We start from the raw sequence: 61,638 nt of genomic DNA, 5'->3' as shown, positions 1-61,638 counted from the left end.
CTCAGCTGAAGTATATCAAAATTATTGGGTAGCTTAGATCTGGATACAGTGACCTAGCTGCAAGAACAGAGAGACCTGCTTTGCTTGAAGTATAATTCTCACAAAAAGCAGGATCCCCAAATGGGCAAATTCATGGCTTAGCAGGCTTTAAGTTGACACGCTGTCTGGGTGAGCTGAGCGAGCAGTGTAGTATTGTGCTTTGTGAATTGTGTCTGGTGGCAGTTCCCACCTGAGCTGCTGGGAGGTTCGAGACGATAAGGCTCAGCCCTTTCAAACAAAGTTATGAATGTAGAAGTCTTTGAAAGTGTGCTGTGGTCTAGATGCTGTGAATCGGCGGAGTGCAATGGATGAATCTGGGAAATGGATTCCAGAGAGCACGCGGCCACTTCTCAGAAACAATGCTTATCAGGTCTGTAGCTTGCCCTTCCGAGGCAATACTGCTCGTACCGCGTTTCCACATAACTGAGCACGGTGCAGATAAGCGATGAGCTATTTGAGGCTGTGGGGTAATGATGGCAACGCAGCCCACAGGAACAGACGAGGTGCTTATGGAGGTGTTGCTGTGGTGTGTGCTCACCAGCTGCTTCCACGAATCTTTCTTGTTTTCTGCCCTCTGGCTGAGCTGCACAGGAAGATGCTCAAGTGCTCCGTGTTGTTGTGCCCTCCTACAGCCTCCTGATGGGGAGATTTCCTGGAAAATGGGGCCTGGGCTGTTCCATCGGGCAGAATTATAAACTGGTGGTGGCCCTGGAAGTGCACAGCCAAGCGAGGGCAGCTGAGCACGAGTTGAATTTGCTTATCAGCATGGAAAAGAGGAGTGAATCCAGCAGGCCTTTTGGCTTGTGTGCATCAGGAAGTCTGTGCCGCTGGCTTTTATGGTGATGTGTGACCGTGAGCCTGTCTGTGCTGCTGTAGGACCTCTGTATCCAACCCCTGTGCCGACAACCTATAATCCTTTCTGCAGTTATACCATGGTTACGTTTAATGCTTATGTTTATGATCTGATTTTTTTTTTTTTTTTTGAGTATTTGGGTGTTGGTAGACTGGTTTAATAAACTGGTGTGGCTACTTTGCTCTGAATAAAGGGATAATGTTTAAAAATTATGCTCAGTCTTGTTGCTTTCCTGTCAAAAACCTGCTTGGGTTTCTCATTCCAGAATGAAAACCATGGAACAAACAAGCTCTAAAACCCCCAGTTAAAAATAGGCAGAGCCTCTTGAACACCTTGTGCTGCTTTCAGCCTACATTTGTCTTCCTACGTGCTAGAAATAAAACTTTCCCTTCTCAAAGATACGGGCTATGTCACAGAGTAAGTTCCTGTTTTTCAGCCATTCAGATTTCCCCCTTTTCAGGCACTCAAGCGACACGGGCAGAGTTGTGCTTCTTCAACTAAGCTGATGAAGATAAGGCTATACTAGATTTTTTTTCCGGTGTAACACAACTGATTGCCTTTTTTTTAACTTAAAAAAAGCCATGAGCCTCTCTTTCTGATTGCAAAGATATCGGTTTCTTTTATGCAAGCAACTCTAAGCTCTGGTTTTAGTGTGAACTTACAGTGGCAGAGTAGTTGGTGAAGTTTTATGATTTGTAAGGTATATACGTCTTGGACACCACAGAGCCCTGGTTCAGGAATTCATTTAAGCTCATGTAAAACTTTCTGCATCAATATTGTCACTGAAATTTGACCTCTTTGTTGTTTTAAGAACCACCTATAAAAAAGGCTATAAGTTTGTACTTGAGAATAAAGCCAATTTTTCCATGAATAATTTAACTTTAACTGCACTAGCCATGACTTACAGGGCCTGGGGTGAGCACATTATGTTATTTGTTTGGAATTGCTCTCCTCCACAGATGGAGGTTGCATCATAGGACTGCTGCAAAAAACCTTTTGAAAAACAAACTTCTCCTTTGTCTTTTTTTTTTTTTTTTCTTTTTTAAATCCCTCCCAAAATATATGAAAAGTGCTAGTGCCTGCAGCTACTATGTGTCGTGGCTACTGCAGCTCCTATGTGTCATGCATTTTCTCTTCCTCACCACCTTCTCCTCTGACCTGGAAGTACACCAAAATGACTCAGGTTTGCCATGTGAAACTTCAGAAAGGTCACATCTGCTAATGACACGCTGTACCTGGTGGCTAGCTGAAGAGGAAACGCACAGCTTAGGAACGTCAGTGACTTGAGTTTCTTGTCTCTGTCTGGTTTCATAAAGTTTTTCCCTTTATGAAATGTCAATGTTTTTACTACCCAGCCTGTGCTCTTGCCTTTGTGGGGAGTTGCCACTGCTGGTGGGCAGGCAGTGTAAGTAACCCAGAGAGGTTCTGTGTGTGTCCTGCAGGCTGCTTAGAGCTGCTCAAAGGAAGGATCCGGTCTTCGTAATGCCCTTGTTTGTTTTTTTTTTTTTTTTTTTCAGGGCGAGAAGAATTTACCTTGCCTAGAGAAACCACACGTGGCATAATGCAGACCACTTCTACTATATTGCCTGACTCCTGCCCTATCTGTTGCAGGCTTGCAAGGCAGTAATTCTCCTCATGGGCCAAAAGAGGGCAGACCTTAAACAGCCACAGCAAATACCCCAGGTTCTTGGAAACCCCATGGTAGCCAGTCCCATTCACTCCAAAATCCCAAGGAGTGAAAGGAACACATAACAATTTTGTTTTCTAGTTTCCAGCTGCAGCCAAATCACTGCTCTGTCAGTTGTCAGAGGGTGTCCTGCTGGAGAACTGCTGTCCCTGTATCCATCGTGGCACCAGGCTCATGTGCTCGCTGCTGCCCTGGCTGCTCCTCCACGCTTCCTGCAGCCCACCAGAGCTGCTGCTCTGCTGCAGGTACAACAAATCACATCACCTCATGTAAGCTACTCCTCCTATCACTGTCATGGCACAGCAAAGGGATCTATAATAAAGACTGATGTTTGCTTTCCAAGAATATAGACAAATTCTGTACAATGTATAAATCCTTTAGTTAGCAGTGGAGTTTTCTACAGCAGGACAAAAAGAGCTTATGAGGTATAGCTTACAAGGCAATTTCTACCTCGGTCTAACGTATAGTCATTCAGAAATTACACTGACTTCACATGAATAACCTCTTACTTGTAGAAGTGCGTGGCTTGCTGCTTTAATCACCCATTATAAGAAATCAGCAAAATCTCATTGTCAGTAAACCAAAAACTCTCCCTGACTTACCATTGACAGCACCAAGTCCGAGCAGTGTCTGCAAAGCCACAGGACTTGCAAGAAATAATTACCTTTGAGAAGCCGTTACACTATTGTCATTTGTTGTTGTTATTGTTCTTCCCAAAAGGTAATTTGAACAGTCAGCAAAACAGTGGCTCCAATGACCTCAAACAAAATGAGAACTGTAAAATGAGTCACCTGGCAGCATGTGTAACACTCAGCTTGTGGCAAGATATCATTATTAAGGTGGGTGAAACTAGAACTCACAGCCAGCTCTGAAATTAATCGTGGAAATGCGTGCCCTGAAGCACGCAAATTGCCAAATTGGTGAGCTTCATCAGGTGAAAGAATTCCCTGGTTCTTCCTTCAAATCTCATCCCTGAGCACCCCTCCTAGTGTTGTGCATGCAGGTCATGGCAGCAGAGAGGGAGAAGGGGCTGAGGGATCTGTAATAGCTTTTCTTCTGTTCCACTGCTGTGTTCACCTGTTTCCATCTGAATCTGCCCTGAACTGACAGCTAGGTATTGGCATGTTCCTTGGGAGATTGGAGCAGGAGATAAGTCACTGCATTTGGTGTCTGGTAACATTTGTTTCTGTGCCCCCTTTCCTTTGCTGAAGGGAAGAAAAGAAACCCATTCTCCCTGGATCTCCTGCTTCATTGAGGCCCCACTCTCAGAAGCGAGGTTCATTTCTTGGAGACAGTCAGAGAAGATTAAGACCTCTTCCTCCAAGACTGAGGAACTAGAGCCTGGCATTACAGAGACCATTCGGTCCAAACTCCACACACTTGTACTGGATGCTCCTGTGTTTGGATGCTCCTTTTTATTGACAGCTGCAGACTCTAAACCCTGAGGCTTTTCTGAACATCTCAGCCCCTAGCTTCATCTCTTTGCCTGTTCTAGACTGTGCCATGTCCTCCTGTTGCATGCAAAGGAGAAAGTATGTTGTGATATAAGTGCTCAGGCAACCCTGAAAATTGCATTACTTCCTATGGCCTTTTAACCCTTGGGATTATAATTTTGAACACAGGTCAAGTGGATTGACGGGACCTCTGCTCATGTAGGAAGTTGAAAAAATGTAAGGATTGCTGCTTTCCAAAGTGTTTAGTTTTAGTTGAACTTTGTATGGTTAATTTTGTAGCTCCTGCTTAATACAGCCACCAAACCGGTGAAGAGGAGATGAGAAAACTTCTGCTTATTGCTGGGTGAAATGGGCATTTGTTCTACCAGTAGGTGCAGAGCCTGCTGAGAACCTGGCCAGGTCAGGCAGCAGGATGGGACCCAGGCCCTGGTGGTAATGACATGCAAAACACACAGAGCTGAGCAAGAAAGGGTTGGCAGATGAAATGTCACTACCTCAGAGACAGGTAAGATTAGCTTTAGAAAATCCCCAGAGATTTTGCAGCCAGATAGTTGTGTTGTCTCTGAAAGGTCACTGCTGACTCGAGTCGTTTAGTCTTGGCATGTGCTGTTGTCTGTTATCTGACCGTCATGTCCTGTCATCTGGCGGTGTCTGCACACGACTGTAGCGCTTCGACAACAACAAAAACATGTAGAGACCAGTTCAGAAAGCACCAGCATTCCCAAACAGAGAGGGAAATGAGTGATCTGTTCCAAAACACTGAGGGAAAATTGGTTCCCAGTCTGATAAACGCTTCCCAGCAGGTGAGACCAACAGCCTCTTTTTGAGACTTGGACAAGGCCTTGCAGAGCAAAGGCAAGCTCTGGGCTGAACGGGGAAGGCGTACCCCCTTCTGTCCCACTTTTTACGTGTGGTAAGGGGATTTAAAAGGTGCTGGTGCTGTTTCCACCCTGCACCAGCCTCCGTCTGCTGGGGAAGGAGTATAGGGTAGGGGAAGGTGTGAGGCCGAGTTTGGTAGCAAGCTGTTCACGAGAGCAGCAGCAGTGCTTGCTATCGAGGCCTATATGGGTGCTCTGCCCCCCAGTTTTGGCTGCAGCCACAGCTGGGCTTAGTGTCCCCAAGGTATTCCTTGCCCTGTTGTGCAAGGAGGAGCATTTCCAATGGTATTGCCATCAAAACACCCTGGGGTGAACATAAATGTAGCTGTCTTGAACCACATTATCTTTATTCTCAACCTGTTCTTACAAGAGGATAACAAAAATCCCCTCAGAGTTGGTCAGGGCCTGTGTGCAGCTCAGATGTGGTCATAACAGGTCGGTCTGCAGAATGTATCTCTGCAGTGTCTGGTGCTTTTGCTTAATACTTTGCCTTCGCCATCAGACTCAGCAGAGTCTTAAAATCCTCTTATAACCCTCTTCTCTCTTCAGGGGCTGCTGATGGTACCGTGCTTTCTGTGGAAGGGAAGCACCCCGTAGCCTTTCCTGTGGAGCCCAGGCCTTCTGGTTTTGCTCTTTGCAAGAGCTGGCGGTGGGAACCTTGCATCAGAGCTCTGAGCCCAAAAAGGGTGGCTGGTGGCTTCCAGCCCTCGGTGGCCAGCTGGGAAGCAGCACGAGCCCTCTGTGTGTCGCTGGGTTTCCTCCAGGCTGTGACATGTGTGATGAGCAGCATGTGATGGAAGGAAAGGGGATCTCCTTTGTGGTAGGTGTACAAAGAAGGAGGCTTACGTTTTCAGAAATTTAACTGCGGGCCTTCTAGGGGCATTTTGTGGGGAAAACAAACCACAGAGACTGGTGCCTTTAGCCTGCTTGCAGCTAGCTTGGATGTAAGCTTTTCACAGCAAGGTTTCACCTAGCAAATTTAGCAGTACAAGAAGCTTTGCAGCATGTGTTTGTTAAACTAGAAGTGTCTGTTGTGTACCTAATCAATCCAATTGCTTCTACTCATGATAGGAGCATGGGTAAATAGATGCCTGACCAAGGACTAAGTGAGGGGTGTGATAACTGACCTTCTCTTTGAGATCTGTGGATAAAATCTTCAGGAGGAAGGTGTAGAACACAGCAAAGGCTGGAATCTGCCTGCAAAATTTGTTTAGGCTTCATAGACTGTGTGTTAAACTAAGGAAATAACGCAGCAAGCGTCAAATGCCAAGGCATGGCATTTTCCACATGCACTCATCTCTCTTCACAGGTCTGACTCTCCCTTGCCTTGACCTATGTGTCATCACATGCAGCGTGGAAAAGAATCCGTTAAGAGCTGCTTCTGTGTCTGAATTCATCCGCTCAGATGAGAATTAGGTTGGATTTGAAACGTTATCTTCACCGTGCACACATAAAAGTAACCACAAGCTGCACGGATAGAAGCAAACAATAAGGTACAGTTAAAATGCAAAAGGGCAAAGAAAAGTAAAATGAGATAAAAATAATAATAATAAAAAAACAAGCTGCCAAACATAAAGCAGTGATTGAAGTGTGTGTCTGCATTTGTATGGGATGAGACAATGTGGAATTGAAATCCAGTAGCAGGTCATGATTACGGGTCATGACATGGCTGTGCCCGTGTGTAATTTTGGTGTAATTTTGCTGAGGAGCTGTCTTTTGCTACCTGAATCCCAGGGAATTGGGGGCAGAGGAGCTGCACGGGTCCCTAGAAGGCCTTGTGGGGCTGTTCTCCATTTTGGTACCAGGGCTGACCTTGCAGCAGCATTATTTCTGGTGGTTTCATGCTATCTATATTGAGTTATATCAGCTCTGGAAAATAATTCAGGAGTCTGATGCTCCAGATTGTGAGGAAGTTGAAATCAGTGAACAGAATCAGAAAATCTGTGTGGGTGAATGGAGTTACAGTACAGTGCACATCTGATAGTTAAATCCTTGAGGGTTTCTAAAGGAGCTGTAAGTCAGAATGAAATAGTGTGAGAGAGCTGCAGTTCACACCCAGATGGAATAATTTGTGTTAATTGTCCACTGTATATCTACTGGTAAAATTCAATGAAAATCAAATTATGTGATGCTCCATCTTGCTCATAATCAGCTGCTCTCTTAGTGGAGCCACGGTTGCATCATTGCTTAGCCCTGTAAGCATTTGATGAGGTAAAACAAAATGTTTTCCCCTCCCCTAAAGGAACAGGAACAGGAAGAGCACAGCCACAACTACAAAAAGCCTGCTGCCTTCACCCAGTGTCAGGGGAAGGAGGACTTCTGCAGGGGGAGCCCTGATACCAGCCCACTTTAGCGCGCTTTGGGGTTGTATAGCTTGAGAGATGCCTGCACAGAAAAGTGAATTTGGGCTCCTCAAGACTCAGGTTTTCTTGCTGCTGGTGCTGAGCCTGTGCCAATGGACACAGCGAACTCTGGCAACACCATGCGAGGGGGGTGAGATGAGAATGGTCAGTAAGGGTGTAAAGAAATGCTGCCCTAAATGCGTCTCAGACACAGGTAAGGGAATGATGTGTCTTTTGTCTCTCTGCTTTTCTTTAGTGATTTGTGTCAGCCAGGGTATTGCAGTGTGGGGAGCAGGTGCATGTGTAAATGTATCTTGAGTAGCTGTGTATGCAAAACAAAACCACAAGGGCTTCCCTCCTGTCTGCCTAAATTCAAGATGTGCCTTCGTGTCAGGATGGATTCCTGTTTCAGGTTGGTTATATGTCTGTGCTTGCTCTGTAGCGGGAAAGGGAGAGTTAGTTTTCTGGGGGTTGGCCTTGCTCACTTGGGAAAAAGGTGTTCACGTAACTCCTGAGCCCTTGCTCCACTCAGACATAGTCTGGGGGCATTGACTGTCTCATTCAGACTTTGGAGGGAATGCAGGGCGTGATGCTCTCTGTTGCCTTTTGTAGTTTTGAGAGTGGGAAGATCCCATTTCATTCCCTCCATCCCTCTGACCTACGCTTGTCTGAGAAATGAATGCCCAGAAAAAGTCTCAGATGATTTCTAGTTTCCACAGCCTCGTCTAACCTGTATTCTTGCCTGACCTTAGAGCGGTGGTGTGATGGTACTGAATTCTCGCTTGTCTGTGACTTTGAGTCAAATGAAGAGACTGGAGGTGGAGCAGGCTGGCTGCAGGGGTGACAGGGTGACATCCCCGAGCCTGCTAGGCTGAAGGACAGAATTGATGACTCTGATGGCCTCTTCCATGGTCCCAGCAACAATCACAGTGTTCTCATCTAGCGCTGTCCAAAACAGCAGCCAGAGCTCAGTAGTAGGGACCATGTAGCTGTTTGCATCACCTTCAGCAAAGGATGCACCTTTCTGTTCTGCCTGTCCTAAAATAGGGTCCCATGGCCTCCTTGAGGTACATTGGAGGGTTTGTGTGCAGGAGGCAGCATATCCATTTCACAGTGGACATTGGAGCTGGTGGTGACCATGGAGGAGTGAAACAAGAGGCAGTGCTTGTAGGGTGAGGGAGGGATCCCTGCTGCTGTAATCCCCGCTGCTGTATGGGCTGCCTTTGTTCAGCAGCTGGAGGATTGCTTGATCCACGTTTTGTGTTCCAGTCTCTATCTGAAAGGCTAAAGTGGCCTGGAAGGTGACTCCCTTTCATTTAGCACTTGCCAGAAGTACTGTGGAGACCCCACAGCATTCCCCTTCCCACTGAGATCAGGTCTTTCAGCATGAGGTAGAAGAGTCATTGCTTGGTGAGATCAACTCTAGGATCGACTCTAGACTCATCTACTAGTAATACACTGAGAGAAGCATCCCACAGCTGTTTCTTTTCTTCTTTTCTTTTTCTTTTTCTTTTTCTTTTTCTTTTTCTTTTTCTTTTTCTTTTTCTTTTTCTTTTTCTTTTTCTTTTTCTTTTTCTTTTTCTTTTTCTTTTTCTTTTTCTTTTTCTTTTTCTTTTTCTTTTTCTTTTTCTTTTTCTTTTTCTTTTTCTTTTTCTTTTTCTTTCTGCCTTCCTTACATTTTGAAGACCAATAAGAAGAGACCGGCAATGAGCAGAGGAGGATGTGGGCAGCATCCTGGTGGCCCTGTACATTCCATCATCAATCTCAGGAAATGATCTCTGTTTGATCTTTGCCACTAACTGTGGGTTTTTAAGCATTTCTCTCTTTATTCTTTTTCCTTTAAGGTCACAAAACTTCCTAGTTGAATAGCATTTTTCCTCTCACTGGTCTCCAACTGGTGAAAGAATTACTTGATAGTGATGGGATCAATTTGCCAGTAGCACTGATGGTGAAAGCCATTTCTAGCCTCAGTTACAAAGGCCTAACTTCTCTCTTTCTTCTTGACAGCCAACAAGCCATGTGCAGAAATCGAGGACACGGACTGCAGATGTCCTCAGGGCTACAGCTGTGCTAATCGGGCCTGCGACTCCTGTCAAAAACTGCCTGAATGTGCAGAAGGCGAGGAGCCGTTTAAGCGTGGTAAATAAACAAAACAGGCTCTAAAAGGCAGAGGTCAATAGAAGGAGCTTGCTGATGGTTCTGTGTACTTACTATAGTCCCCTCTTGGGAAGTCTTCCAATGCAAGGGAGGAAAATGGCATTTATACCATGGCCTCAGAAGGTAACACCCATAGGTTTGCAAAACACAAAGCTGGCAAGAGCTGCTTATGTATTTCTCCAGGGGGGTGATTCATACTGCAGAAAGAGTGTAGAGGAAACACATCATCCTCACATTACCCCCACCTTCCAGTAAAAGCATTGACCACTGTTAATTCCTGTTCTCTTCTCTTATAGGCATTATTGACTACTCATTTGAATGTAAACCATGTGAGATGGGAACCTATTCTAATGTTAAGAATAGCTGGTGCCAAAACTGGACCGAGTACGTATTTATTGATGCTTTTTTTCTTTGGTAATATGCACAATACATTTATCATGATAAATCCTTAAATTGGAAAATTGCTTTTGCATCAAAAGTAAGGTCACCAATGACATTAGATGATTAAAATGATTTGTTTATTATTTTTTTTTAATTAAGCAAGAGACTTCTCTCTTCTCTGGCTTCTTAAGTAGTTTGTCCGAAAGCAAAACTTAAACTGCTATGGATTCATCCTGCTTCCAAGTCCAGCACAAACTGATGCAAAATTATTCCTAATGTGGACATCACTTGTAACAAAGACTAAAAAAAACTGTGCATGTAAACAATTGTAATAAAATGTTATTTTCTTGGGGAGCAGCCCTAATTTTACCTGCTCTGCTATAAAAAGGAACAAAGGAAATAAGCTGTGGAAAGACTGGAGGGGAGGAAGAAAGGGAGATGACAAAAAAAAGCTGGGGAGGAATGAAGGAAAAAGCCGGGACAATTCTAAATGTGACTCTCTTTCTTCTTTTAGTTGTGAAGGTTCTGGGTTTCTAACAATCAAGCGAGGCAACAAGACACACAATGTTGTGTGTGGCTTCCCTGTTGAAGGTGTGGAGCAAGGTACCTTCTCATGATGCTTTATTTCCTTGAGCCTCTACCTGCTCTCTGCATGTCTTTCGTTGTGGATTTGCGGCATGTTACCATCCAGAGCTTGCTATCATTCAAGATAGCTTTGAAAATGATTGTTGTGCTTCTTGCAATATTAATACAGGTAGAATTTTTTACCTAGGCAGAGAGTCCACCATTACAACAATGTCAGCAATGAAGAGAGAGAGGAGCCCAGCAAATGTCCTTGAAACAGAGCATGCAGTTTGCAAACCATCCATTTCCCATTGAACCTGCTGTTTTGCTAGATTTTCTCAGGAAGACAATAGCTTAGTAGGTCATCCTCTTCCTTTACAAGTACTCACCCAGTCCACAACACCCACAACTGAAAACGTGTTCAGCTGAAATCTGTTCATGGATCAGATTGCACAGGAATGACTGAGTATCAATGACAGCAAGTGTCACTGCTCCTGCTTCTGCCTCCCCTTTGACCCTATGGGGCAGTGGCACCTTTCAGATCTGGGCCCTTTGTTGAGGGAAATTGTTAGTTGTGTTGAGACAAACTGCAAAAAGGTGCTGCTTTTAATCTCCATGGGGCCGACACAAGTGTGAAAATTCGGCTCGCCGTAGTGCTTTTCAAGAAAACATTGAAGCCAAATCCATCAAAAGAGCAAAGCAGAGTAGACAGATCAAATGATAGCGCTGCTTTCTGCATGAATGCCTCTTTACCCACAGGTGGTGATACTGGCACTCTTGACTGGGAGCACCTCAGTTTTACTGAAAAAACCTACTCTGGTTTTATACCAGGCTTATCCATTGCCACAGAAAGGAAATCAGCCTTAAGATTTCCTTGGAAGCACTGCCTTTCCTTTACCAATTGCATATGATGATTTCTTTATATTTATTATATTTCTTGTAATATGATTTCTTAATCTTTATTCAATGTATTTAATTGCAGCTCGCGTTCCAGACGACTCTATGTATACCACCATCCTGGCCATCTTTACTGCAGTGGCTGTATTTGTTCTCATCTTGCTGACCTTCTTCTTGCATTTCTGCATCTGGTCACTGAAGAAAGAAAAATACCACGTGGTTGACAGTAAGTGCACCTTTGTGGGCTTCCCTGGGGCTTTTCAGTGGAGAACAACACTTTCATTGCTCCAGATTCAGAATGGAGTACATTAAGTTTAATAAATAGAGTACGAACTGATGTGCTGTGTGATTTGGTGGGTCTGTGTAGGGAAAGGTCTTGCGAAGACATGCGTGTGCAGTGCTTTTGCTTATTCTCACTGCAGATGTGGAACATAACTTCCCTAGGCTGCTGCTGGCTCCGCAAGCACCACACCACCGAGAGGAGACTTACAGCTGCCAGTTTCCAGAAGAAGAACATGGAGACAAAACACCAGAAGAAAAGAGTGGCTATTTCCACCCTCCGAGTCCGCACTGAAAACAGATAACTTGCAAAATGCCATGAGAATGAGGAACTGAGATCAGCTTAAAAAAAAATGAGGAAAAAAAAAAAAGGAGGGACTGGGTGCATAAAGCATCATTATGTACATAGCAATAAGGAGCAGGTTTGGGGGAATTTTGCTTTGTTTCTTCTCAACAAAACTCGTATTTAGAAACAGGAGCTGCTTAAATCAGTCTGACATTCAATTCAGCTGCACTGCTTTAGGCGATTTTCCTGAGTTGTGGGTTGCTTTTTTGTTGTTATTTGGTTGTTTTTCATTGATGCTCTTTTTAATATTTTTGGGACAAAAGACCCTTCTTGTTATTACTCCACTTTGCATCTTCTGCTGTGGTGCTCCTCCAGCCTGACTGGTGCCTGGCAGGCTGGTGTCCTGCCATCAGTCCCTCCAGGGCTGCAGGAGGTATGGAAATACCTGTGCCGAGCAGTCAGAACTACTACTCTTCTTTGGGCAGGCTTTGCATTCCTGCCGAGTGGCCCTTTTAGTTAGGCAGCAAAGGGCCTTTACTTTTAATCCATGAACTACTCCACTTTCCTACCACAACAGCACCTGCTGGCCAGTCTTGGTGCACAGAGGTGCCCAGGTGAGGCTGCTGTGGCCACGTTCTTTGTGTTTGCAGAGACTTTTCTATGCAAGCTCTGTCATCTCTTCCAGGAAAACTGGAAGAAGAAGGGAGTGATGTTTATCCTTGTTCTCCTCCACAACTCAGCTATCTTTGGTAGCTGGAGCATTGAATTAAATACAAGAGATTTCAGAAAGGCTCAAGGATCATGCTGTCTAGAGAAAGACACTTGACTTAGTGCACTCTTCTCACCTGGCTTATAGAGCAGAAAAAGATGGTGGGAAACAGAGAGAAGCCAACCACTTGTTCCTGATGCTTTTCCTTCCCGCTCCAGAATAAAAGGAACCAGGTGTTTTGCTGATGTATACCAGCATAGCTCCAGTGACTTGATCATCAGCTGAAAGATACTCGCTTTGATGAACATAGAACAACGCAGGATTTTTTATTAAAGCTTTCTCAAGTTTTGTAGAGCTCTGGCATGGCTAGAATTTGTCCTTTTGCCTGAATTTAAAGGGGGAGTGTGTCAGTTGGTTGGTTTCTGTCAGTTGGCACTGATTTCAGATAGGAATCCAGTCTGTGGCTTCAACTAATTAAAATGTTTTTCTCATTTTTTATATAATTATATATATATATATCTTTTCTTATAAAACTATAATTATTGTTGTGTAATGGGATTGCAATTATACGTACAAAACCCTGAATGTCTTCTGGTTTGGCTATCTGGAGAAAGCTGCTTGGAGCAGATTCTTAAGACTAAACCAACTCTGGGCAAAAATGAGTTTTGAGTCAGGCTGCATGTAAAAGTGTATAAATATCCCACCCTCCACTCATTCCATCACAGTTCCAGTTTCAATCTTACAGCTTCCCTGTTACTGTGTTGAGTACCACTAACATCCCTGTACTGTAGCTTCCCCATCACATTAGATGGAAACACTGATAATTCTCAACCTCAGAAACGTGATGTGAGACATAATTGGTATTTTCAATGTATTTTTGCCTTCTCTCATCCTGTTGCTTTTAATTCTTGCATTTCTGTTAAATTTTCCTGTAGGTATCCCTATGTGGAATTCATTTCAAATGTGTTTTCTTCCATTGCTTTGAGAAATATGCAGACTCTTAACTGAGGTGAACTGGGCATTCACCCAAGGAAAGGCGGCAAGCATTGGACTGGATGAAATAGGGAAACTTAGCTTAAAGTATAAGACTGGCTCTGCCTTGTAAGCAGGTACACTGTGGGATTTAATATACTCAGAAGCCTAAACACCTGCTGGTAAAGACCATTCTTACTGCTTCTTCTGTGTTGTCCATGTTTACTCTCTGATCTATATTGGTCTTTCATTTTTTAATGTAGTGTGTTTTTCACCAAGATTTCTGATTGTGACCTTTTGTAAAGGCAAAATAAACTTGACAATTAATGAAGTGTCTGTGTTACATGATTCAGCAAATTGGAAAGAAAGGATTTTAATCCTCAGGTCATCTCAGCGTTCATGAGAGCAATTAAGTTTTACTTTTTCAGCTCACTTCGCCTGTCTTACAGGACTTTGGCTGTTTCAGCAATATACCTCCAAACTTTTATGTTGTATTTCAGACGGGTGCACTTGCATTTTTTCCCCTTTTTAAGTAAGTGGCTTAACGTTTCCTGGCTGATGGTAAGCCAGCATTTCAGCTATGCTCTACCAAAGAAGCAGGAAACTCTGGCTGACACTTTTTTCCATTCCTCACAGCGGCAGAGAAACAACAGCATTTTTTGGGGGGAAAAAAAAAATCAAGAGATTTCGAATCTCTTACTATTTGGGAGATGAAAGATGTGTCTAGTGGAAGTCTGTGCCTCTGGCAACAGGTTGGGCAAATCTTGTGAGGTGTGCAAGACTTTCTGGGCTGTGGGTGTTGAATAGCCAACAGTGCTGCCAGTTAATACTGAAAGATGATGAACAGTGCCATATTATTCATTGGAAATTTGCAGAGTGGCCTCTCAGGTTTCTATATGCCTACCTTGAAGAAAAGCTCTACTTCCTAATTACCTAACCACCTGACTTTAGGGCTGTTTATTGATGGGAAAAGCAACCAATTTCCTGACTTCTTAAAGCTGAGATTCAGAGGGAAAAACCCAATGTGTGAATCATTTAAGCCTTGGAGCATTTCAGTAAAAGCGCTGTACTTTGCATCAAAGCAAATGAAAGCTATCAGCTCAGACTAGTGAGCTGCTGAGGAAACACTACATTTCGGTTTCCATTCAGGCAGAGCCATAGCTTTATTTTATCAGGGCACAGTTACAGCATTTCTGCAACATTTGAATTAATTCACAGCTGAATTTTCAGCTCAAATGCCAGAGCTTGTAGTTTTTCCAAGTTCCAGTTTGAACTTCAGCTTGATCTCCGTGTATGGGCTGCAGGTTAAAAAGAAGCTTCTCTCTCAAATCATCAACATCCAGTGAAATGTCTATACGTTTTTTTTGTTGTTGTTGTTGTTTTGTTTTGTTGTTGTTGTTGTTTTTTTCTTTCTTTTTTTTTTTTTTTGCTTGAATCTACAGTTCTTCAGGACTTGTAAATGTTATAGAAACTTCACCATGTGAAAATAAAAAAGTTTTAAACTTTGATTACAGAGAAGTTTGATACTTAGAAGTGGCTTGCTACTCATAATCAGATAAAGACCTTCCCACACAGCTTTAGGAAATGCAGGGTAGCAGTTAGGAGAATAAGGTAATACCCCTTTTATGTACTCATTTGCTTAATCTCAAACTGCTCTGTCTGTATTACACATACAGGCTCAAAAATATTTGATTATAAGTGATGATCAGAGGTGTTTTGGGCCCCGTTGATTTCTGGGGATTTCTTCGTATTTTAACTGCAAAAAAAGAGTGAAAAAGCAACATGATAAAAGAATTGCCTGAGGTATAGAAACAGCCCTGCTCGTCCTAAAGATTTTGCTCAAATCAAGTCCCTAAAGATTTCTGCAGGCAGTGTTTTGTTGTGCTAACACATCTGCTTGTGTTTTCTTCACATTATTAGGGTTTTGAAACTGGAGAAGGTAAAAAAAATACATATTTTCACAGGACTTCCTGTTTTTGTTGTTGTTGTTTAGAAAAAAAAAGTCCCCTTTCTCAGGGAAAGTGAAATTAAGCAATTGTGTGATTATGCACCTACTTATTCATAAAAGTTTTGAATTTGTTGCCCGGATTCAGTCCAACCTGGCAGAGGCTGGGAAAGCACTGGGGAAAGAGAATCATAATTATTTTGCTCATGGACATACTTTTGTGGGATTTTTTCTAAAACTTTTGATTTTTATTTTTTTTACAGTATACCCAGCTTTCCATTTTCTTGTTTTACAGGTGGCCAGCGTAGGCTGCACAGATGAAAAATTGGGATGAAACAGGGACCATGGGGCCACACTAGGCCTGTTCAGATGACTTCACAGATGACCTGGATGCAACCTGGATGATTGGCCTGCAGGTAACTGAGGATTTGTGTGTGTCATGAAATGCTTGATTGTTCTGGTTTGCAGCAACACTTTGTTTTCAGTGCTATGTTGAGCATAACAATGATTCTTAAGGTGTTATAAATCCAAAAGAAAATATTTTGAAAGCATCAGAATGAATAGATTTGATTCACCCTGGAGATTTTTGGGTTGTTTTTCTTGGAGGGCAGAAGAGAGCAGAGAGATTACGGGGACACATTCTTGTTGTAGGCAAGGAGGAAAAGCGATTGGAAGGGGCTGCTTGCCATGAAGAATTGTACTGTGCCTGCCATTTCAAAGGAGGGCAATGGCTTTCCAAACCGATGGCTACCTAAATGAGGATGGAAAGTTTTTTTTAAACATGAATGCTTCTTTCTACACATGGTTTAGGCTCAGGATTATGGGTTTTATTTGTAGTATTTACACAGTATTTTACAGTGTTTCTTTTTCCCGAGAAGAATCAAGCAATAAATATAGGAAGCAAATCGAGAAAGATTTCTCTGTAAGGCATATGTACAGCTGAGGTCAGAGTCATAAGGACCCACATAGATTGCAATGGTCCATTCAAAACAGCAGCCAGTGCAGAGTAATTCACGTGTAGATCCTTATTCACCTCTCGGTCTGAAAGAAGCTCGGTTTCCAGTTTCCAATCCATTCTTATTCATTAGTGCAGCTTCTTTACTTTCTGTTGGGATCATATTCAGCATACCTTCTTCCTGTCAGTGCATGCTGATGTCCTAGTGATGCTGCCAGGATTTCTTAGGGATGCTTGGTGGTGGCTGGAGTGGTAGAGAATCGAGGTTTTTCTCCGGCTGGAACGTAGAATATATTTTTAGCATATGGTTATACTATTTTAACATATGAATATTTTCTTGGCAGAGAGTATTCCCATGCAGTTTTAGTATTATTGGCCAAGAATTTACACACTAGACAAATGCAGGCATGCTCCATGAAAGAATAAACCATATTAATTAATAAATACTCTGGGCCCAGCATCTTTTCTACTTCTAAAACATCCGCTCCTGATTCACCTTCCTCTCCTCCGTGCCCAGACGTGGTTACCCACTGTGCAGGGTGTACTCTGAAAGCTACAGACACGGATGTTTTAGGAAGTGGTGTGACTTTTAACACACCTCTGAAACTTCATGAAACAGCCCCTTGCCCTCAGCACTTCTGCTTATTTCACTATGTAATTTCCACTGAAATCTGTGCAAATCAGGTGCTCAGGTATCTGTCTTTCACTTCTGGAGTAGGTAAAGTAGGTTTGTTTTTTTTTTTTTGCCTAAGAGGACCCAAATTCAGTTCCTGCTGAAAGAGTAGATTTGTTTATTTATTTATTTTTAAAAGAAAAACACATTGATAATTACTGGCCTACTGTATGAGACTTATCAGGAGAAAGATGGGATTGGAGACAACTCCATACTCTTTTGCGGAAAAGGAAAAGAAAATTTAAGAGGATGATCCATCTCAGATCAATCTAGGTATGATTGGGAAAATTCCAGCTCGATAAGAGAGATTGCGCTCTGAAAAATACCTTCTGTAGGTGGAAGAGGAATTTTTCATAATCCTCTGCTGTGGAACAGGTGATAAGGATTGGTTCAGTCAGGCTTCCTGCAAGACATGAGCAGGGAGCAGTTTGGTGATGGAAAAGTGTGCAAAGTTTGCCATGACACATGCGTGAGCCCGGAGCCAGGAAAGCCACAGGGACTGTCCCCACACGAGGTTAGCACCCTCTCCCTGCAGCCAGCCTCTGGCTTTCAGCTTGATTTTGCTTTTAACCACAGGAAGGCTGCGCTGCCCCATGATGGAAGCGATAACGGACTGGACTGGGCTGGCTGTTGAACCGAGCAGGGAAGCGGAGAAAGCGATTAAGACTTAGCAGCCAGCAACATAAGAAACCCCTAAAGAGCATGTTAGATCGCCTTAGGTTGCAACTAGAAATGAAATCTGATTTTAACTAGATACTGTCTCTTGTGGTAGATTCAAATATCCTGGCTGTGAAAGGGATTTGTACTGAATCTGTGGGGCATTGGAAGCCTCTTTGGTTCTTATTAAAGTAGTTTTTTCCTGCCAGAAACTGCTGCTGCAAAGGGGGCCTGCAAGCCTGAGCTACTCTGTGCAACTGGCTGCACTTGCAGGAAGAAAAATTCCCAAATGATCTATCCTCAGTTACATACCTGTAATCTCAAACTGTAACCTCCCCAGCACAGTGGATTTCTCCTTTGCCTGGATTCCAGTCAGGGGCAGTTTTCCCTTCAGAAAAGAAAAGGAAAACATTGCTTTTCTTCAGGCTTTCCCCTTTTCTCCTTGCTATTCATTTCTACCACCCAAAGCTGCTCATCAGGCCCAGATTCTTAGTTCTTTACTTATTTGACCATTTGCACTGTGTCTTGTTACCTCATATGTGATTGCAGTTCTCTCCTCATCCACAGAGAGGAAAAGCAGGTCTTCTGGAAACAGGAGCAGCAGTCTTTCCTTAGAGTCCTGCAGAAAAGAGGCACCTTAGAGACAGCAGAAGTGTTCAGTAACTTCTGCTCAGTGGGTTTGTCTCAGCCAAAGGCAGAACATGAAGGTTAATGGCTGTGGCAACACAAAAAACTTGGAGCAGTCTGCAGTGCCCATGCCAGCCACAGATGCTGTTCTTTGTATTTCTTATTCAGCTTGGATATTTGGTGCTTAGAAAGCTGGTAGGATACCCCAAGGTGGATAGATGGATGAGTTGTTGTTGTTGTTGTTTTTAAGAAGGGGTCGGGCCTATATCTGCAATGGAATGTGTAGAAAATGTTGATCTTCCTGTGTAATAGGAAGGGGGTGAACTCTCCCCCCCAGCATCTTTGGAGGCTGAATGTAACTGTCTGGATACATTCTCAGAAGTGGCTTTCAGGGGAAGAAAATAAAAACCCGCTGCATTTCCTTTTGTCTCTTTAACACTTTAGGACTTTGACATAATTAGCCTTATGCTATGTTTTCTGTAGCATAATGACACACACGAGCAATAGTCATTAAAACGGCAAAACATATTTTGGGCAAATACACATTAAAGCTCCCCCCCCACCCCCCCCCTTTTTTTTTTTTTAAACAACTGTTCCATGTGAGCCTGAAGGTGCACAGATTTTAATCTGTTCAAAGCCACCCACGTATCCGAGCAGTGTACGTTACCCCTGTGCAGCCAGTAGCCACTTGCACCATGGTCAAATACTGGATCCTCCCCAGATGCTGGATTGGTTTTCCTTCCCACTTCAGAATGGTGTTGCACAAGAGATGTCTCATCAGCTCCTTTTTCTTCCACTGTTCATCACATGGCACCTTTGTTTTTATTTTTGGGGGGACAGAGCAAAAGGTCATAAAACTGAAGGTATGAAGTTTTTCAGGGTTAGAGTGTGATGAAAGAAAGGTAATTAGAGGATATACTTGGAAACTGGGACACCTGTGATGAAGTTCCTAGTTTGCTGCAGTTTCCTGCCTACTTGTGTGCTGTAGTTTCAGGAGCACCAGCTGAAACAACAAAACAGCTTTAGATATTAAAAGGAAAAGTCTCATTTTTCTTCTCCCACTCACAAGTGTTTTTTTTGGATGTTGGTTTGATTTGAGTGGGAATGTCATCATAATTCTAAGCACTTTGGGCTTGGCATTCAAGTCCTTTTATTAGGGGATTTTTTTACTTTTTAGGGATGCTTTACTTTTCCTCTAAAGCAGTCCTGTCCAGCAAACAGGAGAGTGGGGTTCGAGGTGTGCTTGTGGTCTGCATGGATGTGCTGAGCCCTGGATGCATTTCTGCAGTCTGTGATGAATCCTTAGAGCAAGACCACCTGGGCTAACTCCTGCAAGGTTAGCTGATATCCACTAGCTACAAAAAAAGTGTGACCTGTAGGGAGCATCAGGCAGCAGCAGCTCTTGATGGGTCATCTGGGTAGCACTTTTTTTCCCTCAAAACTGAGGACTTTAAGACACGACTAAGGTATGGGGTTGTCCTAGAGTCTACACTATTACAGACATCAAGGGCAGCTGGGTGGATGTGTAAAGAAAGGGAAACCTTAAGCACACTGACAGTAAATAGCACTAGGGAGGGGGAAAATAGGAGCTGGCTGTCCAGCTGACTCTTACCTTTCAGGAATCTGGGGGTGCAAAGACATGGGCAGAAGCTTTGGGAGGATTCATTGCACTGCTGTGTCTGAGTGTCATAAGCCATAGCAGTGTGGGTGTTTTCAGTGTCAGTGTAATCCTGCCATCTTGTGACTCTTGCGGATGTTGCAGTGTGGTTTGTAAGCTTACGTATTGATAGGTTTGTGCAACAGCACGTATCAAAGAGCAAGTCTTTATTTTGTGGCTGTAACTAATGGGAAATTACATTTTTAGTAGTGTAACAGTTACACCCCATGAAGAAAAGCAATCAGTAATTTGTCTAAAACCTCTCATGAGCACACAGCATGAGTTTAGTGATAAAGCAATGATGGGAGCAAGTTTACTTCAGCCTAGAAAGTATCTACAACATCTTCCGGTAAACCTACTGTTTATTTCTAGCCTGTGTCCTAAAGATCCCCCCCAAATCCTATCCATTTCCTCTTTTTGTGCCATTCTCTTTATGCCTATTCTCCACTGACTTACCAGGAAAGAGATGTTATTGTTGGGACTGGTGGGGCAGTGGGCGTTTGCCATCTTGATTTGGTGCTGGAGGTGTCGAATCCACATGTCGAAGTCAGCTGAATTCTGGCAGCAAATGAGCCGGGATTCAATCATGGACCCTGCGCAGAAACACACACATGGCCGGGGGCTGAGGAAGAGTGGTTGCAATCTGCCTTTGGGCCCAGCGGGTGAATTCTGCCTCCCCCATGCCACGGAGCAGCTCTGTAGGCAGACTCCACCTGCACTTTGGCATCTCGTGGTGGAACATGCTCATGTCTGGCCTTTGTTGCTGTTGGTGGGAGATACTGGGCTGGCACTGGGACAACTGGAATGCTACCTTGGTCTAAATCCATCACCATTTCCCATTGAGGAATGCTGGTTAGGGCATTTTGAGTGCAAAGTTGTGCAGCAGTTGTGTTCACCCGTAAAAACTAAGGCTCCAAATTCCTTCCATCTATTTATGTCCTGCCCTCTTGGAAATATAGCAGGTGCTGCATGTGAGAGCCCAGTCCAGCAAGGCATGGTGCATTCTCCAGGAGGAATATCTTCTTCAGTAATCATCCACCTGGCTGCATAACCCCCTTATCTTCTGCCCACATAGACCCCAGTCCTTGAAGCCCAGAGCATGGATATCAATCACTGCTCTGCAGCTACCCCTGGCCCCTCCAGGAACTGCCCAACAGGCTTACCAGAAATCTCAAACGTGTAGCTGATGGCACTCACAATCTGCCTCAGGTGCATCCCAGCAAGAGGAAGGAGCCCCTGGTATGGTGAGGAATGATGTTAGAGGTCAGCTGGTAAGAATAACTTCTCTGTCCCACTGCAGTCCCTCTCACACACAGCAGGTTGCTTTTCTGCAAGCCAGATAAAGAATTTCCTAGCTTTTCAGCCTTCCACCTTAAGGAAGTCTGGGACAGATGATGTTCAGCTCATTGTCTGGAGACATAGCAAATCTGAGTTTTTATTCCTGTTTCCCTACCCATAAAACAACTGTCCTCCTTCATAAAATGCTCTGAGCTACAGGGGTGAGCTTCACCAGTAGACCAAGACTGGAGCTGAAAAGCAGTTTGTATGAGCTAGGCACAATTTCATCCACCTTGCAGCCTCCCCCACTTCACCACCTGCCCCAGGCCCCCCCAGCCATGCCAGCAGAGGACACTCACATTAAGGACAAAGGGGCCTCTCTGCATTTTGGATCCCGTATTTCATAAAGTGATGGTTTCTTTTCCGTGTCCTCTTACTCCACCTGTGGAGCTGATGGAGGGACTTTGATTTTTATCACCTCCAGCGTGATACAGCTCAAGGATCTTTCCGTAGTGAGGAAGTTTCTTAATTTGGCTCTTTTTTTCTCACATTCAGGAGCCACAGACGTGTATCGGAGACATCAGGAGACGTCGCTGTGCTGAGGGCAGCTCTCCTGGACGTGTCTCCTTGGTGCACTGTGCCTGCCCCCTCCTACACCTTCCCTAACTCCCTGTCTCCTGTCACCTCCTGTTCTTGTCACCTTCTTCGGATGCCTTCTGGCCGATGCCTCAGCTCACTGGTAGGGAGCTGCAGTCCCTGGGTAAACCAGGAACGTGATAAGTGGCCGGCTAAAATTATAGAATATAATATAAATAGAAAGTGGCACTTCTTTTTCAATCCTCAGTGCGGACTGTTCAAAATAAGCTGAAAAAACATGGTGAACTGTGAGCTAGTGTGCTAGAAAATATGCCAAAGCCCCAGTAAAATCAGTGAAGTGTCCCTGTCTTGGCTGGTGGGGTCAGGATATCTTTGCTCCATCTTGAGCAGGGCATCGAGGGGCTAACACTCTTTTTGCCACACACATGCTAGAGCTATGAGCAAAGAGATACTTAGGAAATCTGGAATATGAGCGTAAATGCACAGACACAAAGGGATTCTTAAGCTTTACCTCATAAACAAATGTCTTCTTTGTGTGATCCACGGAAAGAATCAGCAAGTGCAAGGAGGCCAGCACGACGTAGCGCTCACACATCTCCTGTTGAAATGAGATCGGTCACACCTTTCCTCTAGAACATTTCAGTTTCCTAAAAGGAAATTACATCCCCCCAAAGCTCTTTGCCTCCCCTTGCTGCCTGACAGGTGTCTGTGTTGAGGAGCTCTGCAGTGTTTAACTGCTGGGCTGTCTTGCTCTCGGTCACAGTTTGGCCGAAGCTTTATGTCATTAATTTGTCATTTTTCATCATCTTGCCGCAGGGTGCTCTCTGAGAACTGGTAACCCAGACCATGGCATTCCTGAGAGACAGTGAGGTTTTGCTGTGTGCATGCAGTCAGATAAACAAGGCAGTGTGGTTAGAGAGGCGTGAATCCATGGCAGAGCTAGGACAGGTCTCGGTTCCTCCTGACTTCATCACCACCACGGCAGTGACTGTCACACTGCTGGTTTCACCACTCACCACCAGCACCCGTGGAGAGGGTTCGGTCGTCACACAGGCAAATTTGAAACCGTAATGACCTTATCTCTTTGGGGAAAAGCATAAAAGAAACCTCTGACAAAAAAAAAAAAAATAAAAGGATGTTTTTGTCAGAATTAATAATAAAAAAGTCATGCTGTTCAAGGAAGCAGCTGTGAAATCCTTTCAGCTCTTGCTGGCACTCGTGAAAAAAAGTTGAACTTATTAGCATTAATTCCAGGGAAAAAAAGGTCAAGACAAATTGTGGTTTGAGTGTTGCGCTGAGGTTTGACACTAGTTTGGACAGGGCCTGTGAAATCCAAAGTTAGACAATCTTTTCTTTCTCAAGGGAAAAATCCCCTGTGTATTACCCAGTGGTTGTGGTGCAAGGATGATTACCTCCATATGGTAACTCCTCAGAAAAACCCGGGAGGACCAAACGATTTCCCCAAGAGAGTGGATGTTCATCCCTTCCCAGCCAGTGATGGGCTGTGAGCTCAACAAGTGCAGCAGTTCCTCCCGTGTTCTTCCCCACAGCGCTTCTGCCTGGAAAAAAAGCAAAAACAACAAGCTCTTCTTGTAATCTTACCAGGAATATCCTGAAAAATGAGACAATTAGAGATGGAAAAATTGAAACTAGAGTCAAGCGATGGTGATATATAACTAACTGGCTAAAAGAAAGGGGAGGGGGTGTACTTTTTCTGCCCAGACTATGGGAGATTGGGATGTTGGCAGTATGTGTGAATTTGCATGGATCTCTTCCTCTCTCTGGGCATGTTCTCAGCAATGGTGATAAAACGTGGTCCCCGGAAAAATTCCCCAGCTGACTTGTGGTGACAAACTTTCATGTATGTGAAGCTGTAGAAAGCAAGCTGGAAAACTATACCTGGGCCTCGAAACAGACAGGACTGCTGATTATTTGCTGTCAAAGTAAAGGGAATGTTACAGCACTTGGCACTTTACTGTAATGGGACACTGCATCGGGATAATGCCATGGTGGGTGAGATTGACAGGGCTCTGATTTCTTCCTTGGTTCATATGAATCTCTGCTTGTGTGACCCTGCTGCTCATACCTCTTCTGTCTCCGTGGGGCTTGCAGGGTCCTTGGGCTGGAGGGATCCCTCGCTCTGGCCGTCTGAGATGGACCACTTTCTGAAATGGAAGAGGAGATGGAGAGGCATAGAAAGGCACTTTCACATGGTGTTTAAAAGAGAGGGATTTGTGCTCAGTCAGCAGACAAATTTATGGATTTCTGACATAATTTTTGTGTATGCTAAAATATTCTGTTTTAGGCATGAAGACTGGCTGATAACAGCTCAGTGAACTGTAAGGAAAAATGCAGTAGATGCAGAATCAGAAAGCAGGCATGTCAAGGAATAACAAAGCTGAACCTTTGGGAAAGATAATGCTAAAGGCCCCCTCACATTAAGCAGAAACTGTGGCCTGAATTCATCAGAGCATTTAGACTCATTTAGGCTTTTCTGCTGGCTTTGTGTGGGAAGGATGACGGAGGCACTCTCAGCGTGCCTGCCTGGATGGACAAGGGAAGAACGACCCCATGTCCTGGCTTCTGGTGAAATTATGGAAAGAAACACAGATCAGCACCTGGTCTGGAGTACAGAACACTTAGGTGGTATGGCAACAGATGGAAAAGACCACCAGAAAGAGGAGGGGATTTATTTTTTTTCTTTCTGTTTGTGGTAGAGACAATGGCCTTACCTGCATTAGAAGTTAGCTACTGGGGAGAAACCATAGCTTGCCTGGGACACTGCCGAACTTTCATCACTGGAGGTGTTCAAGGACAAGCTAGACAAACATCTGTCAAGCAAGATCTGGGAAGAGCTGAGGCTGCTCCAGAGGAGGGAGCAGGGCTAAGGGCCTCCTGAGCTTCCTCAGGCCTCTGACTGCCTCTGGCATGTGTCACCGAGTGAAACCATCTATTTCCGACGAGACGAGAGCAGTGCTCGCCAGAGCCCCAGGACTTGGTTGTGGTTGTTGCACGGGCAGAAAGAGCGTTACATCCCTGGCAGGGGGGAGTATTCCCACCTGCAGGTTCTTAAAGGACTGTGACACCTAAGGGGATCGACTAAGGAGAAGTAGGCAGGCTCTAGTTAGAAGTGCCTGACATTTAGCGTTACTGTAAATACTATCTAGAAAAGGGGAAGAAGCAAAAGCTCTTTTTTTTTTTTCTTTCTTTTATTTTTTTTTTTTTTTTAAGGGAGCCATTTGGCAAGCAAACACAGACATCGGATTTCAGTTGTCAGCACCTTTCTCTTTGATGGTTGGCACTTCTCACACCCCCAGACCTGCTTCCTACCTGGTCCCGCCTGTCTTCAATAGCTCCACCTCGTCCTGGCTTGCTCCTGCAGACCCAGCCTGCCTGGCGCTCAGGCTGCAGCATCCCATCCTCGGTCACTGGCTCCCCCGTCCCCAGATGCTGGCTTCAAAGTGATGCTGGCAGTCAGAGGATCGCATGAATGTGCTTGAATGGCAGTCAGTCAGAGTAAGGACAGGAGGGGAAGGAAGCACGCATGCACCCTTCCACTTGCTGCTCATTTACATTCTCCTTGTGTTAGCAGCAGCAGCAGCATCTGAGATGTGAAAGCATTTCCTGTTGGTTTTAAACCTCTCGCCCCCCTCCTGGTCTCCTTGGTCCCCCAAGCGTCATTGCTTCCTGCTGCGATGATGGCCTCGATGTGATAAGCATGTGCTGCTCTGTGGTTGTCACCTCAACCAAATGAAAAACGAAAGAGACTCTTAATATAACGCAGTTAAATGTGCAAGGCACAGCTGGGGAGGGAGGGAGTTATGGGACCAGTGGGGGGGTTCTGCTGTTGAGCCCTGGGTTTAGTCTTTGCAGCTGATCTCCCTGCCTTTCTGGAGAATGACTTGGTAAAAAACTTGGCCGGTTTCTGGCTTGCACCTGTGAGATCAACACTGTTTTTAAAAGGGATGGTTTTTAATGTGGTAGCGGTGGTCTCATTTTCTGTAATTTTTCTCTAGTTTCTGGCTGGCTGCTTTCTGCAGAAGAACAAAACACATCATTGCCGGCGTTCCAGTTCACACCTTCTCTTTATACCAACTAAAAAAAAAAGAGCAGGACACACAGTACGTAGAAGCTTAGCTTTTATTTCCTTTCTATGTTTGAAGTTGTCGAAACCCTCTTGCTCTGTGGTAGCTCAATGTGTTTATCCGTGGTGGTCGAGGAGCTGCACGTGTTAGCTTAGGAGATGGTCTGTTAGCAAGTCTTTTTAGGCAACAAGGCAACTTTTCTTTTCGAGCAACTGAGTTTTTTGGAAGAAGCGTCCATCTCTTTGGTGGGGCTGTGCCCAAAGTAGCTGGCACTGTCCATGTGTGGCCGCAGGTACCGTCCCATGCACAGCCCAGGTCTGAGCTTCAGGAGTTGCTTCTGGCCGAGGTCCGCGGCGTCCTCGTTGTAGAGCAGCACGAAGTGGCAGCGTGTCTCCAAAGGCAGCACGCTCTGGCCTTTCAGGCACTTGTTGAAGATCTCGAGAACCAGATCTGGAAGAGAAGCTGCAGTTAGGAGATGGTCTGAGCACCCCAGGGACAACATGCACCCGAGCTCATCGTGTCTGCCCACGAGGCAGCTGCACACAATGCAGCTGTGTGTGTGGGCCAGGGGGGAAGTGGTTTCTAGCCTGTGGCCTCCGTGGACTATTAAGACAATGAAACTAAGAAAATAAAAACACAGCCCCCATACTCTTCTTGCATTCACTTCAGCCCCACTGGCAACGCTTTAGGGAAATGGTAGGGAAAATATTATATAGCTGTTGACAGTGCAATACGGAATATGAATAACCCCACAAAATAAAGGCAGATATGTACAGCAAGGTAACTGTATTTATGAAAGAAAGCATGAGTAGGCTGTCACCAGTATGTGTCATGCAGAAAGAGATGCTCCCTTTACTGCTTCTCCTTATGCATATGGAGAAAAACACAGAAAACCAGGGGCAAGAGGGACCTTGAGGGGCCTTCTGGTGCACCCCTCCAGGTAGGACCACTTCTAGTTAAGGTACATAAGGCTGCATAAGGGTTTTTTCTGTCTTTGTACAGTTCAGGTAACAGTTGTCAGCCAAATTGGTAAGGCACAGCAGGAGCTACAACTGCACCCAGCACTGCTGCGGCTGTGTAAGGTGCGTTGCACAAACTGACCTCAGCTCTGTGCAGGCAGAGCAACAAGCATGGAGAAAATGTGCAGGTGCACCTACAGGGTCACGTATGAAGGGTTAGACTTTTATACATAAATATATAAGAAAGCATTTCTACAAGTAATCATAACAAAACAAAACAAAACAAAAAACACACTTATTTCTTTCTAATGGGAGCATGGCTAACGAGACCTTAGCTTTTCTGGGTCTGTGTCATGTAGAATTTCAGTGCTTTCCATATGACATGCACTCAGCAGCAAGATATCTTTATTCCAAGGCTATTTTGCAGCTACAACTGATATCAACAGGGATCTCCTCCGACAAGCAGCAGGGTGATATCATTATCTGCTCTGGCCACTGTGATTTCTTCACTTACCAAGACTCTCGTAGACCACAGCGGGGATGATGTCCCTCAGGACTTTGCAGTCGGTGTGTAATGCAGGGTTCGCGTTCATCTCCAGAAGCCAGACCTAGGAAAGATGAACATCAATCAGGAAAGCAGGCTGGATCCACTCAGAGTCACAGCAATGCCATTTGACTGGCTTAGCAAACACCTGGAGATGTAAAAATATGAGTAAATCCCAACAAGGTGTCCTGGAACAGAGTGCAGGTAAGACAGCATTTTCAGAAGGACTTGAATCAAGTAACATTCAATTTTGCATATATTTTGTTACTTGAGAACAACACTACATATTATTTTGTGTTTCCAGCTGATAGTCTTTAGATTAAACTCCTGCTCTATAGGTGTGCAAAGGCACCGTGTCTCTTAACGTACTAATTGCTGTAGTGGTTTTGAGTTGAGTTTTTTGGGTCATGTGAAAGGTACAAGGAATCTAGGAATCATGTTTTGATTTGGGGTAGAAATGGGGTCAGAACTGAGCAAACAGCACTGAGTTCTCAATCAGCCCTTGGCCTTGATTTCCTGGGTGTTGGTTTTAGGTAGAAGCCACAGAAGATACTCATTTTTTGTATCCACATAAAAGTTTCATCTCTATTTCCCTTTGACATGGCAAAGTATGCAGCTCCTAGCTGCAGCATGTGATGGTCCAGTTACAAGTCTATGTGAAACCAAACAGTTGACTCAAATGTAATTCTGTTTACTATTTCTTTTCCCTACCATGAAAGAAACTCATCTGTTCACTTCCTGCCTTTGCCATATGGTGCTGCATCTTGTATAGAAGACGTATAGGAATTACTTGATTTTTTTTTTTTTTTTTTTTCAGGAAGGATATTTAATCATGCAACAGCCCCAGGCTGTTTTAATTGAATTTTTTTAAAACATATATTCTCTCTCTCTCTCTCTCTCTCTCTCTCTCTTTTTTTTTTTTTTTTTTTTTTCCTCCTAAAGCAGCAATGAGTTTGCCTGCACGTAACTGTGAAATGTGGGTGGTAGATTTTGGCAACGTGATAGCTTTCACTTTTGCACTTTGTTTTTGCTGAGAATAAAATACAACAATAATTTTCGCTTCTTTGAAATACTGTATTGAAACAAAAGAGAAGACTGATAAGTGAGGGTGGTGAAATGTCTGTGTTTTTTTTCCAGAGGGGAACTGGGACAGCTGCTCAAAACTAACCTGCTCTGCAGATGCCAACAGAGGGCACCTACGTTACATTCATTTTTCTTGGCAAACTTTCTTCTGAGTAAATTTCCTTTTTCCTATTAAAAGTTCATAAGGTTTTCTGCTGACAGACAAACTCAACGAACCTTTATAATTGTCTTGACTAGGTTTTGGTTCCTTCTCCTTCAAAACAAACAAAACTGATGAGCAGGAGGAAGTGTTCGCATCTATCAGACTGTGCATCTTTTATATTGTGCTACTTAAGAGTTTCCCAGGTTTTTAAAATGCTTTCAACAACCAGGACAGGTTAAGAAATGTTTTTTTGTTCTATTTCAGGGAAAGCAGAGAGAATAAAGCCAAGATCCAGCATATCCATGTGACTACCTGCAATGTTCATGGGGAGTTGTGTACAATTAAAACACCTGAGACTCCTCCCTACATCTGGTATGCAGGTGCCTTGCTCCAAATTTCATAGCAAACATGGCAAAGGAGCCAAAACCCTGAAAATCTGTTCTTGACCTCCTAACCATAGATTATCCTTTTTCTTTAGGCTTTCCAAGTGATAAGAGCTATATTGGTGCTTGGGTAAGCAGTGCTGCTCTGGATGCTTCTGCTAGTGATGAGGTTCCTGCTCCCTGGAGCCCACCAGCACAATTGCACATCAAGGCATCACAGGTAGGCTTAAAAACCTTAAATAGCACGATTTTTCCATAGGCCCTCAAACAGCATGCCAGCTGCAGCCTCTAACTGCATTACACCAGGATCTGAGGTCTCATTCCTTGTTCTTTGTGTAGGGCCAGATGCAGCATGAGCAGATCCTGCAGAGGTTGGCTGGAATGTGCTCAGAGCCCCAAGCTGTCCACAGCAGGGCTGCCTTGTTCTGTGTTCCTGTAGCAGCAGGGGTTCTAGAGGCCTGACCTCTGGCTGCAGCTTTAAGCAGCACAGAAATGCCAGTCGGAAACAGGAATAAAATAACTTGTTCTGTGCTCTGTGTGGTGTGGGCACATCCAGCTCTGCAGCATCCTTGTGGTACCGGGGTGGATGAAAAGCTGTATCATTCTAATCCAAGGGACTAGCCCTTCTTTAGCAAAGGATTTGAGGGTTATCTTTTTTTTTTATGTACGTCTATCACGAATTGGCAAATGGCTTATCTATATTCAGTCTCTTCTCTCATCATGGATAGCTGAATTTCTTTATGGCTGATGAAAAATTTACACATTTTATCTTCCCAGCATTTCTTTGGAGAAGCCCTTTTGCACCACTGATGCAATGCTTGCTGAAAACAGGTTCCTTGGGCTTTTAAATCACAGTGTCCAAAGCTGTGTAGTGGTTTGGGCATTTACAGTACAACACAAGGAAGCTCCAGGAAAAAAAAAAAAATAGAAAAAAAAAAAGAGAGAGAGAGAGAAAAAGAAACAGTAACAGTAAAACCACATCCATCACTTTTGCTCTCCTCTTCAAAGTACTTTGTTCTTCTCAGTCTCCATATGAACATGCAAAGCTCTACAGAAAGCTGTGGTTTCTCTGCAGGCTCAGCTTTCATGATTTGTGCTTCTGGATACTCTGAGGCAGGAAAGCACCTTCCAAGGACTGGGCCAGGATGCTGCAGAGTCTTCGAGAATTATTAGGAGTGATGCTGGGGGCATTTGTATCTCAGATAAGGAGAAAGGAAGAGCATGAGGAACTCTAGGACTGAACACAAGACCACTTTAAATCAATGTAAAGCAAATTCTGCACATGTCCTCAAATAGGATGCCAGGGAGCATAAGGCTGTTGTGTATTACAGGTGGAGAGGGCAGGATGTCAGACCAGGAATTGTAATGGTAACTCACAGAGGACAGAGTTCACTGCACAGAGCAGTGTTAAAAAATAAAACTGTTGGTTTATTGCTCCCCAATGGAGCATAGACAAACCTATGCTTAAATAAATGCCTAAATTTCCACTTTACCCTCTCTCAAATGCATGTTCCAGGTTCCAACTGACTCCATCACCACTAAGCGTCCAGAAATCCTCCTCATTCTTACTGATAGCACTTGTCAAGAAACATATTTCCTTTATCTCTCCGTATGTAAAATGCACGGGGATGTAATGGTCTTTAAATACTCAAGTTTTTAACTAGCCAGGTAGGGACTGCCACAATAGAGTGACACTGGATCTTCTATTCTACTTAAAGTTTACACAGCCGGGACTTTGCATGCCAACATTGCAAAAGACAATTGCCTCTGACATTCGAGAAGCACCACTTTCTGTGTCTTTCCCATTTACTCCTCCTTGCTATTGACTTCCCAGACAAAGGAGGCTATTGTCTGGGCGCTGCATACATTAATTCCATTCTTTCATAGGGTTTGCTGTTCCCACTGCCCTTTGCTGGAATATGTTTGAGTTCCTTTCTGCTTTAGCAACAGCAGAATCTGCCAGATGGCTTTCTGTTATGTTTAGATCAGGTGGGTTTTGAAGCAGCTCAGTCGCTGTATTTAGCCTTTCCCTTTCCCTTTCTTCTGGCTTTTCTTGCCTGAGTTTCATTCACTCTTCACGAGCTTGAACTGTAATTCTAGCAGGTTTTATAGACTCGGCGGGCTGACCTATTGCTAAATGCTAAACCTACAATGAACGTGGAGGTGCTGATGCTGACATGGGAATCGATAATGACTGATTCTGCCGTATGCTGAAGGCGAGTCCTTTCTTGGGTACTCAGCTCGTGTAAATCAGTAGACTCCACGTGACATTAGCAGCATTACAAAATCATTTGTGCTGGCTGATTGCCTGTCATGTTTGGTTTCTGGAGAGATAAACAATCTGAGCGGACATTAAAATTCCAATATGTTTGCTATCAACTGAGTGGACATCACGATGCCCATGCTTCTTGCTGTGAACGCTATTTTACCAAGAAAATTCTGCAAAGAACAGTTTCTGCTGCAGTAAATATTTTTCTTCCCCTCCTGAGCTGTTAATGCCAGGGTTTCTCTGTGCAGTAGGTGTGCAGGCTGTATAGGTGCCATGTCTTGATGCTGGACAATGGAACTGGGAAAAAAATAAATCCTTCACAGCTGGCTGAATGTCTCCTCTCTTTAATTCCTAGTGCCAAAGCCCGTGTCAACCATTCTGCGCTGCGGGCATTAGACACCTGGCCAATATCATACTTAGCATTTGGCAATCTTTTAGTCATACCTTGAAGTTTTCATCGATTAAAAAGTCGCAGCCAATGAGGTCAAAGTAGCCCAGTTTGCGATCCAGTTTGTGCTTGGCCGCCAGGAAGCACTGCAACATGATCTGCTGCATCCTCTTCTGAAAGACAGGGAGCAGGGATAACTGATCACTGTCAATGCCAAGGGCACGGGAGTGACTGCAAATCATTGCTGCCCTCCTGGTTTAGGGACACTTTTTCTTCCCCTGCCTCTAGCAGAGCTCCTCTCTAGACTTGGAGGGCTGCTGTGTTTTAACACTGTCTGCCTGTTCCCTTTGAATTGATGGAAACTCCCTTTTTAAATTGTTTCTCCAGAAATTGGTGCCTATAGGGATATCAACCCTTGTCCCTTACTCAGAATGGGCTGTTTATGCAATTTTTAATGATGATTTTTAGCGAAGGCATCATTAGACTCAGGCTGATGAGATGAAGTCTCATGCACTCAGATAATTTCTTTGCTGTGTTTCCTCTGTGAGACAGGAAGATGGTAAGAAATCAAGCCAGCTGAGTCTTTCATCTCTCCTCCATGAGAGGTGTCAGGCCCTGATGTGCTTTTCATGTGGCAAAGTCGTGTCAAAAGTGAAGAGAGAGACCAAGCCAGACAGGGAAGAGACCACTGTAAGGGTTGTTAGTCCCTTTGCAGGCTAAGAGGTCTCTCTGGTGTGTACGTTGGTTTTCAGCACAAGACCACAGCACTGGGTGAGGAACGTGAAGAACCGAATTGTGTTTTTATGCCAGCACGTACATTCACAGTCTCTTTATCAGCAGTTTACCCATTTTATTAACCACTAAAATTAAACTCTGTGTGTCTTGATTTCTGTGTTTATCATCTGCAGGCAAATGGTTACCATGGGACCATCAATACCTCTTCGCTCGGTGCATACGTTTCCTTAGGGACTCCACTGAACTGAAGGTTTTCCTCCCTACTCCAGTCACCCTAATTAGGCAGACTCACACCATACACTCGCTTGCACTCACAGTAAACACGGTGAAAACCCAGTCCTTGGGGAGGCTGTTGGTTTTCGTGAACTTCTCATTAACGTAGCTGTTGAAGTGCTCCATCCGCCAAACCGTCTCATCTTTCAGCTGGCTGTACAGGGAGTTCTTCTTCTGCATGTACTGCAAGGCAGGGGACAGAGCAAAGGGAGGATTAGGTTTTTGGCAGACATCAAAGCACCCCGAGTTTTTCCAAGGAGTTGGAGCTGAGATGAACCCCAGGATCACGTTATTGACATGGAGGGATGAGAGCCCCTCACCAGCAGATCTAAATCTGAGCAAGTGCACTGGGAGTCACTTAGAGCACTGCCCCAGAGATGAGCCTGACACATGGACAGCACGCAGACAGCTATCCAAGCTCTCTGTCAAAGCAGTGTTTTCTCTGTGTGCATGTATGATGCATCTGCATCAGTGCTTGGCAGATGGGCAGAGGTGTTTTCAAATCATAGTCATGATATTTTTTGGACTAAGTCTGGTTCCAAACAGTTCCTCTCTTCCACTGTCTCATTAACCCCTAGGTCAGCTAGAGCTTATCACTCCTGGGGTAGGAGGGGAACAAGGGTAGAATCAACTGTGACTCGAAGCCTGGCCTATTACCAGCTGCTCCTGTAAATTTAGTTTCCCTCCTCCCAGCAGGAACCTAGGTAATTTATGTTCTGCTAATAAACACCTGTCCTTTGTTTAATGTCGCTTGTGCCATGGGATCCTACCCAAGCACCTGAATTCCCGTGTGGATAGCTCTCTACCTGAGCAAACAAACTATTCCAGGAAAACAAGCAGCGTACTGATAATAGCATATATTGCAGGAAGCAGCTATAACCTGCTGTCCTGAACTGTGCTCCTACAGGAACTGTAAAACTCCAACAAGAACTGAAGTGGGCTTCTCTCATAGCTCCCTAATGCATATTTTGCCCATTTTCAGAATACAGTGTTACACTGGGAGAGGGGCTTTAAAAGCAAAACTGTTTTCTCCCTTCCAATTCTTTTCGTTCTCTTAAATTAAGGTGAGTTCTAACTACTGAAGTGGCTTATATGAAGGGGAAAAAAAAAAACAAACTCAGTTTTAATTAAGAAATTCTTCTATTTTGTATGACAAAGTGGGATGGGAATATGTGCCAGAGGAGTCTTGGTGCGTAAATCTCATTTGAGAAGCCAAGGTGGAGATTTAAGAATGACGGCTTTTGGAGAACACATCTGCATCTTACATCATTATGATTATCACGTTTAAACACAGCAAAATCCTTTAAGATCAGCAAAATCCTTAGCCAAGTCTAAGGCTCATTTGTGCTAGGTAGCCACTGTCAAAGGCTTCATCTCTACAGATATATGAGAGAAAAATGCCAGGAGGAAGAGGTCCAGGGAAGGAAATTGTCAGCATAAGCAGAAAATTGGTCCATGGCAGAGAGTACTACTTCTGTTCAGCCTCCATTTCATGGGTGCACGAGGCATATTTTCAGCCTTTGAAGGCTTTTTTTGCTTCCCTTCTCTGTAGTCCCTCCTCCCCTTCTTCTGAGCTAAGTGCACTTGGTTCACCTGGTTGGTGAGATGAACGGTCAGATCGTCAGACATGGCATCGTAATTGGTGCAGGTCAGGCGGACATAACCCTGGGCAAAAAACAACACATAGGGTGCTGTGCAGGCAATGAGCAGGTAAGACCGGACATCAAACTTCTTCCCTTCCAGGAGCAGAGGCTGGTGGATGTACCTGTGAGGGCAATGCAAGACATGTCACCAACAGGCAGCCGTAACGCAAGGCATGTTCAAAGCTTGCCCCCAAACCCACAGCCAGTTCATTTCACACCACGGAACAAAGATGTTTGTCCTTGTTTCAACATTTCTTAAGGTGAGTGGCAGCAGAGGGCGCTCAGAAGAGAGGCTAGAAGTGCTAGGAACGGATTCCAGAGGAACAGAAGCTGTGCTGAGTCTCAGAAGGTAATTAAAGATTTACTAATATTTACTGGAGAATACAGAAATTTTGTCTGAACACAAAGAACCCTTCATGCAGCACCACTGCTTTTATTGCCAGTCTGATGTCATCTGGGAATTGTTTCCTTTTATCATCAAAGGTTGCTGGATGCCCACACAAATACCAAGAATAAGCTGTTAAAACAATCAGTGCTAACAGTTTTCAAAGGCGTGTGGAGCCTCGTTATTCACAGCCTAAGCCAGTTCCTTGCTATTAGAAATCAAGATGAGCACTCAGGTAGGGTAGCTTAAACTAGTTCCTAGTTTAAATAACTGCATGCAAGGCTTTTGTCATGTACAGAAAGGTAGCACCTGGCCTTTTGAAGCCCTGCTTAAATTTCCAGACAAAGGCAAACTCTTTCTGATGGCGAAGATCTGCCTTGAAATGACTGAAGTGCCGATTCAAGACAGACTAACCAGAGAAACAGCCTCTCTCCCACAAAAATATGTCGATGGGAAGATGTGGTATAAATATATTAAACACCTATGGAACAAAATAATGCACTGGGGCTAGTATGGCTTAGTTAAGCACACTACTCACGCGTGGATTCCCAGGCTTCGATCTCTACCTTTGCACTATTCTCGCCTGGGGAGCCCTGCACTGCACCCTCTTGTTGGGCAGGTCTCCCTCGGAGCTGTGGAGCTTGGCTTGAAGGGTGTTGGCAGCAGCAGGATTTTTAAGGAGGAAAATTCCTCGGCCTTGGTTAGAGCAGCTTGGCTTGCAGATCCAAATCTGTTCTTCTGTAGAGAGAAGGAGTCTGTTATAATGACCTGTGGGGTGGGAAACACCGGTGTGCCAGTTCCTGGGCTCTGAAAATTGCTCGCTTCAACAAGTGAATGTATCTGCACACACACAGGCATCACTGATGGACATCAGTGGTTATTACTGTGGCTACATTAATGAATTTCTTAGAGGAACATGCAACTATTTAAATTGGTTGCTACCACAATGAAGACTGTTCACCTTTGCAAAGCTCAAAAAAGGCATTTCTCTCATCTTTTAAGTCCAGGCGAAAAGATTCTGGGAAGAATTCTTCCATCTTCAGTAACCTATGGGAAAATCAAACACAAGTTGAAAACCCTATCCAATATGTTAATTCCTTGGTTACTTTCCAAAAGGGTGCTTGCAAGACACTTGAGGTTTTTTTTCTTCTTGTAGACAGATATTTTTGTTTGTTTGTTTTCTTGAGCTACCTCACTCCGTCCACTTTCAAGAATATATTTTAACCTTAAGACATTCTCCATATGCTCATTTCTTTTGAAAACTGAGATGGCTGCAGGTAACCATGGTATAGGATTGCCTTTTTTTTTTTTTTTTTTTTTTTCTTTTTTGTATGGATATGTCAAAAATAGAGGACCAGAGATGGCAATAAACTGCTTTTATATTTACAGCGTCTCTGCCACAAGAGGTTGTGACCTTTCCAGTAGGAGAAGGCACCCAAAAGAGGGGAATTATTGCGACCACTGTCTTTGGAGACCTGGCCTTTGTACAACTCTGGATATTTCAATCTTTAATGTAGGTACTTTGGAGGAGGGGAGATGGGAGGAGTAGTGGGGAGGGTGGGGAAGATTTTCTGGACAATAAGGAAAATAAAACACCATATAATTTGTGTCCTGTACTTTTATGCATCCAGAAGAAGCTGCTCCTTTGTTTATGTGCTCTCACTTTTGCTTGGCATAAGTTTCTGCTCAAGGTTCAACTAAGTGAGAGTTCTTACTTGGAATTAGAGCTTCTGCCGACCTTTTTCATCACCCGCTCTTGCTCTCTCAGGCAGGATAAAAGCCCTATCTTACTGGTGAGGACTCTGTTGTTAGGAATCTGGTAGAGAAGCTGTTCACCTGTGTAAGGAAAAAGAAAAAAGAAAAAAAAAAAAGCTTGTTCTCATTGCCGCATGCAGGAGAATGTGGAGGGTGAAGCTGACCTGGTCACTGCTGACTCTCACTACTGGTGGGAGAGGTGGCTGGGCCCTGGGAATTTGGATGCACTGATGGGACCAAGGGTAGAGAGCAGCTCAAAAAGCTGGCTGTCAGCACAGCAGAGCTGTTTGGCTTTTAGGGACTCCCTTCTCCCTAGAGATAGCCGGGCCTGGGGGACGTATGGGGTGACCCAACTTGAGCTTTGCTGCTTTATCTATGTGTGCACCGTTGCCTGGAAAAGGCTGTGGGGCTGCCCCTCGCCGTGGGGCACTCTCTTCATGCAGAGCTTTGCCCAGTGCTCACGAGGTGCCAGAGCAGGCTGCTCGCTGCTCCGGTGCTGCAGGGCAGCCTCAGCCCTACTGCTGCCTGTGCAGGCCCAAATCCACAGAGGGAGGGCCACCTTTCAGAAGTGATTATGACGCTTTGTGTTTAATTCATTTCAATGGTATCTTTTCTCCTAAAGCTGCTCTCTTGTCTAAAACCCTTTCTTTAATCACCATGGCAATCCAGCTCCGATATCCCCGCTGAGGTCTGCCAACGAGTTGAGGTTACCTGGTTCTCCTACCCCGCAGGTGACCTCCTCCACCCCAGGAGCCACAAGCCCAGCGTTCTCAAGTTTTTCCCACTGCCCTCTCCCACTCAAGACCCACTGGCACCTCTACCTTCTTTGAAATGGTAATAGGTCTCTCGGCACTTGATCTCACACCATTTCAACGCGTAATCCTGTCTTCTGTTGTCATAGATACGCTGCCAGCCTCTGCGCTGGCAATAGATGCTCACACTGCATATGGAAAACAAAATAGCAAAGTAGCCCCCCTTCCAGTAACAAAGACTTACTTAGCTCCCGTCCCTTGAACTCCTTACAATTTTCCCTGGGAGCCTGACCTAACACCCCCAGGAGTCCCTGGGTGGGGGATAAGGTGGGAAACATTAATTAGGATGGCTGCAAGTGGACCTGGATGCTAAGGACATGGTGATTTTGCAGCACTAATGAGAACTTGCACCATTACAGCAGGGTTATTTCAAGCAGGATGCATGAGGTACAGGTGAAATAGGAATGATTTGCATTGCGGTCCAGTCTTAGCAAGGCACCTCTTCCGAACAACGCAAGGAGAGATGACAAGTAGCAATAGGAAAAGCTGTCTGTAGACAAAGCTATGGAAATTCAGCAAGGAGCATGCTGTTTACAGCAGCCATTCTGTGCTGCTTGCTGGTGACAGCGTCTAGAGAAGAGTGTCAATATGCTGGAAAGGGAAAGATGAAACTTCTGATCTGACAATTTTCCTTGGGCAGAAATCTCTTCTTATTTTTTCTTGTTTTGCATTTAGCACCGCAGAGTGTTGATCAACAACAGTGGTGCCTAGCTCTAGTGATGATGCTAGCAGATCTGCTATGTGGAGTAGCTAAGTGATTTTTGAACAGCCCCAAAAGAGAAACTTTCATCAAATAAAGAGAAGTATTTAGTTTCTTTGCATAGAGATAGCAGTTAACTATTTTACCACAGCTATTTTTTCAATAGGTACTTTCCATCTGAATTATTTTAAAACCATTGCTCGTGTGTGCCACTCCAAAAAGACACCAAGTAAAAAGGAACTGATTTGATGCTAATGGCTGATGTGTGCTTTCATATATTGTCACAATATTCTTCATATGAATTTGCTGAGAGGATCTACTTACAGTCCAGCTCCATTGGATCCACTGATATAAAAATAAGGTCCTGGTCCCTTTGGCTCCTCTCGTACCACTTCTTCGGGCTGTATTTCTCGAGGGCATGCCTTGCCACGTATTCTATTCTTGTGAGGCTTGGCTTCATCAAGCTCCAGTTCAGAGGCAGTAGAAATAGCTGCAAAAATTAAAATTGAGAAACTTCACATGATATGGGAAATTCTCCATAAAACGCACGTGTAAAAAGGCAGCTGCTACAGAATAAAATACTGTAAGGGATCACTTAAATTGAATTTATAGCCATTGCTGGTGCAGTCTTAAAACAATTCAGACATTATTGCTGATGTAACCTGATGGTGCAATCAGGTAGTATATTAAGTGGAAAAGTGCCATAAACTGAGCAGAAATCAGCTATAGAAAAGCCTCACAGACTGCCAGGTCTTGGAGTGGGGGGCAAATAAAGAAGGGCAAGAAAAGCCTTCTGAAAAGTGATAGCCATACATTGTACATTGAAACAGATTTCTTTAATTTTTTAAAGCCAACAGGAATTTTGACGAGCCCAGGATGTGACAGCTCTGAGGTCCCCGACAGGCAGCCATGAAGTGGAATGGCATATGGGAATTGTGGTGACAGTGACTGAAGGGGTGGGAATGAAAAACACCCTGCTTCAGATTGGAAACTAATCATGTCAGAGCTTGCCATGGTTCTGTTGCTTATTCTCAGCTCCCAGGGCTCAGAAGCTGATGAATATATAGGACATAATCATTTTTTCGATACAAAGTTAATGGGATCTGCCTAATCTGTAAAGTGCTGCTGAAAGTGCTGCTGTGTCATTTCTGGAGGAGAACAAGAGCGCTTGTATCTGGCTCTAGCAGTGGTGAAGAACTTTGACTTGTTGCCCTTCTAGGAATGATAAACCAGGCTGAAAACGCCAGTTGCAGACCTTCCTTTTTTTTTTTTTTTTTTTTCTGTATAATGCACAGCAAATGAACGGCTCATGACTACTTGTATAGCTCACATTTGGGTTATTGAGATGCAGATTACTGGCCAGGCATCTACGAAAAACATTTGAAGGCCTAACAGTTCCAGGGGCTGAGAAGCTACGCCTCCATTTTTTATTGCACATGCACAAGACCTTTGGGAACAGTAGAGCCTGGGAATAGAAAAAAAGTCTTCTCCACCCTAGTGCTGCTCCCCCTGGAATGGGGCGGTAGTAGGGAAGGAGGCAGCAGGAAGCCAGCAGATGACAAGACTGGAGTTATCTACCCTTTGGACTGCTCTTTTATCATTGTTTTCTGTATTACATCCCGTGATCGCTTGAGTAAAACCTACTAACCCAGTGACAAATCTCCTTTCAATTGGAGCAAAGGTATTGGGCGTTGGTATCTCGTATTTTACAAGCATTTTATGTCTTCGTTGCACTCCTCTGTGAATGCAGTGCACCAGGTGCAGCCCATGTGGTTTCCCACCAGGCTCACACACTTGGCTCAGTTTATTTTGGAATACATGAAGTTGATTGCAAACTCTTCAAGGCGGGACCCACTTGAAATTTCTGCTTCTACTGGCCAACAAGGGGTTCTGACTGTAAAAGCCCTTAGTGTTGCACACTACAGCAATATCCATGTTATTATATTATTATTACGCTAAGTGTCAGGTCAATTAAGTGGCATGCAGGAGAGCAGCACAGCTCAGCTGTTTGCAGCACATGGAAGTTTGTGCCTCCCTGCTAGCTGCTGGCATCTTCTACCTGAAATTGTTGCCCTCCTTAGCACCGTGTGGTACCATGCTGCTCTTGCTACTCTTTGAGATGGGAATGTGAATATTTATTTATCTATTCTTAACATTTAATTGCTTGGTCATACCTCCTGTATGAGTTTATGTCTCTTAGCATCCCTCTCTTCTCCTGGATTGCTAAGAGATCACCCGGTTTTAAGCAGTCCCATTTACCCTGGGATGTGGGCACACGAGCTATCCTGCAGTGACTGCAGTGCTCCAGGCTGCTCCTCCATCAGTCTGAACACGTTCGTGTCTCTCCCTCTCTAATCTCTATACAGAGACCCAGGGGATGGGAACCTCTTATCTTATTTTCTAATTATGGAATGTCCTGGTGTTAAAGATGAATTTTCATTTCATTGAATCTGTTGATAGTTATTATTTTAGCATCCCATTAGCCTTCATCGGCATGTTTTGCACCCTCAGATGACTAATTGCTAGCAAGGTAAGTGGAGACAGGCATGCAGGGGGCATTCCTAGTGCCTGGCCATGCCCATTTCACCTCAGGCTGCACACCTGACCAGCACAATAAAGCTAAATCTAATCATCTTCTAATCATCATCAGACAACCACTACCCTAAAGCTTTCCTTTTTATTAAAAAGGTGTTCATTTGGGAAAAAAAAAGTGTATTTTTACTGCCAATGCATGGAATTCAATTCAACAACAAATACATCAGAAAAATAATAATATTGTTTTAGTCATTGCAAAATTTATGGCATTACAGACAAATTATCTCTTAATAAAATCTTTTTTTTTTTTAGATGAACTGCTTGCTACTGGATAGGTTGTGTGGTTTTTTTCTTCACATTTTCAACAAAGCACTTACAAGGTAAGCATAAAATGTTTTAATTTCACTAATGTTTGCCAGCCAATATTAATTATTTCAGTCCTGAATTATTTTAGAAGCAAAGTGACTGATTTATATTCACAGGGTTTATCTGCAAAGGTATAAATTATGTGCAGTATGCCTGCAATCATGCTGGTTAATGGCCAGCACATTAGTCGGTATAAGAAGGTGCAGATCTCTTCATACTGGTATCAGCTCAGATGCTGGGCATAGGATTTGGCACAAATAATTAAACCAAGGCTACAAGAATCACCTCTGCCAGCTGATAAGGCCTGAGCCCGTTGCTGCTTCCTTCCCTGTACCACGGGGCTGGTGTTCTTCTGCCTCTTGGGGGGCACGGAGGCCATCTCGGCGCCCAGTCTGCAGAAGGAAAGATTGTGGTCAGCCCCCTGGCCAGTGCCACCAGGGATCTGGGACGGCTGCAAGGGGTCCTCTCCTTATTCCTATACACAATAGTGTCTAGTTTCTATGTACAGCTTCTGGAGGGTGGCCTCGGCGGGGGAGGATGTGGATTTCCCAGTCACGTCTGGAGGACAGGCCTGGAACATTCACACTAAATGCCATAAAACAGATGAAAATGGCTGTTGGGCTTAGAGCTGGCCACTGCTGCCCTTAGATGACACAAAAAGGTTTCAGCATCTTACTGATAAACTGCACCATGCCGTACCTCCACAGAGATCAGAGAGGCATTCTGCACAGCCACAACTTCTTGCCTTTCAGCCCCTTCTCTCTGGGCTGAAAATGAAATGAAACCGCGTTTGTTTGCTAACAAAAAGTAGTGGGAATTCTAACCTTTGCTCGGCAGTTTCTAAACACTTTTGGAGAGCTTTAACTGCTCCCCGTCCTTCCTTCAGCTGGGAGAACTTGCACTTGACTTCTAGACAGGCCATGAAGAGCTCCTAAAGAAGAAAAGGTCCCGTGGTGGAGCAGGTTCGTGCTCTGGAAGAGCGCAGGCTGCCTTCTTTCATCGACTTGGGGGTGGTGGAGCCACGGCACGAGCAGCAGCTCAGAAACCCAACCTGCTGCTGCTCCACGGAGCTCGAGATGCCATCGCAGAGGCCCAGGCAGCCTTCAGCACTCTGACCACGGGCCGAGCTCCTAGCAACAGCTGCCTGGCTACTGCTGGTAACCACACCAAGGGTTCTGGCTCTAAAAAACGCGCAGGGATTGCCACAGACACGTGTGCTTTTGGATAGAGGCGTCCAGTGGCAGAGCTGTTGAGCAAATAGGTGCGGGTGGCGGAGCAGAGCTGTGTAACAGAGCCAGCAAAGCCAGCACTGCTCCTGAGTGACTGCTGCCTGGCACGCTTGTGCTCGGTCCTCTGTGGCTTTCCTCGATCTTCTGAAGGTCAGGCTTCGCTTTTCTTGTGCCACCTCCAGGCAGCAAACTGGGGAGGCTGGTTTCATCCTCCCCGCTGCGCAACCTCTGATAGGACAACGGGTAAAATACCAGAATATATAGACGTTAAATAGCAGAATATATAGAATTTAAATAGCAGAATATATAGACTTAAAATAGAATATACATACTTCATCCATAATGTGGCTTTCCTGGCAGAGTTTGCGCAGCTCAGCACTTTGTTGGACAGAGTACTGGAGTCGATCCAGTACTGGAGGAAAGAGTTGCTAACGGGGTAAAATTTGTGCTCTAAATCCTCCTGCTCCTTTAGAGGCAAATCCTTCTGCAAGCTCCTGAAGAGCATCTCGGAGGCCAAAAGCAAAATGCTGAATGTGACAGCCCTCCAGAGCCAGCCAAATCCTCTGTGTGCCAAAGGCGAGGGTGCTGTATTGCCAAATGCAGCTGTGCAACAGAGCTGCAGCTGCAGCAAGGTTCGGTGCTGACTTGTGCCTTTACATCACCTGCACGCTCTGGGCATCATCCTTCTGTGGCACCCGGTGCTGGTGGGACTGGGCAAGGGGTTCAGCCCCAGCCAGAGGGAATCCTGCCCGTCAGACCTCTCCAGATGTGAGCAGAGCGAGCTGAGGCACAAAAGACATAAATTCAAACATACGCAAAAAATAAATAAATTAATTAAATAAATACAAAAATACGTAATGTGAATTAACTGACAAATGCAGAGATTTCGCCTGGAATTAGGTTATTGATTCCCTTGTATTGCTTTACTGTGTCACTGAGCTGTAGCTACTGCTGAGCTGAGCCTACAATAATCAGGGATTAATTGGATGTTAAGGAAAAGAAAGGGAAGGCAAAAGGAGAATTCCCCACTTCACCTCAACCTTCATAAATTCCTGTGTGTGATTCAATGAGCCTGAGGGTGCTGGGACAAGTATGGGAACGGAGCAACTCCATGGTTTTGGGTCCTTCCCCAAAATAAAATCCTTACCAAATGGAGTGCATCCATTGCTAGTTTTATGACTAAATGAACCATTATATGACTTTGGTCAATTACTGTTTCTACAGGAGTCTCTCCTCCCTTACCTTTTTTTTTTTTTTTTTTTTTTTTTTTAAATATTAAACTGTGAATTGTCTGAATGCAGTGAAAAGTGGCTAACACAGTGGGACCTTGATTTTTTTTTCTAGCTGCTGCTGTATGCTACCAAACCAGCAATAACGGAGGGTTTGACACTTAAAAGAGCCTCGGTCAATAATATAAAGATAGAAAGGCCTACTTAAGTAGCCTTAAATTCCTCTCTAAATACGGATTTTTCTGTCCTTCAGATGTAGGAACAAAAAATAACTTTTTTTTTTGTGTGACCTTGGCTAGGTGTGCAGGATGAGTTGGGTCATCTCCAGGGTTAACACCAGAAGATAAAGCCTGGAAAGATCTGCATTTATTGCCAGGCTTTCACACTTTTGTTTGCAGGCACAGCAGCTCAGTTACTGGTCTGAATGGAGAACTTTGGCCACGTCTGCCTGCAGCACCTGAGCTGCTGAAATCTGCTCTGCAAAGAAGGGGAGCCCTGGCCACGGAGCAGCTCCTCACGACCGAGACCGCAGGGAGGAAGAGTGAAAATCCAGCTTAAAAAAAAATTTTCAAACATAAATATATATATATAGAAATACATCATGTGGTAACAGCCCCTCTGCCCCAATAAAGCAGGGATGGGGAAAGCTGCTGGCAGGTGGGATTTGGCACAGCTTCCATCCTTCTCCACATTGGCCCAGCATCCTCCAACGTGGACGTGCCAAAGTAGCATGAATACCCTGGCACTCCTCCCCCGTGTCACGGTGACCTTCAGGAACATTCTCCGTCTGTTCCTGCTGGCGCACAATGCCCCGATTAGCTCCAACAGCTCCTGCAGCGCAGGGCAGGATCCTGTCCTCGCCTTACCTTCCACCTTCCTGGATTACCTCTGGTGGCCAACCCGGGGCTTAATCTCCCTGGTCACACCGAGAGAGAACAGCGTGGGGTGGGAGGGCGGCCGTGTTGCAATCTGCACCATGGCAAATACTTTCAGTAAACGTTACACCCTCTAGGAAATGTTGCCTAATTGCAGCAGGGGAGCGGCCGACAGTTAGGGAGCAAACCGTGGGCTGCCTCGGTTTTCCTCTGAGCACGGCACAAGGAAAGGGGAGAGTCATTACCAGAGAAAGTTTAAGTATTTATTTCTACTATGTATTTTGTGATCCTAACACAATTTTACACGCATTTTGGACACCTGGTTTCCTCCCTGCTTCTGTTTGAATATATATATACATGTATATATTTTAATAATGTGCATTCATTACCAGAAAAGATTTAAGTTTTTATTTGTACTATGTATTTTGTGATCCTAACACAGGCGATTTTACACACACTTTGGACACTTGGTTTCCTGCCCATTTCTTTTTGAATATATGTACATATATATTTAAATAATGTGCTAACCTTGTAATTCAAAGAGGCTGCGACTTCTTTCGAAGTGACATCCATTCCCCTTCCACCCACCTGCAGGAATGTAACACAGCGAGGCCTCCGAAATCTGCTGAGTTTTATAGAACTTGCCCAATAGGCTTAAAAGTCATTAGAGTAAGAAATAACAGCCCAAGTGATTGTATAATCCTTATTATGCTGGAAAACCAGGCCCAAAAAATACCGTGCAATAGAAAAGAATGCGTGCTGCCAGCACAAGCAGTTATAGATATGCTAAGACAGCACATGTTTAATTCAAGGTGGTTTTTCTGCCAAAGGGTTTCTGTGACATGATTTGCTGCACAAACAACGTTTGAGTCATCTGTTTCAGGAATCACACGGTGGGGCAGCTTGCTGCTGCGTTTTGTCTGTTTAGTGTGTAAAGTTGGGTTGTTTCGGTGCGATCGGCCCATTTGCATTCCATGTTTCCCATCCTGTAGGATCCATATGAGGTTCAAGTGTAAGGAGCTAGTCCCTTGGCTATGAAATATATCAAGATTTGTATAAGAAATAATATTTCTGCTATAGAAGATACAATAATAAGGTTATATTTCTTTTCCAAAGTTCTCATGAAATCGAAACTACAAAAGCAAGGAGCACAATACTAAGCCAAAATTAAAACCCAGTAAAAATTAGAATACTAAATGGGAGAAAATTCCTTTGAAAAATAAATGTTCTGTGTCATTTCTTATGCTGAACCTCAAGGCAAACCACTGAGCCTTGCCCTTCACCAACCAGCAACAGAAAGCTCACAGCCCATAGCCCCAGCACATGCAGCAGGGCTCAGAGGGGCTGCATCTTCCTCCATAAACAAATTATTTCCTAAAGCAGGTGACAGAAGGAAGCAAGGTGCATGAAGACAAGGCAGTGTTTTCTTGCTGTAGAGAGAAAAAAAAGAAAAAAAAAAAAAAGAAAAAAAAAGGTGCTTTACTGCAGGAGTATCACGTTGGCGCTTCTTGCTATAAATCAATGCAATTTGAGGATGGAAAACTACTGGTGGTTGGTGAGCAAAGCCTTGGCAGCTCTTCCCCCGGATCCTGAGCATCGTGGTGCCTGGGGAGCAGGGTTTTCCCACTGGCAAGCTGCTGAGCCTCAGCAAGCAATGGGGGCTGGAGCCCTGGCCATGGGTTTCCACCCGCCTGCCGTGGGAGCGGGCACTATCTGGCCGATCTCCTGCATTCAGAGATGCCTGGGGAGTGACTCATGTGCTGCCGCCTGTGCTCCCTGTGCCCTTTTCCACCGCAAACTGGAGGGTCAGGACGGCGTGTCGCTCGCAAAACAATGTTTTAGTAATGCTTGGAGGCTGCTCCCCCCCAGCCCGGCACACAAAATAATTCCCAAACTACCTGTGGAGCCGAGATGAGGTCAAGCCCTATTTTTTTTCTCTCTCTTAGCTTTGCATTGCTTTTTCCTAGCAATAATGGTGTTTTTTTTTCACAGAATGTGCTTTTCCAAGGGGCTACTGCACCATCAGGGAGGGGGAAGGCCACCTAGGCAGGACTCGTGGGGCCATGTGCAGGTATTTTCTTGTGTGCAGCAGTGCTATTGGGTCAGACAGCATGATCTGCCCTTGGTTATGCAAGAAATCCACTGTGAGAGATAGGAAAAACTCATACACTCTTCCAGGCTTTTGTTTCTTAACCTATATGATGGGGAAAAGAAGAAAAAAGAAAAAAAAAGTATTTAAGTATTGTGGAATTGAACAATAATTGGTAATTATAAAGTACTTGTATATGCTTATTAAATAATGCATCCTAGTGCCTCCCACCTTAACGAAAGTTGCAGGCATGGCTTGTGTATGTCGTAAGGTATTGGCAGGGCCGGAGGAGGAGCAAGAGGAGGCAGCTGCCTGCCCCAGCTCCCACCTCTCACTGCACAGCAGGCATGCAGGCCCCAGACTCGTGGAAATTAATGATTAAGCCCAGACCGAAATCCTGAAACAATGAAGACAAATCCGCTGGGTTCAAACACAAAATCCAAGCTTTCTGGCTGGCTGCTGAGGCAGTTTTGTTCCGAGGCCAAGCCAAACCACCTCATCACACCTGAATCGTCAGAGGGCAAATCCTCCACACCGGGGTTTCTTTAGCCAGCTTTATCGTAGCGTTAAACTTGATGGTCTTGACTTTTTTCCAATCTAACTCTGTGGTTCTGTAGCAGGACCAGTTTTCAGCACCTGCAGCCCTGCTCAAGCTCAGGCTTTTGGCCTGAAGTCTGGGGAACTCTGCAAAAACTTCCACAGCTTTCAGCTGGCCTTGTATCAGCATTTTGAGGAAATTGGGACATTTTCTTAGAAAATGCCCCCCCTTCCTCTCCCTCTGCTGCTTTGTTGTTGCCGCTCTGTTTTTGTAGGGAGCCCTTTTCCTGGTGTTTTGCTCTGGTTCTGGTTTGGGGCCGCCACCTGGGAAGGGCCGAGGCGCTGGAGCAACGTTACGTGCTGCCTGAGGTGTGGCGGTGGCAGAAGGAAAGGTGAGCAAGGAGGAAAGCAAACAGCTCTCGTACGTGACTTTGGTCACTTAATGGGGGAGGACAGGCTGACAAGCTGCTCTCCTCTCCCACAGACAGACCAAGGGCTCCACCTGGGCACGTTTTGGCCGTTTACCTCCTGCCACCTCAACAGCCTTCCTTTTCCCACCCATGTGGGCATAAAGCTCAGCCCACACACCCATGTAGCTCATCCCTGGCACTGGAAAGTGCTTTGGAGCACCAAAGGCAGGGGTTGGAAGAGGCAAGGAGAGGCTCTCACCCAGGAGGAGCAGTGACCCCATGGGCTGAGCTGAGTGTTGTGATGTCCCCCACATCACAGGAGCCTGCCCACCCCACAACCAGGACCTGCACTGCCTCGAGAAAAACAGAACCAGCAGGAAAGGTGTCACACTCCCTGCCTGCATTTGCTTTTGTTTTTCTGTGCTGTTTCTAAAAAGAATCTCTCCTTGTCTGAGCTCCTTCCCTCCTGTTCCCCTGGCTTTTCCCATTTGAAGATGTGACCCGTTCTTGGCATCCAGGGAACATCCTGTGACCTCCCCCAGTCCCCAGGCTTGGCAGGGCTTTTCCAAGATGACCACAATGCATTTTTTTTCCAGTTGGCAGTGCCGTGGTGGCTCTTTGCTGCTGCAGGTGCTTTGCTGCAAGTGGCACGGGAAATGCTGAGCTTCAAGAGCACCGAAACCCACTCCTGTCGGAGCTGTCTCCGTGCAACAGATGGCCTTGTGGAGAACAAAGCAGAGGGCCATTTACAACAAGGAGGAGTGTGCTTTGGCGAGCGCAGGATGTTTGCTCTACAGCTCGGGGGAACCAGCTGGTAATGATGCAGAACCTCGGTGCTTGGTGCCCATGGGAAAGCAGCGGTGCCAGGCTGCGTGCAAGCCCTGTGAATGTTTGTTTCTCTCTAACAAAAGCAGGAATGCTGCAGGCAGGAGGAGCAGCTCTCTTTCCTGCTCGCAGGACTCTGCTAACACATCTGCTTGCTACTCCTCACCATCGCTGAGGCTGTCCCAGCAAGCCAGCACCTCGGTGATACAGCAAAGTAGTGCTGACCTGCCAGCCTCCATTCTGTCTTCCCTCATCCTCTGCCTTCCCATCATCCATGTGCTTTTAAACTTTCTTCTTCCTACCTCCCAGAAAGGCCAAATCAGCCACCGAAAGCCTGGTGCTTGGTGCCATTGCCATGAGACAGGGACATGGGCTTTTGTGCCTGTGCTGCACCATGAAGCCCAATAAAGTCCAGCCCTTACCTCCCACCTGCTTGCCCATGTCATATTGTTCCAGAATCAAAACCAGGAAACAATTCAAGGCAATAAGTTACGAAAACCAGCAAGGAGCTGGAGGAACCAGTTACAGGAGAACTGTGCTGGTTTACTGCCAGGATGGCCGACGTGCAGAATTCCTAGGAAATTCAATAAGGACATGGGGAGGAGTGAATGAAAATTTTTATTTTATTTTATTTTATTTTATTTTATTTTATTTTATTTTATTTTATTTTATTTTATTTTATTTTATTTTATTTTATTTTATTTTATTATTTTATTTTATATTTTCTTTTTATTTTATTATTTAATTTATGTAATGTATTTATTTAGGAATAAATTCCTGTCAAAGTGTTACTTTTGCGTGTTGTTAAAGCAGAGGGTCACCATCTATTGGAAGTCTCCTCCATTGATCTTTCCTTGCCCTGTTCATTTGATTTATTTAGTCAAACTCCAGAGGAAGGGTGTGGGTACAATTCCATCCCATTATGGGCTGACGCCATGATAAAACGATCTGGGCTGATTCACTAGCAGTGTGATGCAGGCTCTCAAATCATCTGTGGCATCCTCAAAGCTGGTGTCGGGCACCCAAATCCTGTTGAATTCCAGTTTGATTTGGGCACTTGGCTGCCTGGGCTTTCCCAAAAATGTCATTTGAGAGTTTCCTGCTCTGCAGCGTTACCTGCTGTGGCATTTGCTTTGGGCTCACACCACTTCACACCACTTTTTGGGACACTCTTGTCACTCAAAATGCAACTCCTTTTTCAGAACCAGACTGCCGTTGGCTATGTGTCCTCCCGGTTATTTCTCCCTTGCGAGCTCTTCAATCCCTGACAGGGCCCCATCTGTTGCTGCAAGTTACTCCTGAGTGTGCCTCACACCATCCGCCAGGGCCAAATTTTGATGCCTGTTGTCAGTCGTAATTTGCATAAGCCACCAGGGCCATCCCACGGAGCCATGCTATTTATATTTTCTCACTGAGCAGCCCAGCAAACCTGAGCATTTGTTTGGCAGAGCCAGACTTTTTGTGAATTGCTCAGAGTGCCTCCTAAGAGCTTCAGGTGGTTTCCTTGCAGTGCGGCTTCCATGTAGAGATGCTCAGTTAGCACCCATCAACTTAGTTACCACTGAAACCATAAAATTATCTCCATAAAAAATAGATTTCTGGAGTGCTGAGGTCCTGGGCTCAGCTCAGAAGCCACGAGTAGCTTCAGGGTAAGCAACATGCGTAGTTTTATCCCACGCTGCTGTGTGCAGAAGTTCAGGAAGATGGGATATTAATTAGAAAGAAACGGGCGACTGCTCAGACCCACCATGGCCATGCCTAAAACTGCTCACCTCCAATTATGGGAGGATTGCAATTAAAAAAATGTAAGCATTAAATGCAGGCTGTGCCTAATCCCCTTTGTTTGCCATTCTTCTGCAGTCAGCCCAAACTCTCGGTAGTCTTTCACTGTGTTAAAACTACTGCTTTGTTCTCAAGCAGCTGTAGGACAGCCCTGATTCTTGCTCCGAGGAGATAAAGGCCAAAGATGAGGCAGCAGCACCGAGCTGCATGTTTTTAATGCGTCCTGCTTTGCTCTCCCTGCATTTGAGGCCTTTTCTCGCACTCTGCGAGTGGTTATTGAAAGGAAAGGCTCCCAGTCATCAAATAGCAGATAGTGAATAATGAGTTAGGCTCGCGCTCAGAAACCCAAATGGGTTTGTTTAAAGTGGTGTTTGGTATGCAAATAAAATTAGCAAGCCAAATGAGGCTGGTTCTCCCCAGAGTGTTTGCTCAGCCTCTCCCTGGCGTTGGCTCCCAATTGCAGGGGCCGAGGAAATGGTTTAACATAGTCCATTAAGTGGTTTGCCTTTGGACACCGAGATTAAACGGGAACCTTTATCAAATATCGGGCCCTTTGGTTCTCCCAGACCCACCCCAGGGCGTTTTGCTGGCCCAGGGCAGTGGCACAAACCTGAACTTGGAAATATGATGCCACGTACTTTTAAAGCAAGTTCAGGATATTTGGGAAAAATAGAACGCTTTGAAAAAAGGCAGGTAGTTTAATAAAAGTATATATTATTCATTAAGCAACTTCTCCCATGCTTAAATCCACTTCTGTTGAGTAAAACAACCAAACAACATGTTCTCTGCGGTCTGAATGTCTTGAACTTTGCTCTTGAATCCGTTTGGGTTGTAACAGTTGTGCCAGGAGGTGCCTGTTAAATTTACTGCCCTGGGAGCTGGCTCCACCTACCTCGCCGAAAATAGACTGACAAAAGAATATGAAAAGAGCTTCTCCCGAGCAGCAGTTTCCTAAGGGGGCAAGGTATCGTGTTTTTAACACCACCTGAGTATCCAAATAGCCAAATACAGTGAATTTAGGGCTGAGATTCTGGAGCTAGAAATGCCCCTACCACACTGGGAATGAGCCTCAGTGGGGATTGTGCTTTCATCAGCCTTAAGGTTGATAGGAGCTGTTTTTAACGTACTGAACTTTTTATTGCTCCATGATGAGTCATAAAGAATTTAGAAGGGTTCAAGCTGTTTTTCCGGTTAGATATTTGGATTCGTACAAAATGCTAAGAAAACTGAATGCTTTTTCTTTGCCTTTCCTCAGCTGCATGTTATACATTCCTGTTTTATTTTTGCTTGGTTTTAAAATTCTTAATTGTAGGCAAGGAAAGGAGATGCTGAACTTTCTTTTAAACCCATACATTGCTGTGGCAGTACGTTAAACATTAATCTTAGTAAGTTAAAGCCAAATGAGAAGCCTGAATACTTGGAGTCTACAACAAAGTCTCTTGGTTATTTTCTTCTGCAATTGTCTGGACAAGTTATTGTGCGTGTGTGCCTGAGCCTTCCCAATTTAACATGCAGGTAACACACAGCACTTTGATTGCAATGTGTGCAAGGAGTGTGGGGGAGAAGGGCACATTGGTCTCCTGAGATGGAGGGTGCAGCATTAATGGGCTGTGACATTACAGTACAGCAGTATGACAGCAAACAAAGCCAGTTCTGAAGCACTATGTTATGATGAGCAGCATTAAAGCATCAACAATTCCCCTTTTGTCATGGGAGGCAAGCAAACAGGAGAAGGTTGAGGGACGTGTTCAGCAAAACGATGTCCCCAGCCTCATGCTGGGCTTGATCATGTAAAGGCGTAAGGTGCTGTTGCCTGATGAACAGAGGATGGATTCACATATGGTGTGTAAAATGTAGCTCAACAGACCCCAAGGATTCTTTTCGTACTCCAGAGCACAAGCTGGAAGCTGGTAAAAGGATATTTCATTTAAATTTAATTTTAGGAGAACCTGCGATTACCTTAGAATGCTAAGCATATCCAATTGAGGGCTTTGGGAAAAATCAGAAAGGCTGAAAAAAAAATCATTTTTCAGTCTTAAAGGCAGTATTTGTCACTGTTTTTCAAAATGTTTAGTATGAAAGCATTTTAAGTCTAAGATTAATAAAAGGAAAGCAGGCAGAAATGAAAGTTAAACTTTTTTTTTTTTTTTCACCCAGTATAATATTTTGCTTACAAAGTTTGTTTAAAAAAAAAAAATAAAAAAAAAGGGCTCCAAGGCAAGTATTAAGAAGTTGTGCCCTTACCTAGGAACCAGAGACAGCACTGGGTACACTCTTTCAAATTTCTTTAGCATTTTAAGTATCACAAGAAGCTGGAAGATTCCCACTTGCCTTGCTCTTATGATTACTTCTCAAGCATCAAAGCAGAGACCGTGGTGAGGAGCTGGCCACATCCCCACGCCGAGCTGGTCTGCACCATGAGGCACACAAGTTACTGCTCTTGGACAGCATTTACTGGATTAAATTCATGCATTTGGGAATGTTCTTTAGTTTAAATGCACACAAATCTGCATTGCTTCAAAATAAATTCAACACAGAGCTGGGCTGAGATTCAACTGTTTTATTAAACACAATTAAAATGCTTAAAATTTATAACAAGCTCTAAAGCAGTGAAGCAGCAAGTTAAATAATACGTAAGATACACACATGCATTTATACAGCCTGCAAAACTGTCCTTCCTACTCCTACAATGAAAATCTTTGTGTTTATCCACATGTGGATTCTAGTGATAAAATACAGTGACAGTAAATATTCATCATCATAATTACTGTAATTGGTAAAAGAATATGTGAATGCAACATTAAGGACTACAGTCATACCTTTGGTCTCTGTAAAAATGTTTTATACATACCTACCCTTTAAAATTGACTACACAGGATATTGCACCAGATTATTTTTTTATTACCAACTTACCCAAGAAGACCTTTTATTAAAAGAGAGGTAGTTCTTGTTTTTACTTCTTTAAAAAAAAAAAAACTAGCAAAGGGCAGTGCTGCTGAAAGGTCAGATTTATTTCATTTTGAGGGACACCCTGACTCCAAAAACCCACTTGGAACATCCTGTTGAGCATCTCATACAGAGAGAAACAGAAACAGGGAAACTTCCAAGAAGAAACTCCAGCTTCTGTGAAATACAAAGATGTTGGGCAAGGAGAGGCACAAAGAGAAAAGGAAAACAAGGAGTCCAACAGCTGAAGTTCAGGTATAGCACAATTAAATGTATAAAATTGATGAGACACCACAATATACCAGAGGAAGCAGCACTTTTCCATGAAAGAATTGTGCTGTGGAAAGGGATGTTGCTTGTACCCTGCAAAATGAGACTTGCCAGCGTGACTCACTTCAAGCAGGACCCAGATAGCATCTTCACCGCCTGAGAGGTTTGGGGCAAGGAGATTTCCTAACTGGGAAATTCCTGGCAATGCAGTGAGGCTGCGCTGTCCTAGCTCCAGTGCCTCAGGGCACGGGGTGCTCACCAGGTGAGGTTGGGAACACATCCTGTACACCACAGCACTATATGCACAAAAAAATCCGACAGCACAAGAAATCCAACAGCTGGCACAGCTCATCACTGTTATTGCATAATTACCTACATCTCAAACAGATTTGCTGAGCTGAAGGCTTTGCAGACCCTTTATTTTATGACATTTTACAAAGTACTTTTCTATCAGTGTAAAAATGAAGTAGCCCTTACCTGAAGTCACAGTGTAGTAACAGGACATACTAATCTATTGTAAAGTTTTGCTCATTTTACAAATTATTTCCCAGCAGAAGCAGCTGCTTTAACTGATAGCAACTTCAGATGGCAAAATGGCCCAAATTTACTTGGAGAAATTCTCTTTGTCTCACAGCAGCAACAAAAAAACCTTCATGGTGTTTTCTGTGTTGAGTAGAGGAATAACTCTGTAGGATGAAGAATAAGAATCAAAAACTATCATCTTCCTGTACTGTGGAGCTGGGAGGTTTCTGCCTTTCATCCATGCTCGTTAGGCTAATCATCACCAGGGCAACGGACTTATTTCTATGAAGCCTTTCTCAAAGCGACTGGGTTGTTACAACTGGGCCCATCAAATTTCAAATAAGTCTGATAATGGGTCCAAAAGTCACCAACGTACAGCTAGTGAGTTCAGAAGCCTGGTTTCTTAGGGAAACAAGTTAAAAAACCATACCCTGACCTACCTACGAGTTATGGGCATGCACCCTTGTGTTCCCTTGACTTCCTATCTCCCTGTCCCTGTTTGTGCATCGCAGAACACCTCGGGTGTCACCGAGGCAGGCACAGGACAGGACCACTGCACTTGGAGGAGCTTTCAGCACAAGCCTGGACTCCAGCGAGAAGGCCCAGGCATCAAACTTCACTGCTTCTTCTGAAAAAGGCCAGATTTTGTTCTCCACATTTCCGTCAAGACGAAGATTTTTGCCGATGCGATTGACGGCATTACCAGACAGTATTAGACAAAACTAGCTAGATCTAACTTTGCCTGGTAAGACAGCAATCAGCAGGCACTCAGGCTAGAGGAAACCACCAACGTTAAAGCAATTTTTCCAGATCCAGGACTAAAAAGATAGGAAGGGGAAAGGCTGAGAGCCTCTCCCATAGGCATCGGTAGCCAATGAATATTTACCGTACAGGCAGCACAGTCACAAAAACACGCCTGTTTCCAGTTCACCAGCTAGAGAGCTAAATAAAAATATTGTAAGGAACTTGCTTCACTTACCAAGGGCTCTGTCCTGCGCATCCGTGTTGCTATGAATTTGCTCACCGTGCCCGTCCTGTGCAGCTCCAGCAGTCGTAGCACAGCAGGGTGCAGACACACGTGTTTCAGCTGCACCCTAAAGGCTGTGCCCTCGTTGGTATTAAAACTCCCAGACAAAATTAGGCCTAATAAAGACTAGGTCTTAGCTTTTCTAGCATGGTAGGATCAGTACTGCCTGTGGAATTGCTCTCCTGTGAAACCGAGTTAAGTGAGATGAAAATTGGTAGGAGAAGGGGAGGGAGGAAAAGATATTGAGGCCGAGGGGATTTCTCTGGGTTACTCCTGGCTCCCATGACTCACTGTCTCTCTCTCAGATAAGACTGAATGGACACTTTCCTAGGCATAAATCATCATGGGGGAGGGCAGGGGAATTTCCTTGGTTCCATTTCTTTTTCTTTTTCTTTTCTTAAGGTGACATCCCTGTGCATGCCATGGATGGCCAGTTACAGTTATTTACTTTTTTATTTTTATTTATTTATTTATTCCACTCCATCCAAGCTTAGCACCCACATTTTGTTTTAAGAAGAGAAGATGGATGGGGGGTGGGTGCGCGCTCCAATTCATCTCATTTAAATGCTTGTTAAAAGCCAATTTGCAGAGTCACTCAAATTTCACACCATTTCCTCAATCCCTTGTGAACCGGTTAATAAATAACACGGAGGCTAATCACCAAAGAACGCTCCTCTGCTCCTTCCTTCCCTCTCCTGCTTTACTGAGAGCTACAACCTGCAAGGGCAAATACAAAATCGAGCTTGCTCCAGGCAACCAGGGGAGTTAAAGAAGGCGCTTTAAGGGAACAGGCATTGGTTCATTTTTCTACAATTCCTGTATTGCACAGCAGTTCTGGCAAGGCATCAGACGCCCGGCCTACTGGAAAGGGTTGAAAAAAAACACGTAGAAATTCCCAGTGACACAGGCAGAGCGCAGAGTTTGCTTGCATGGTGCTGGGCTGCTGTACCCAGTTTATTTGGGAGAAAGGGTGGGGATGAACACCACGTGGAGGATGAGGAAAATGCTTTGGTGCTGTGGTTCAAACTCAGACCAGTCCCAGGAATCTGTGTAAAGATCTGGGGTGAGGAGTGTGTGTACCGTTGCCTTATGTTTCTTACAGAAACAAGCTGAAAACCAATGGGTACTACTCTGAAGAACCCCATACGAGGCCTCTGCAGCATCCCACCCTAAGGCATGTCCCCAAGAACCCCAAAACTTTATGCACTTTGAGGAACCCAGGCAGCGTGAGCGCTCCTTGTGTAAGGGTGAATCTCAGCTTGTACAGTGGCCATTTAATGAGTTCTACATGAATTTTTATTCTTTGGAGGCAGAGTATGCCCAAGTCTTCATCTGAACTTGTGTGAAGCCAAAATTATCGACTTGTTAACTCCACTGCTCCTGATCATCATCTTGTAAAGAGACTCAGTGCTTTAAATGTGGGTTAGAACTGGGAAATATACACAAGGTTCAGACAGCTCCAGAATTTGGGAGCTTTCCTCTCTAAAGCCGACAGAGCTGGCCTGTTCGGTCCTTAACTAGTGAAGGAAGTGCCCCTCACTCACACACTTTCTCCTCTATCACCCCCCAAAAAATGTTTATATCTGACCTCCGTGTTCACCAGAAGCACCAGCTTCTAAGCAACACCTCATCCATTCCCCCAATCACTGCAGCAATGTATTTCCACCTGAGCTGCTGCAGTCAGAATGAATTCTTGTGAGGCCATAGCCCTTTGTGTTCCTCTGCTGGGGTAGGTGGTTGTTTCTTGCCTGGGTTAAATTGCTTTGTTTCTTAATGGAATGATTAGCGTGATTAACCCACCAGCTGCAAGCATTGCCTGCAACAGGGCAGGTTATAGGGTTGGAAGTTCAGGGGCCGTTCAACCATGGAGGTAATTGAACTGTAATTGGGAAGAATGACCTTTGCAGCCAGCATCCTGCTTGCACCACCTCTCACAACCAAGCTACAAGCAAATCTTTCAGCCTCCTGGCCTAGAGCTGTACCATGCAAACACATCACGGCTCCAGACCTGCTGTTGAGAGAGAAGATTGCAGCACTGTGCCTCTGTGGAGACCTGAATTTTGTGTGCCGACATCTCCTGTCACACCTCCTCCACAGCAATAACAAGGCTTAACAGCACCTAATGGAGTGGTTTCCAGCAGCTCCGTGGTCAGAGGTATTTATGATTGTAGCTACATCTAAAAATACTCGGTAGTACAATAGCCAACGTCCTTACCCTGTTGTCCAAATGTTCCACTTTGGCCTAAATTGTGGCACAATGTCTTTCTGTGAGAGCTCCTCCTGATGCATGTTGTTGTTTGGTTCACCCTTTAAACATCGTTACCAGACAGTGTTAGAGTAGATCCAAGAAATCCAGCACTGTCTAGTAAGATGCCCACAGAGGACCACGGTCTGTCCAGCAGCTGGAGAAATGGAGCAGCTATTAATGATTCCACGTTCTTCAGGATGGCAGTGGTCCATGAAAACTAATGGAAATGGCTTGAGAAAGATTGCCTCGTATCACTGAGCATGTAAGTAATTTACCAGGTAGGTGGTGGGCGGAAGGAAGACACTGAGTACTAAAAGATAATGTGAAGATCACAGCAGATTTCAGAAGATAAAGTTGATATAGAAGGTTGATTTACTTAAGATCTAAAATAGAAACACAAGGTTAAGTTTCATTACAACAGTGTAAAAGCAGGAAGATTTCCTTTGTTTTGTTTCTCTTTCCTCATTCTGTCCTCCCTTCTGAATCACAAAATACCAACAGCTTCAAGTCTTTCCAATCAATTAAAAGGACAAACTGAAAACTGGCATACAAACAAAACAGTGCTAAGAAGGGCACAAAAAGTGACAAAGATGGCCTAGCGTTTAATACAGTTCACTGCTTTTAGAACAAATACTTTATTGTACTGCTTGGGTTGAAGGGATACAGACAAATTTGAATCTTAAATCAAAGTCACAGGAGGGTTAGGTGTGCAGTTGTTGGTAAAGTAATTAAGCATATTGAATGGTAATTACAAAGATGAAGGGTTGCTGTCTGCTTTGTTTTATTATTATTATTATTATTTTTTTCCCAAAAGCAGGGCAAGTTTGCTGTAGCACATCATGCAACAGAGAAGGTCAAGATCTAGCCTGAGAGGGTCCCTTACCTGAGAGCTCTGTGCCACTGTAAGGATGCCGGATTTCTGGCTGTCACTGACCCCCTGCATATGCAGGAGATGGGCAGCAGGGTTTGTTCTCCTCCCTTCCCTGGCCCCTGGTTGCAAGCTGTACCTCTCAAGGTACTATCGTGCAATAGCAAGAGAGCTCTGCTCCAAGCTGTACTGCACGGGCACTGTTCTACTGCATGCAATATTTATCATAGCCCTAAGACACTGTGGATCCAGCACAATATTTCACCGGGCATATGCAAGCTGTGTATAAGACTCAACTGTAACACAACTCAGCTCATCCAGGCTACACATCCATGATTTTTTTCACTTCTGAATAGGGTTCAAGGACCAGCCAGCCTTCACGTGAGGAATTAAATGCCACAGCACAGTGTGTGCCTGCAGGAGACCCTGGGTGGGAAGGGGGGCTGCTGCCGTGTCCTGGAGTGCTTCACACCTGCCAGGTACACTGAAACACCTGCCCATAACGCCCTGCCTGATAAAAGCATCTATCAGCAGTAATAACCTTTCTTGGTGATAGCCATTATACAGCACCTCTAGTATCTGATAACTGGAGGAGTTAAACTTCCTGGATTGCTTTAATTCTCAGAAAAGAACAAAAAGCATATGTGAACCATTGAAGACAACATTCTCACATTAAGTCCTTTTAGGCTGAGCTAGGTCTTTCCAAGTAACTTTAGCCAGTATCACTGGTTTGTGGAAAGAAACCTCACAAAGTAAAAATCAAGTCCATTGTAACTTAAAACGTATAATAGGGGTCATCCACTAAAATAAAGACAACAATCAGGGGGAAGGGAAGTTAAGTGTTCCCCCCGCCCTCTCTCACACCAAAAAGTAATAAATGGAAATAAAAATATATCTGTAGAAGAATAAAATAAATAACATATACATTACTTAAAATTTCAAGGTTTTAAAATAAATGGCTTTGCTATTAGAACATCTTGCTGGAGGACAGAAGTCTAGAGGAACTGACGTGAAAAGGAAGGAGTAAGTTACCATAGCAAAGCTGAAAAAGTAAATTCCACTATCGATTTCAGGTGTTTGTTTCTTAAATTTTCTTGTACTTAGAGAGAGAAGAACATTTTGATTTTGAGAGAAAATTATGAGCTAGAAAACTCAAATGTTAAATTTCAATAAAATGTTTTCTTTCATCCTCTTGAAAGCTACCATAATTTGAAAGTAAATAGAATCTATTTGGAGAAGAGTACTTGCATTTGTCTTTGCAACAAAACTTAGCGTTTTCCTTTGAATGTGTTCTTATCATTGCAGTATCAAACACATGCTATCCTTTATATTCTGCATGATTTTCTATTTACAAGCTCATTTAAAATAAAATTATTTCATAATTATTTCAAAATTATTTCAAAATTCTACAGTCAGGACAAGAATTTCTTATATTTGCTTTTATCTCTTATTCTAGCACATGAAACATTTCATTATAAATTTAATCATGCTTGGGGAGGCTCGACAGTCAATCAAGCATGAATTTCTCTACTGGCCACTAACCTCTGCTTCCGAATTTGCTGTTGAACTTTTCCACGTTGTACACGAAACACCATAATCATCATTACCAGGCAGTATTAGAAAAACAGAAAACATCCAATGCTGCCCAGTAAGATGGTAATGGCATCTCAGGATCATGGTTTACAGGCAGTAGGTATAGAACAAACTAGAAAGCCTCATTATTGGGAGAAGGAAAAAAAGGAGGGGGGAAAACACTACCTGTAGCTGTCTCTCCTTTGTGGTTTCAACAATTACCAAATACTGTTCATGTGGGAGAGGAGGATGCAATGACATTCTGAAAAAATATCCCAGAAGTACCTGTACAGGTCACGATACACACAGGTCCTACCTCTTCCCACCATCCCCTGGCTCCCCACGCACAACCTTCAGAGCTGTCACTTACCAAGGAGAGTTCTCATTTCTATTTACACCTACTGGAACACACTCACCAGCAGAAAACTGTAACAAGATGGTCTTTGAGGTATGGGCAATTACAGCCAACCTTATGCCCTACCTGGTAACGTCAATTGAAAATGTGGGGGAATGCAAAATCCAGGAAGCAATGCAAGCCTTAGGCATATGACTCTTACCTTTCTTCTTGTACCTGCAACCATTTAAGCTTTATCTGTGCTTTTATTAAGCAATTAAAGTTTGCTGATTCTTTCAGTCATGTTTTAATCAGATTTATTTTTTGCACAGTTGTTACAAGGAAAACATGAGTGTTTAAACACAGAGGGCTTGGATCCTCTCGTTGTTCACAGGATTCTTGCATGTGTAGATTTTTATGATATTGAAGCATTACATTAAGAAACGCACCTAAACCTCCAAAAAAAGCTCTGCAGCAACTAAACGCATGACTACAGTTTCTTCAGCATAAAGAGGCTCACCTGACAAACACACCTTCCATTGCATTCCAAAACCCGTTGGAAATCTCCATTTCCACCCACAGCGTGGGTACAGGACGGGGTTTGTCATTCCCTCCCTCTCCCATTTCCTCCTTTACCTGCACAGCTGCTAGGTTTCTTAGCCAAAACCGCACTGGGGTGGTTCGTGATGGGGTGCAACAACAAAATGACCTCCAACATTCAGGGAGGCAAAAGGTGCAGCTGAAGGCAGGGGAAGAGACATTTTAGTTTGATTCCAGATAACTCCAAGCCAAAAAAGCTAAACTCCTGAACAAAGGGAGCTTGTGTTTTAATTTACAACAGCAAAAATAGCCCTTACTGCTTGCATGAAGACTTCCAAACTGCAGTAAGGTGAAAACCATTCCCTAACTCTGTGCTGCACAGCAACCATTTGAACAGTAGGACTGCATTCAGTAGGAAGGTGGTAAAAATAAAATGAAAAGCAGCTGGAGAGAAATGTGATGAAATGATAAAGCTGTTGTTGCAACTGGAACCCCACTGGTTTAAGATATACAACTGTCACGTCATTCTCTGCATTACCCAATATTTTAGATTGGTCACTATACTAGAAAACATTTCCTCAAATTTCACTTAAGAGAGATTCCAGTCAAATTCTGATGCCAACAAGTCACATTACAATAGCTCGTCCATAAGGCTACCCCACACAACCTCTAAAGTCTTGTACTGTGTGCCATGCCCTTGCATTGACATTTGAACAAAAATACACATGTGATTTTCCCTTCTGTTTCAGAAGGCCAACTTATGAACAGCTAAATAGCTCACTGCAAAAAAACATAGGGGTGGAGGAAGGGTTGGGATTTCTTTTACATTTTGTGGTGGTGTTAACAAGAAGACACTGAATGCCATCAGCCCCTTGGTAGTAGGTAAGTGCCAAGAAAGATAAAGCTTCCTGAGGCAGCTAACAAACAGACATGCTTCACTTCACCATTACAACAGAAAGCGTCTTTTCTACATCAATAACATCAAATGAAGAAAGTCAACAAGAAGAAATAAACAATAGCTCTTTGTCTACAGTGGCCTACATGTTAGTTGGAATAGCAAAAATGTAGGATTTCCATGAAAAAAAAACTCAGATTGCATTAACAGATCAGGTTGGTATGTATGAAAATTGTGCTTGTTTAATATTAGATCAATAATTTTCTTGACTGACCACAGATTATAAAAAAAAAAAAAATACATGATACTTAGGTATAACTAGGGGAAAAATATTAAATTGCATAACAAATAAAAACAGACCTTCAACAGAAAAAGACGTCCAGCAGAGCAGAATCACAGGACAAAACCTCAACAGACTGAACATTGAGAGGTTTTTCACTGTGGATGAAACTTAGTCTGCTGACTACACACTATCACGATATATGTGAGTGTGGGA

General features: G+C 44.2%; 3 protein-coding genes across 4 annotated transcripts; 1 reads left to right on the top strand and 2 right to left on the bottom strand.

The window, feature by feature from the left end:
* Positions 1 to 7,223: 7,223 nt before the first annotated feature.
* On the top strand, positions 7,224 to 13,863 carry TNFRSF18 (TNF receptor superfamily member 18). 2 transcript variants are annotated; one of them, XM_082776712.1, is made up of 6 exons: positions 7,224 to 7,467; positions 9,261 to 9,392; positions 9,707 to 9,794; positions 10,306 to 10,382; positions 11,338 to 11,478; positions 11,675 to 13,863. In XM_082776712.1, exons 1-6 carry the CDS (start codon positions 7,293 to 7,295, stop codon positions 11,824 to 11,826), a joined length of 765 nt encoding a protein of 254 aa, XP_082632838.1. In that variant the 5' UTR covers positions 7,224 to 7,292; the 3' UTR covers positions 11,827 to 13,863. The 2 variants fall into 2 exon arrangements, with proteins under 2 accessions (XP_082632838.1, XP_082632837.1); XM_082776711.1 differs by having other exon boundaries at positions 10,306 to 10,394.
* A 2,417-nt stretch (positions 13,864 to 16,280) lies between these two features.
* LOC309886352 (putative pleckstrin homology domain-containing family N member 1) lies at positions 16,281 to 25,443 on the bottom strand. The gene is made up of 11 exons (XM_082777169.1): positions 25,218 to 25,443; positions 23,974 to 24,052; positions 23,300 to 23,446; positions 22,399 to 22,485; positions 21,176 to 21,248; positions 20,469 to 20,605; positions 19,023 to 19,169; positions 18,261 to 18,347; positions 18,041 to 18,116; positions 17,398 to 17,474; positions 16,281 to 16,675 (listed from the first exon to the last, which is right to left on the bottom strand). The coding sequence occupies exons 1-11, from the start codon at positions 25,304 to 25,306 to the stop codon at positions 16,601 to 16,603; spliced, it is 1,074 nt and encodes a 357-aa protein (XP_082633295.1). The 5' UTR covers positions 25,307 to 25,443; the 3' UTR covers positions 16,281 to 16,600.
* A 695-nt stretch (positions 25,444 to 26,138) lies between these two features.
* Positions 26,139 to 42,678, bottom strand: TTLL10 (tubulin tyrosine ligase like 10; the record flags this gene model as incomplete). The annotated part of the gene is made up of 14 exons (XM_082776847.1): positions 26,139 to 26,422; positions 27,446 to 27,539; positions 31,797 to 31,913; positions 32,791 to 32,931; positions 34,342 to 34,513; positions 35,343 to 35,514; positions 35,738 to 35,823; positions 36,492 to 36,612; positions 37,353 to 37,471; positions 38,368 to 38,533; positions 41,230 to 41,336; positions 41,769 to 41,875; positions 41,996 to 42,125; positions 42,506 to 42,678. The coding sequence occupies 14 exons, from the start codon at positions 42,676 to 42,678 to the stop codon at positions 26,139 to 26,141; spliced, it is 1,989 nt and encodes a 662-aa protein (XP_082632973.1).
* Between the last annotated feature and the right edge of the window lie 18,960 nt (positions 42,679 to 61,638).

The sequence above is a fragment of the Aythya marila genome (assembly GCF_965140915.1).
Source record: "Aythya marila genome assembly, chromosome: 21".
Lineage (NCBI taxonomy): Eukaryota > Metazoa > Chordata > Aves > Anseriformes > Anatidae > Aythya > Aythya marila.
Note: the sequence above shows the minus strand (reverse complement) of the source record. Positions and strands in the feature narration are given on the sequence as shown.

What these genes read in the sequence shown, in the direction of transcription:
- LOC309886352 (XM_082777169.1), bottom strand. Translation starts at nt 25,306, where the DNA reads ATGGGATGCTGCAGCCTGAGCGCCAGGCAGGCTGGGTCTGCAGGAGCA. An exon ending in GTTACAGTTTGAGATTACAG is followed by an intron (nt 17,475 to 18,040) that starts GTATGTAACTGA and finishes CATGTCTTGCAG; the next exon opens with GAAGCCTGACTGAACCAATC. An exon ending in TCCTCTTCCACCTACAGAAG is followed by an intron (nt 16,676 to 17,397) that starts GTATTTTTCAGA and finishes TCTACGTTCCAG; the next exon opens with CCGGAGAAAAACCTCGATTC.
- TNFRSF18 (XM_082776711.1), top strand. Translation starts at nt 7,293, where the DNA reads ATGCCTGCACAGAAAAGTGAATTTGGGCTCCTCAAGACTCAGGTTTTC. An exon ending in CGAGGAGCCGTTTAAGCGTG is followed by an intron (nt 9,393 to 9,706) that starts GTAAATAAACAA and finishes CTTCTCTTATAG; the next exon opens with GCATTATTGACTACTCATTT. An exon ending in AAAATACCACGTGGTTGACA is followed by an intron (nt 11,479 to 11,674) that starts GTAAGTGCACCT and finishes TTCTCACTGCAG; the next exon opens with ATGTGGAACATAACTTCCCT.